The following is a 72089-nucleotide window of genomic DNA, read 5'->3' on the forward strand; positions in this document are numbered from 1 at the left end:
AGTTTTGAGCTATCTCAAAGTGGATGTGCAGGTTTCAAGTTCAATATTGCAGATGTAACGAATACATAGATAACTGTCGTTTAAGAAAATTTCGGTACAGGAAGATAATCGAACAGGAAAAATGTATATGAACACATCAAATATTACAGGTACGGTTGTTAACGCGGTCTATAAAACCTGAATGTACATGTATGTCGCCCTAGCAACTTTATTACCTGTTGTTATCCACATTTCTGACTGTTGTCATGGCAACGCACTGGAGAGGTTAAGTGATGAAAAAAATGCGAAGACGTCATCGAATTTCCTCTTCTTGATCAAACTTGGTACTCAGATTATAGCTTGTAAATAAATAATTAATTAATAAAAGATGGGGTTAATAACAAAATGGTGAACCTAATGTGTGCAGTACATATTGAATATTGGAGAAATGTCAAATACAAGTAAGAAAATTACAATCCAAACGGTGGTTAGTGACTTGTGTACAACCTTAGTAGTCTACGTCTGGTGGAAAGAGATTCGCTACAATGTTTCAATATTTTCGTATTTCTTCAAGAAATCTTACATACGGCGTTGAAATTATACTTAAATGTTGTTTAGATAACACAAAGTTTTAAAATATTTCAACGCAGTTCATTTAAGACTTGACTAATCTTTCACAACAAAGCAAGCCAGTTCAAATGGACAATTGTATAATCTAAAATCGAGAAATTAGAGAAGGCAGTTCAAGAATTTGTCATAACGGAAAAGCAGGCTAATGAAATTTCGTAATTAAAATTACGTACGTTTCTTGCTACTATATACAATGTTTTGTTATAAATTACATACAGCTTTTAACGTGATTGAAATATTCACAGAGATTTGTGTTTCAATATAAACACTTCACCACAATCTATCTGAGGTTTATTACCAACAATCCTGTTTAATTATCTCTACGTGTAACTCATATTTTCTATCTATTTATTTCTTGGCACTGAAATGGAAATGAAATTTGTTCAAAGTTGACGTATGTAAGCTTATTTAGGTCACTATAGCTGAAACCGTTAAACTAAACATTTCTTTTAGGATGTTTAATCATGTTATCCATATCAATAGACATTCAGTTATATTATCACAATAATCACGAACTGTAGTCACAGTATCTAACTTAATCAGGATATCTATGTCACCAGTTTTATTACGACATTTACTGGTTTATGGTGCTTTCTAACCGTCCTCATATTTCTACGAAATGTTTCAACCCATTATGTGTTGTTTTTAAATGTTATAATGTGTAAATGTATTTTGAAGTGTTGTATAATGTTATGGATCTCCTGGTGATTTCCCTTCTAGTTTTGTGTACTACGCCACGTGGTGTAAATCTGTTATAACTGTCCCTTCTAATTTTGTGTACTACGCCACGTGGTGTAAATCTGTTATAACTGTCCCTTCTAGTTTTGTGTACTACGCCACGTGGTGTAAATCTGTTATAACTGCGTACTGTAGAGACCATCCCGCCAATCTCGACCTTTACTAAAAAGTCGCTTTATTTGATAAAAGAAGCTACTTAGGTGACTCAGGTTCCTGGTCGACAAGTTCAGAGTTTCCACTGCTTCACATTAAGATTATACTTTATAGATTCACTTGACAGACGATCAGACACCAGAAGAAAGTATTATCCAACGACACGAAGGTGTTAACATTTGAAGTAAACAGAAGTAAGTATCATCCATCGAGACGAAGGTGTTAACATTTGAAGTAAACAGAAGTATCATCCATTGAGACGAAGGTGTTAACATTTGAAGTAAACAGAAGTTTCATCCATCGAGACGAATGTGTTAACATTTGAAGTAAACAGAAGTATCATCCATCGAGACGAAGGTGTTAATATTTGAAGTGAACAGAAGTAAGTATCATCATCGAGACGAAGGTGTTAACATTTGAAGTAAACAGAAGTATCATCCATCGAGACGAAGGTGTTAACATCTGAAGTGAACAGAAGTAAGTATCATTCTGAAAACCTGATTCTATGTGAATAATATACAACTATGTCGTTTACGTAAACCTGATTATGTGTGAGTTATCTTCAATCATTCAATGAAGTTTCGTTATTGCTTTAGGCTTCCCTCGAAGAGATATAGATATTTTTAGTTTGCTGTATGACATGGAAAGTTAAAGACAAAACACACTTTCCATAAACAGTTTCTCAATTGTAATACGTATATGACGAACAAATTTCTGAATATACAAAGTCACCTTGACACAAGAACTATTCTACATGTACAATAATTAACCACGGCATGGAACTGTTTTATCAGAAAATTAAAACAACTATTTTAACAAACACCATTAGAAAGTCGTTAGAGGGAATAGTGAAAACATATAGACAGTTGTTATAATGAGAGGTATATAACATGTGAGTGTCTCCTGTTACTATTACAATAACATGTACTTGTCAGCTTTTTATTGTTCAAAAAAGAACGTTGATATTATGAATATTTTCTAGGTACATTAGTTAAGTACAATTCGTGTGTCGTATCTGATTACCAAAGTTTGATATTAAGTAAATATTAGTTGTGATGCGTTATTCGAATGATCTTCCATTAACCATGATTGTTAATTCAAAGTACGGTGAAGTAAATCAGTCTCCATTGCGATAAATACAAAGTAACGTGTTTTACAAAAACTTGTGGCTAAATCAACATAACTGTTTGACTGCTTGTTAAATTAGTTACTAGACGTCAGCTACATGAAACTGATACATTATAAAAAGGTCACTTTAAGTAGCTTGATCAGTTATAAGAAACAATATCACTTGAAACAGTTCCTTCGGCTGGTAATAGAGAAGTACACACTGGTAGTAATGGTTGACCAGTTAGGTAACTCATATCTAACAGAACTTAGAGAAGTACACACTGGTAGTAATGGTTGACCAGTTAGGTAACTCATATCTATCAGAACTTAAAGAAGTACACACTGGTAGTAATGGTTGACCAGTTAGGTAACTCATATCTATCAGAACTTAAAGAAGTACACACTGGTAGTAATGGTTGACCAGTTAGGTAACTCATATCTAACAGAACTTAGAGAAGTACACACTGGTAGTAATGGTTGACCAGTTAGGTAACTCATATCTAACAGAACTTAGAGAAGTACACACTGGTAGTAATGGTTGACCAGTTAGGTAACTCATATCTAACAGAACTTAGAGAAGTACACACTGGTAGTAATGGTTGACCAGTTAGGTAACTCATATCTATCAGAACTTAGAGAAGTACACACTGGTAGTAATGATTGACCAGTTAGGTAACTCATATCTATCAGAACTTAAAGAAGTACACACTGGTAGTAATGGTTGACCAGTTAGGTAACTCATATCTAACAGAACTTAGAGAAGTACACACTGGTAGTAATGGTTGACCAGTTAGATAACTCATATCTAACAGAACTTAGAGAAGTACACACTGGTAGCAATGGTTGACCAGTTAGGTAACTCATATCTAACAGAACTTAGAGAAGTACACACTGGTAGTAATGGTTGACCAGTTAGGTAACTCATATCTATCAGAACTTAAAGAAGTACACACTGGTAGTAATGGTTGACCAGTTAGGTAACTCATATCTATCAGAACTTAAAGAGTACACACTGGTAGTAATGGTTGACCAGTTAGGTAACTCATATCTATCAGAACTTAGAGAAGTACACACTGGTAGTAATGGTTGACCAGTTAGGTAACTCATATCTATCAGAACATAAAGAAGTACACACTGGTAGTAATGGTTGACCAGTTAGGTAACTAATATCTATCAGAACTTAAAGAAGTACAAACTGGTAGTAATGGTTGACCAGTTAGGTAACTCATATCTATCAGAACTTAGAGAAGTACACACTGGTAGTAATGGTTGACCAGTTAGGTAACTCATATCTATCAGAACTTAGAGAAGTACACACTGGTAGTAATGGTTGACCAGTTAGGTAACTAATATCTATCAGAACTTAAAGAAGTACACACTGGTAGTAATGGTTGACCAGTTTGGTAACTCACATCTATCAGAACTTAGAGAAGTACACACTGGTAGTAATGGTTGACCAGTTAGGTAACTAATATCTATCAGAACTTAGAGAAGTACACACTGGTAGTAATGGTTGACCAGTTAGGTAACTCTTATCTATCAGAACTTAGAGAAGTACACACTGGTAGTAATGGTTGACCAGTTAGGTAACTCATATCTATCAGAACATAGAGAAGTACACACTGGTAGTAATGGTTGACCAGTTAGGTAACTCATATCTATCAGAACATAGAGAAGTACACACTGGTAGTAATGGTTGACCAGTTAGGTAACTCATATCTATCAGAACTTAAAGAAGTACACACTGGTAGTAATGGTTGACCAGTTAGGTAACTCATATCTAACAGAACTTAGAGAAGTACACACTGGTAGTAATGGTTGACCAGTTAGGTAACTCATATCTAACAGAACTTAGAGAAGTACACACTGGTAGTAATGGTTGACCAGTTAGGTAACTCATATCTATCAGAACTTAGAGAAGTACACACTGGTAGTAATGGTTGACCAGTTAGGTAACTCATATCTATCAGAACTTAAAGAAGTACACACTGGTAGTAATGGTTGACCAGTTAGGTAACTCATATCTATCAGAACTTAAAGAAGTACACACTGGTAGTAATGGTTGACCAGTTAGGTAACTCATATCTAACAGAACATACAGAAGTACACACTGGTAGTAATGGTTGACCAGTTAGGTAACTCATATCTAACAGAACTTAGAGAAGTACACACTGTTAGTAATGGTTGACCAGTTAGGTAACTCATATCTATCAGAACTTAGAGAAGTACACACTGGTAGTAATGGTTGACCAGTTAGGTAACTCATATCTATCAGAACTTAAAGAAGTACACACTGGTAGTAATGGTTGACCAGTTAGGTAACTCATATCTATCAGAACTTAGAGAAGTACACACTGGTAGTAATGGTTGACCAGTTAGGTAACTCATATCTATCAGAACTTAAAGAAGTACACACTGGTAGTAATGGTTGACCAGTTAGGTAACTCATATCTATCAGAACTTAAAGAAGTACACACTGGTAGTAATGGTTGACCAGTTAGGTAACTCATATCTAACAGAACTTAGAGAAGTACACACTGGTAGTAATGGTTGACCAGTTAAATAACTCATATCTAACAGAACTTAGAGAAGTACACACTGGTAGTAATGGTTGACCAGTTAGGTAACTCATATCTAACAGAACTTAGAGAAGTACACACTGGTAGTAATGGTTGACCACTTAGATAACTCATATCTAACAGAACTTGAGAAGTACACACTGGTAGTAATGGTTGACCAGTTAGGTAACTCATATCTAACAGAACTTAGAGAAGTACACACTGGTAGTAATGGTTGACCAGTTAGGTAACTCATATCTATCAGAACTTAAAGAAGTACACACTGGTAGTAATGGTTGACCAGTTAGGTAACTCATATCTATCAGAACTTAAAGAAGTACACACTAGTAGTAATGGTTGACCAGTTAGGTAACTAATATCTATCAGAACTTAAAGAAGTACACACTGGTAGTAATGGTTGACCAGTTAGGTAACTCATATCTATCAGAACTTAGAGAAGTACACACTGGTAGTAATGGTTGACCAGTTAGGTAACTCATATCTCTCAGAACTTAGAGAAGTACACACTGGTAGTAATGGTTGACCAGTTAGGTAACTAATATCTATCAGAACTTAAAGAAGTACACACTGGTAGTAATGGTTGACCAGTTAGGTAACTCATATCTATCAGAACTTAGAGAAGTACACACTGGTAGTAATGGTTGACCAGTTAGGTAACTAATATCTATCAGAACATAGAGAAGTACACACTGGTAGTAATGGTTGACCAGTTAGGTAACTCATATCTATCAGAACTTAAAGAAGTACACTGGTAGTAATGGTTGACCAGTTAGGTAACTCATATCTATCAGAACTTAAAAAAGTACACACTGGTAGTAATGGTTGACCAGTTAGGTAACTAATATCTATCAGAACTTAGAGAAGTACACACTGGTAGTAATGGTTGACCAGTTAGGTAACTCATATCTATCAGAACTTAAAGAAGTACACACTGGTAGTAATGGTTGACCAGTTAGGTAACTCATATCTATCAGAACTTAGAAGTACACACTGGTAGAAATGGTTGACCAATTAGGTAACTCATATCTATCAGAACTTAAAGAAGTACACACTGGTAGTAATGGTTGACCAGTTAGGTAACCCATACCTATCAGAACTTAGAGAAGTACACACTGGTAGTAATGGTTGACCAGTTAGGTAACTAATATCTATCAGAACTTAAAGAAGTACACACTGGTAGTAATGGTTGACCAGTTTGGTAACTCACATCTATCAGAACTTAGAGAAGTACACACTGGTAGTAATGGTTGACCAGTTAGGTAACTAATATCTATCAGAACTTAGAGAAGTACACACTGGTAGTAATGGTTGACCAGTTAGGTAACTCATATCTATCAGAACTTAAAGAAGTACACACTGGTAGTAATGGTTGACCAGTTAGGTAACTCATATCTATCAGAACTTAGAGAAGTACACACTGGTAGTAATGGTTGACCAATTAGGTAACTCATATCTATCAGAACTTAAAGAAGTACACACTGGTATTAATGGTTGACCAGTTAGGTAACCCATACCTATCAGAACTTAGAGAAGTACACACTGGTAGTAATGGTTGACCAGTTAGGTAACTAATATCTATCAGAACTTAAAGAAGTACACACTGGTAGTAATGGTTGACCAGTTTGGTAACTCACATCTATCAGAACATAGAGAAGTACACACTGGTAGTAATGGTTGACCAGTTAGGTAACTAATATCTATCAGAACTTAGAGAAGTACACACTGGTAGTAATGGTTGACCAGTTAGGTAACTCATATCTAACAGAACTTAGAGAAGTACACACTGGTAGTAATGGTTGACCAGTTAGGTAACTCATATCTAACAGAACTTAGAGAAGTACACACTGGTAGTAATGGTTGACCAGTTAGGTAACTCATATCTATCAGAACTTAGAGAAGTACACACTGGTAGTAATGGTTGAGCAGTTAGGTAACTCATATCTATCAGAACTTAAAGAAGTACACACTGGTAGTAATGGTTGACCAGTTAGGTAACTCATATCTATCAGAACTTAAAGAAGTACACACTGGTAGTAATGGTTGACCAGTTAGGTAACTCATATCTAACAGAACATAGAGAAGTACACACTGGTAGTAATGGTTGACCAGTTAGGTAACTCATATCTAACAGAACTTAGAGAAGTACACACTGGTAGTAATGGTTGACCAGTTAGGTAACTCATATCTATCAGAACTTAGAGAAGTACACACTGGTAGTAATGGTTGACCAGTTAGGTAACTCATATCTATCAGAACTTAAAGAAGTACACACTGGTAGTAATGGTTGACCAGTTAGGTAACTCATATCTATCAGAACTTAGAGAAGTACACACTGGTAGTAATGGTTGACCAGTTAGGTAACTCATATCTATCAGAACTTAAAAGTACACACTGGTAGTAATGGTTGACCAGTTAGGTAACTCATATCTATCAGAACTTAAAGAAGTACACACTGGTAGTAATGGTTGACCAGTTAGGTAACTCATATCTAACAGAACTTAGAGAAGTACACACTGGTAGTAATGGTTGACCAGTTAAATAACTCATATCTAACAGAACTTAGAGAAGTACACACTGGTAGTAATGGTTGATCAGTTAGGTAACTCATATCTAACAGAACTTAGAGAAGTACACACTGGTAGTAATGGTTGACCACTTAGATAACTCATATCTAACAGAACTTAGAGAAGTACACACTGGTAGTAATGGTTGACCAGTTAGGTAACTCATATCTAACAGAACTTAGAGAAGTACACACTGGTAGTAATGGTTGACCAGTTAGGTAACTCATATCTATCAGAACTTAAAGAAGTACACACTGGTAGTAATGGTTGACCAGTTAGGTAACTCATATCTATCAGAACTTAAAGAAGTACACACTGGTAGTAATGGTTGACCAGTTAGGTAACTCATATCTATCAGAACTTAGAGAAGTACACACTGGTAGTAATGGTTGACCAGTTAGGTAACTCATATCTATCAGAACTTAAAGAAGTACACACTAGTAGTAATGGTTGACCAGTTAGGTAACTAATATCTATCAGAACTTAAAGAAGTACACACTGGTAGTAATGGTTGACCAGTTAGGTAACTCATATCTATCAGAACTTAGAGAAGTACACACTGGTAGTAATGGTTGACCAGTTAGGTAACTCATATCTATCAGAACTTAAAGAAGTACACACTGGTAGTAATGGTTGACCAGTTAGGTAACTCATATCTATCAGAACTTAGAGAAGTACACACTGGTAGTAATGGTTGACCAATTAGGTAACTCATATCTATCAGAACTTAAAGAAGTACACACTGGTAGTAATGGTTGACCAGTTAGGTAACCCATACCTATCAGAACTTAGAGAAGTACACACTGGTAGTAATGGTTGACCAGTTAGGTAACTAATATCTATCAGAACTTAAAGAAGTACACACTGGTAGTAATGGTTGACCAGTTAGGTAACTCATATCTATCAGAACTTAAAGAAGTACACACTGGTAGTAATGGTTGACCAGTTAGGTAACTCATATCTATCAGAACTTATAGAAGTACACACTGGTAGTAATGGTTGACCAGTTAGGTCACTAATATCTATCAGAACTTAGAGAAGTACACACTGGTAGTAATGGTTGACCAGTTAGGTAACTCATATCTATCAGAACTTAAAGAAGTACACACTGGTAGTAATGGTTGACCAGTTAGGTAACTCATATCTATCAGAACTTAGAGAAGTACACACTGGTAGTAATGGTTGACCAGTTAGGTAACTCATATCTATCAGAACTTAAAGAAGTACACACTGGTAGTAATGGTTGACCAGTTAGGTAACTAATATCTATCAGAACTTAGAGAAGTACACACTGGTAGTAATGGTTGACCAGTTAGGTAACTCATATCTATCAGAACATAGAGAAGTACACACTGGTAGTAATGGTTGACCAGTTAGGTAACTCATATCTATCAGAACATAGAGAAGTACACACTGGTAGTAATGGTTGACCAGTTAGGTAACTAATATCTATCAGAACTTAGAGAAGTACACACTGGTAGTAATGGTTGACCAGTTAGGTAACTCATATCTATCAGAACATAGAGAAGTACACACTGGTAGTAATGGTTGACCAGTTAGGTAACTCATATCTATCAGAACATAGAGAAGTACACACTGGTAGTAATGGTTGACCAGTTAGGTAACTCATATCTATCAGAACTTAAAGAAGTACACACTGGTAGTAATGGTTGACCAGTTAGGTAACTCATATCTATCAGAACTTAGAGAAGTACACACTGGTAGTAATGGTTGACCAGTTAGGTAACTCATATCTATCAGAACTTAAAGAAGTACACACTGGTAGTAATGGTTGACCAGTTAGGTAACTCATATCTATCAGAACTTAAAGAAGTACACACTGGTAGTAATGGTTGACCAGTTAAATAACTAATATCTATCAGAACTTAGAGAAGTACACACTGGTAGTAATGGTTGACCAGTTAGGTAACTCATATCTATCAGTACATAGAGAAGTACACACTGGTAGTAATGGTTGACCAGTTAGGTAACTCATATCTATCAGAACTTAAAGAAGTACACACTGGTAGTAATGGTTGACCAGTTAGGTAACTCATATCTATCAGAACTTAAAGAAGTACACACTGGTAGTAATGGTTGACCAGTTAGGTAACTCATATCTATTAGAACTTAAAGAAGTACACACTGGTAGTAATGGTTGACCAGTTAGGTAACTAATATCTATCAGAACTTAGAGAAGTACACACTGGTAGTAATGGTTGACCAGTTAGGTAACTCATATCTATCAGAACATTGAGAAGTACACACTGGTAGTAATGGTTGACCAGTTAGGTAACTCATATCTATCAGAACATAGAGAAGTACACACTTGGTAGTAATGGTTGACCAGTTAGGTAACTCATATCTATCAGAACCTAAAGAAGTACACACTGGTAGTAATGGTTGACCAGTTAGGTAACTCATATCTATCAGAACTTAAAGAAATACACACTGGTAGTAATGGTTGACCAGTTAGGTAACTCATATCTATCAGAACATAGAGAAGTACACACTGGTAGTAATGGTTGACCAGTTAGGTAACTCATATCTATCAGAACTTAGAGAAGTACACACTGGTAGTAATGGTTGACCAGTTAGGTAACTCATATCTATCAGAACTTAAAGAAGTACACACTGGTAGTAATGGTTGACCAGTTAGGTAACTCATATCTATCAGAACTTAGAGAAGTACACACTGGTAGTAATGGTTGACCAGTTAGGTAACTCATATCTATCAGAACTTAGAGAAGTACACACTGGTAGTAATGGTTGACCAGTTAGGTAACTCATATCTATCAGACCTTAGAGAAGTACACACTGGTAGTAATGGTTGACCAGTTAGGTAACTAATATCTATCAGAACATAGAGAAGTACACACTGGTAGTAATGGTTGACCAGTTAGGTTACTCATATCTATCAGAACTTAAAGAAGTACACACTGGTAGTAATGGTTGACCAGTTAGGTAACTAATATCTATCAGAACTTAGAGAAGTACACACTGGTAGTAATGGTTGACCAGTTAGGTAACTCATATCTATCAGAACTTAAAGAAGTACACACTGGTAGTAATGGTTGACCAGTTAGGTAACTCATATCTATCAGAACTTAGAGAAGTACACACTGGTAGTAATGGTTGACCAGTTAGGTAACTCATATCTATCAGAACTCAAAGAAGTACACACTGGTAGTAATGGTTGACCAGTTAGGTAACTCATATCTATCAGAACTTAAAGAAGTACACACTGGTAGTAATGGTTGACCAGTTAGATAACTAATATCTATCAGAACTTAGAGAAGTACACACTGGTAGTAATGGTTGACCAGTTAGGTAACTCATATCTATCAGAACATAGAGAAGTACACACTGGTAGTAATGGTTGACCAGTTAGGTAACTCATATCTATCAGAACATAGAGAAGTACACACTGGTAGTAATGGTTGACCAGTTAGGTAACTCATATCTATCAGAACTTAAAGAAGTACACACTGGTAGTAATGGTTGACCAGTTAGGTAACTCATATCTATCAGAACTTAAAGAAGTACACACTGGTAGTAATGGTTGACCAGTTAGGTAACTCATATCTATCAGAACTTAAAGAAGTACACACTGGTAGTAATGGTTGACCAGTTAGGTAACTCATATCTATCAGAACTTAAAGAAGTACACACTGGTAGTAATGGTTGACCAGTTAGGTAACTAATATCTATCAGAACTTAGAGAAGTACACACTGGTAGTAATGGTTGACCAGTTAGGTAACTCATATCTATCAGAACATAGAGAAGTACACACTGGTAGTAATGGTTGACCAGTTAGGTAACTCATATCTATCAGAACATAGAGAAGTACACACTGGTAGTAATGGTTGACCAGTTAGGTAACCTCATATCTATCAGAACTTAAAGAAGTACACACTGCTAGTAATGGTTGACCAGTTAGGTAACTCATATCTATCAGAACTTAAAAGAAGTACACACTGGTAGTAATGGTTGACCAGTTAGGTAACTCATATCTATCAGAACATAGAGAAGTACACACTGGTAGTAATGGTTGACCAGTTAGGTAACTCATATCTATCAGAACTTAAAGAAGTACACACTGGTAGTAATGGTTGACCAGTTAGGTAACTAATATCTATCAGAACTTAGAAAGTACACACTGGTAGTAATGGTTGACCAGTTAGGTAACTCATATCTATCAGAACTTAAAGAAGTACACACTGGTAGTAATGGTTGACCAGTTAGGTAACTCATATCTATCAGAACTTAGAGAAGTACACACTGGTAGTAATGGTTGACCAGTTAGGTAACTCATATCTATCAGAACTTAAAGAAGTACACACTGGTAGTAATGGTTGACCAGTTAGGTAACTCATATCTATCAGAACTTAAAGAAGTACACACTGGTAGTAATGGTTGACCAGTTAGATAACTAATATCTATCAGAACTTAGAGAAGTACACACTGGTAGTAATGGTTGACCAGTTAGGTAACTCATATCTATCAGAACATAGAGAAGTACACACTGGTAGTAATGGTTGACCAGTTAGGCAACTCATATCTATCAGAACATAGAGAAGTACACACTGGTAGTAATGGTTGACCAGTTAGGTAACTCATATCTATCAGAACTTAAAGAAGTACACACTGGTAGTAATGTTTGACCAGTTAGGTAACTCATATCTATCAGAACTTAAAGAAGTACACACTGGTAGTAATGGTTGACCAGTTAGGTAACTCATATCTATCAGAACTTAAAGAAGTACACACTGGTAGTAATGGTTGACCAGTTAGGTAACTCATATCTATCAGAACTTAAAGAAGTACACACTGGTAGTAATGGTTGACCAGTTAGGTAACTAATATCTATCAGAACTTAGAGAAGTACACACTGGTAGTAATGGTTGACCAGTTAGGTAACTCATATCTATCAGAACATAGAGAAGTACACACTGGTAGTAATGGTTGACCAGTTAGGTAACTCATATCTATCAGAACATAGAGAAGTACACACTGGTAGTAATGGTTGACCAGTTAGGTAACTCATATCTATCAGAACTTAAAGAAGTACACACTGCTAGTAATGGTTGACCAGTTAGGTAACTCATATCTATCAGAACTTAAAGAAGTACACACTGGTAGTAATGGTTGACCAGTTAGGTAACTCATATCTATCAGAACATAGAGAAGTACACACTGGTAGTAATGGTTGACCAGTTAGGTAACTCATATCTATCAGAACTTAGAGAAGTACACACTGGTAGTAATGGTTGACCAGTTAGGTAACTCATATCTATCAGAACTTAGAGAAGTACACACTGGTAGTAATGGTTGACCTGTTAGGTAACTCATATCTATCAGAACTTAAAGAAGTACACACTGGTAGTAATGGTTGACCAGTTAGGTAACTCATATCTATCAGAACTTAAAGAAGTACACACTGGTAGTAATGGTTGACCAGTTAGGTAACTCATATCTATCAGAACTTAGAGAAGTACACACTGGTAGTAATGGTTGACCAGTTAGGTAACTCATATCTATCAGAACTTAGAGAAGTACACACTGGTAGTAATGGTTGACCAGTTAGGTAACTCATATCTATCAGAACTTAGAGAAGTACACACTGGTAGTAATGGTTGACCAGTTAGGTAACTAATATCTATCAGAACATAGAGAAGTACACACTGGTAGTAATGGTTGACCAGTTAGGTAACTCATATCTATCAGAACTTAAAGAAGTACACACTGGTAGTAATGGATGACCAGTTAGGTAACTCATATCTATCAGAACTTAGAGAAGTACACACTGGTAGTAATGGTTGACCAGTTAGGTAACTCATATCTATCAGAACTTAGAGAAGTACACACTGGTAGTAATGGTTGACCAGTTAGGTAACTCATATCTATCAGAACTTAGAGAAGTACACACTGGTAGTAATGGTTGACCAGTTAGGTAACTCATATCTATCAGAACTTAAAGAAGTACACACTGGTAGTAATGGTTGACCAGTTAGGTAACTCATATCTATCAGAACTTAAAGAAGTACACACTGGTAGTAATGGTTGACCAGTTAGGTAACTCATATCTATCAGAACTTAAAGAAGTACACACTGGTAGTAATGGTTGACCAGTTTGGTAACTCATATCTATCAGAACTTATTTAATGAACTTTTCTAGTCGCGTGCTGCGTTCATATAGAAATAGCAGTCTTTTAAACTAAGATGAGTCTGTTTCTTTCTTTCACTAAAGAAGTACTCTAGAACATAAAACAAACCAAACAACTTCTAGTAGATCTGACCATCAACATGTAACAACTAAAGTACTTTTAGCAGATCTGACCATCAACATGTAACAACTAAAGTACTTCTAGCAGATCTGACCATCAACATGTAACAACTAAAGTACTTGTAGCAGATCTGACCATCAACATGTAACAAGTAAACTCTTTCTAGTATACCTGATTATCAACATGTAACAAGTAAACTACTTCTAGCAGATCTGACCATCAACATGTGACAAGTAAAGTACTTCTAGCAGATCTGACCATCAAGATGTAACAACTAAAGTACTTCAAGCAGATCTGACCATCAACATGTAACAAGTAAACTACTTTTAGTAGATCTGACCATCAACACATAACAACTAAAGTACTTCTAGCAGATCTGACCATCAACATATAACAAGTGTAGAACAGTTCTTGTATTAGACTTCATAAGAAGTCATAAGAACACCCAATGTGTCTCATACTGTTAAAAATAGAAAATAATATACAATAGATTTCATTTTTGAACAAAGAGTTCCGAATATTTGTTCAGTTTCGTTGTTCGATATCTCCTGCCTGTACGAATTGTTAGCGTTAAAATGAGGGTTTTGATAATCTTTGTTGGACACAGCAGATAACCCGATGTGAATAGACTATAAGAAGAACACACTCGTTGTTCAACAGAGGATAAATAATCTGCTGGGTTTCGTCTTTCAGTATTGAGTATGAGCTCTTGTGATCTCAGATTTATGACGTTTCTGGATTGTTGACGTCCATTATAATGTGTATCGTATCTTCTATCCTGTTTTTGTGTGTCATAATTTCTTTGGAAGAAATGTCTTCGGTTTTATTACATTACAATATAATGTTTTTTTTCCAGCATGTTTTTCGAGGTTTTCCGGTATTTAAACATCCATTTACTTGTGAAAAAAATCAGTGTTAAGCCTTAAGGCTTTGTTATGTAAACAAATATTCCAATCTTGCTGGGATCGAAAATATTAAAGCAGTACACTAGCTAAATATAACTCCTGTGTTGTGTTTTCACCAAAGATGAAAAGAGTCAAAAGATATGAAACTGTTATACAAACGTTAAAGTCGATCATAACACATTTTAGTTAAAGATAGTGTTAAAAGCAGTATAACTCATATTAGTTAAACATAAAGTTAAAGTCGACATAAATGAATTTACTTTAAACTTTCTTGAGAAGTCAGTATAAGTCAGTACAAGTCAGTATAAGTCAGTACAAATCAGTACAAGTCAGTACAAATCAGTACAAGTCAGTAGAAATCAGTATAAGTCAGTACAAGTCAGTTTATTTTAACACTAATAATACTTTAGCTAAAACGAATTTTCCCAGATTATCAAATATAAGCCCACAGCGGTATATCTGCGAACATACAACGCTATAAACGGTGTTTCGATACCAGTGTCAGCTAGAGCACAGTAAGCACATTGTGTTGCTTTGTGGGATTGTCAGGTAGAGCACAGTAAGCACATTGTGTAGCTTTGTGGGAGTGTAAGATAGATCACAGCAAGCACATTGTGCAGCTTTGTGGGAGTGTAAGGCGGAGCACAGTAAGCGCATTGTGTAGCTTTGTGGGTAATTTCAAACTATAAAAGTATATATCAATTTAATCGATTAACATTAATTCTATATTTCCGATCCACATTTTTTGCAATAATATTTCTGTGAGATAAATCAACGACAATATTATCGTATTGTTGTTGTTGTTTTTAATGTAAAAATATCTTAACGGACAAAACTGAGTCATCTTCCAATATTTCAAGTCACAAAGGATGATGAACTTTGTAGTTTACACACACGGGAATAAAAGACTACATATATGTATACACGTTCTGCTAGAGTGATCCAGTGTTCTTGTCCTGTAGAACTAAAAACAAGGTGTGAACACTGATTGTCCGAGGCTATCCTGTGTGCTGAGCACCATCAACTAGAAACAATGCTCAAATCATTCGAATAAATTAGGCCCCAGTATTTTCAGACTATCAACTACTACTACTTGTTCGTGAGCATTAGTTTGATGGCGACAGTCCATAAAACTGCGAGTGATTTTACTGCACATATAAATTTATCACTGTATGAACAGTAGTCTCCCTATCGGACGAAAAGGAAATGAACACATAACGTGATGAAATACTGGCTACTAGCTTTGTAACGTGATGAAATACTGGCTACCAGCTTTGTAGCATTTTGAAAAGGGAAAAAGATCTTCTCGTAAGATTGACAAATTTAAACATCCTGGACGTAGGTCACTTCTTACGGTCCAAGTATAATGTTTAACTTTAAGTAAAATGTTTGAAGATTGGAAACCAAATTTATTGCATAGTTTTAGCAAAGATTAAAAACATTTTAGTGATAGACAAGCTAGTGTGTCACTACCCCAACTTTTAGTGACAGGCTAGATAGTGAGTCACTACCCCAACTTCTAGTGACAGGCTAGTTACTGTGTTACTACCCCAACTTTTAGTGACAGGCTAGTTAGTGTGTTACTACCCCAGCTTTTAGTGACAGGCTAGTTAGTGTGTCACAACTTCAACTTATAGTGATGGACTAGATACTGTGTTACTACCCCAACTTACAGTGATAGACTAGATACTGTGTTACTACCCGAACTTTTAGTGACAGGCTAGATAGTGTGTCACTACTCCAACTTTTAGTGACAGGATAGTTAGTGTGTCATAACCCCAACTTTTAGTTACAAGCTAGTTAATGTGTTACTACCCCAACTTTCAGTGACAGGCTAGTTAGTGTGTTACTACCCCAACTTCTAGTGACAGGCTAGTTAGTGTGTTACTACTCCAACTTTTAGTGACAGGCTAGTTAGTGTGTTACTACCCCAGCTTTTAGTGACAGGCTAGTTAGTGTGTCACAACTTCAACTTATAGTGATGGACTAGATACTGTGTTACTACCCCAACTTACAGTGATAGACTAGATACTGTGTTACTATCCGCACTTTTAGTGACAGGCTAGTTAGTTATGTTACTACCCCAACTTTTAGTGATAGGCTAGTTAGTGTGTTACTACCCCAACTTATAGTGATGGATTAGATACTGTTTTACTACCCCAACTTATAGTGATATACTAGATACTGTGTTACTACCCGAACTTATAGTGATAGACTAGATACTGTGTTACAGCCCCAACTTATAGTGACAGGCTAGATACTGTGTTACTACCCCAACTTATAGTGATAGACTAGATACTGTGTTACTACCCCAACTTATAGTGATGGACTAGATACTGTGGTACTACCCCAACTTTCAGTGACAGGCTAGTTAGTGTGTTACTACCCCAACTTCTAGTGACAGGCTAGTTAGTGTGTTACTACTCCAACTTTTAGTGACAGGCTAGTTAGTGTGTTACTACCCCAGCTTTTAGTGACAGGCTAGTTAGTGTGTCACAACTTCAACTTATAGTGATGGACTAGATACTGTGTTACTACCCCAACTTACAGTGATAGACTAGATACTGTGTTACTATCCGCACTTTTAGTGACAGGCTAGTTAGTTATGTTACTACCCCAACTTTTAGTGATAGGCTAGTTAGTGTGTTACTACCCCAACTTATAGTGATGGATTAGATACTGTTTTACTACCCCAACTTATAGTGATGGACTAGATACTGTGTTACTACCCCAACTTACAGTGATAGACTAGATACTGTGTTACTATCCGCACTTTTAGTGACAGGCTAGTTAGTTATGTTACTACCCCAACTTTTAGTGATAGGCTAGTTAGTGTGTTACTACCCCAACTTATAGTGATGGATTAGATACTGTTTTACTACCCCAACTTATAGTGATATACTAGATACTGTGTTACTACCCGAACTTATAGTGATAGACTAGATACTGTGTTACAGCCCCAACTTATAGTGACAGGCTAGATACTGTGTTACTACCCCAACTTATAGTGATAGACTAGATACTGTGTTACTACCCCAACTTATAGTGATGGACTAGATACTGTGGTACTACCCCATCTTTTAGTGACAGGCTAGTTAGTTGTGTTACTACCCCAACTTTTAGTGGCAGGCTAGTTAGTGTGTTGCTACCCCAACTTCTAGTGACAGGCTAGTTAGTGTGTTACTACCCCAACTTCTAGTGACAGGCTAGTTAGTGTGTTACTACCCCAACTTTTATTGACAGGCTAGTTATTGTGTTACTACGCCAGCTTTTAGTGACAGGCTAGTTAGTTGTGTTACTACCCAACTTTTAGTGACAGGCTAGTTAGTGTGTTACTACCCCAACTTCTAGTGACAGGCTAGTTAGTGTGTTACTACCCCAACTTTTAGTGACAGGCTAGTTATTGTGTTACTACCCCAGCTTTTAGTGACAGGCTAGTTAGTTGTGTTACTACCCAACTTTTAGTGACAGCCTGGTTAGTGTGTCTCTACCCTAACCTTCAGTGACGGGCTAGATAGTGTGTTACTACCCCAACTTATAGTGATGGACTAGATACTGTGTTACTACCCCAACTTATAGTGATAGACTAGATACTGTGTTACTACCCCAACTTATAGTGATAGACTAGAAACTGTGTTACTACCCCAACTTATAGCGATAGACTAGATACTGTGTTATTAATTACACCATTTTTTAGTGATGGATTAGATACTGTACTAGTAGTATCATTAAGGTTGATTCATTTAAGCATGGTTTATTATTGTAGAATTAAAGTACAGATATGACTAAACGTGAGTTTTAATCGTACTATAATTTAGAAATGTATGAGTAGAGATTATTTATTACTGTAGTTTCCGAAAGGTAGGTGTAATTAAAGGTGAAGTGCTGTTGTAATAGTATAAACGTAGATCATTATGAAACGTTCTTTATCATTCTAGTTTCTTAAGAGTATATCTGACTAAATACGATTTATTGATTATTTTAATAACATCTCTGTAAATATAATGAAACGTGTTTCATGACTAGTATCTTAACTGTAGAAATGGCTCAATGTGATGTATTATTATGATATGATAATATTATATACGACTGAGCATGGTTTATCATTAACACGTGGTAAATGAAGGTAGGATATTTTATTAATGATATACTTATTAGAAATGATTTCACTAAACGATATTTATCGTTGTAGTGTTTATTGTCAGTACATCTATCGTTATGATGAGATAACACACTTTCAAACTGTACTTTAGCTCTACCACATATGTTTCTATAAAGTTAATAAAAATAAACCGAACTTAAGATTGTTTGATTTTATAATTACAAGTAGAATATTATTTGATGAAAGTTCTAATGACTTTCAATTGTTTTTACACTAAAATGTTTCCCTTGAACAAGAATATATCCTCGTCTTAAATGTAGGAAAAATACACAAAATAAAGACTAAAGATACTAATCCTTAAAAAATAGTAGTGTTAGCTCATAGAAAGATTAGTGATAGCCCGTAGAAACAGTAACAATAATATATTATCAAAGACTGCTTCAGAAAATAAAGTTTAACTCCTTATACCGTGAACAGATCTATACAACAGTGGATAAACTTTATCTCTTTATACTATTAACAGATCTATACAACAGTGGATAAACTTTAACTCTTTATACTGTTAACAGATCTATACAACAGTGGATAAACTTTAACTCTTTATACTGTTAACAGATCTAAACAACAGTGGATAAACTTTAACTCTTTATACTGTTAACAGATCTATACAACAGTGGATAAACTTTAACTCTTTATACTGTTAACAGATCTATACAACAGTGGATAAACTTTAACTCTTTATACTGTTAACAGATCTATACAACAGTGGATAAACTTTAACTCTTTATACCGTTAAGACATATATACAATACTGGATAAAGTTTAATAAAAAGGATGAAAAACGTCTGGCTTCAATAGACATGAATCACCTTGTAGAACATTCTAGAAAAAGAGAAAACAATCGACCGATGAAGACGCAATTTTTCATGTCCCTCTATTGATCGCTCAATGAAACATAACAAAGTTCTTCATCGGACATTTGAGAGAATAAAGATGGTGTTTGTATTTTTATTTGTTTAGTACTTCGAGAAAATCAAAACAAAACCTTTTTCCAAAGATTTTAAGAGAAGGAACGAATATTTATATATGGCATACTCAACTACAGATTAACTGGTGAATGTTTTTATATAACACATACAGCTTTCACTTAACTGGTGAATGTTTTGGTTTGAATGTGTTTATATAACACAAGAGCTGTTCTTATTACTTCGTTGTTGTTTTTATAACAAAATTTTAGTTGGAGGCAAGTTATGTGGTATTTAATCAAATGTAAAGTTATGCAATATTCAATCTAATATAAAGTTATGTAAAGTTATCTAATGTTTAATCTAATGCAAAGCTATGTAATCTTTCTCTTCCCATCGAAAAATTATACTTAGTTGTCGTTGTGCAGACTAGAACAGCGTCAACTTTATTTGTAAGAAGAACTGAAACACAATTGTAAGTTTATGACGATGAGGAACTTGAATATTATCACGAGGTCGTGTTCTGTATGTTAAACAATTCTCCATTCTGTATCACGAGGTCGTGTTCTGTATGTTAAACAATTCTCCATTCTGTATCACGAGGTCGTGTTCTGTGTGTTAAACAATTCTCCATTCTGTATCACGAGGTCGTGTTCTGTGTGTTAAACAATTCTCCATTCTGTATCACGAGGTCGTGTTCTGTGTGTTAAACAATTCTCCATTCTGTATCACGAGGTCGTGTTCTGTGTGTTAAACAATTCTCCATTCTGTATTACGAGGTCGTGTTCTGTGTGTTAAACAATTCTCCATTCTGTATTATAAAATATGAGTATTATGTACACCAAATCTTAAGAGTTTGAAATGAAGCCAAAATTAAATAAAAAAATGTGTTTCTTTTAATTAATTGTGGATGTTATAAAAACATTGTTTATACTGAAGAACAGACAAGAAAACTTAACTAATAAAAGTAAATCAGTTTTACGTATCAAAATATATTTTACTTTTGAAGTAACAATATATAACATCGTGTTATAACATCTCACTTCACACTTTTATCCCAGGTTTTAACATTTTTAAACTAATATGGTAGACACTTAATATATTATAAATAATTAACACTGTTTCTAAGCCTAACACCAAATAGAAAAAAACAAAGTAAAGAGGGCCCGGCATGGACAGGTGGTTACGGCGCTCGACTCGTAATCCGAGGTCGAGGGTTCGAATCCACGTCACACCAAACATGCTCGCCCTTCCAGCCGTGGGGGCGTTACAATGTGACGGTTAATCCCAGTATTCGCTGGTAAAAGAGTTGCCCAAGAGTTAGCGGTGAGTGGTGATGACTAGCTGCCTTCCCTCTCGTCTTACCCTGCTAAATTAGGGACGCCTAGCGGAGATAGCCCTCAAGAAACAGAGATAAGACAAGTAATATCGATTTTCCTTATATATATTTAGAAATGGCTAGAATGGATAGAGAAGAAGAGCGAACAACGTTTCGACCTTATTCGGTTATCTTCAGGTTCACAAAGAAAGAAAGGGTTACTGACCAGTAGCTGACCACATGTTTGAAGGCGGTTGTGTAATTGAGTGTAGGAATGTAGAGGGCGTGCTTAGATGTTGGATGTATTTATTAATATAGGTACAAAGGTATTCCTTTGTATTGGTTTATTTTGCATGTACTAAACAGTTCATTTTCTCGACACCAGGAAAACCCACGAATTCAGCAGAGACGAAGTAGTTTCGACACGTTCCATGGATTAGTACTTTAATAGGATTGCTATTTAGTGTAGAGATTTGAAGCACTTTGTAACATCTTGGCACGTTAAATTCCTTTAGGCAAGATTAGAGTGAATTAATCTGTGAGATCTTTTTATTAGCAATATTTTTTGCACCAGCAATACCAAAGTTTGTGTGTATCTTAATCGATTGCATGACTTGTTGGTATATAATTGAAATTATTTTATATAGAATTAGAGTAAATTAATCTATGAAACCTTGAAACAAAAGAATATGACCTGCTGAATCCTAAACTATAATTATATCTCAAATCGGTTAACATATTACAGAGATATGAGACAACCATTTTTACTTGTAAAAATGTTTGAAAGACTTTACAGCTATTTTAACAACTGTTGTGATTCTCTGTTTCTTTTGATTTTGTTAGAACCATCGACTCAGATCTCGTTAACCTTACAAGAACGTGTGGAAATAATTCTGTTGTGTAGAGATACGATACGATCTCTTGAAATGCAAATCTTGGTCTTTAGGGCCATCTCTGCACAGAATTGTAATCTGATTAGCGTTATTCTAGTTACACAGACATCTATATGTATTAAGTCAAGCATATAGCTTTCTTAAAACATTAACAGAAAATGATGAAAGTAAAACGTGTTTATTTTATTACTAGTAAAGTGAGAATGTATAACACGTGGTAAGTACAAGCCTAGTCAATTAATAAATCGATATATATACATAGAGATTTAATTATTCTGGTAATTCAAAGATAAGGTCTTCCATCACCTAATGGCGAAACGTCCGTGAAAAACTTCATGTTAAATAACAATAAAAATACAGAACCGACAGAAGCCATCTTCTGATTTATCAATTAAAACTGTGAGTCTCATAGTCGAGAACTTTAAATGTCTTGTTTAAATCAGGAAGAAAGTTAAACATCAAAAAGTAGCTGATGTCTGAATACGAATGTCATTTATCTTCATGTGTTGTCTCGTTTAGATTCAGATGAAACAAGTCGGGAGTAAAAAGAAAAAATAATATAAAACTCGAGTAACACACCCATCAAAAATATTAATTATCCAAACCTTTGATTCCTCTGGGTTTTCTCTACCATTCTATTTCTCCTTCCAGTGGAGAGGTCCACGAAGTGACAAGATTAATAGCTTCTCAGTTCAAACATCTAAACCTTTTCTTTGTTCCAAAAGTCCAAGTTCAGTAAGATTACAACATTATACACATCAAAAAACAAATCTTCATAGAAATCCAATTTTGATTATATAGCTGACATTCAGGACTTGCTCTACTGATCATTACTTCTTTATGTCTACTTAATTAATTTACACTTTATAGCAACATTAAACATGACGTTCTCTTTTGGTAGTTTGGACATAGATATTTCAACAGGACTTAATTCCAACATTAAACATGACGTTCTCTTTTGGTAGTTTGGACAGAGATATTTCAACAGGACTTAATACCAACATTAAACATGACGTTCTCTTTTGGTAGTTTGGACAGAGATATTTCAACAGGACTTAATACCAACATTAAACATGACGTTCTCTTTTGGTAGTTTGGACAGAAATATTTCAACAGGACTTAATACCAACATTAAACATGACGTTCTCTTTTGGTAGTTTGGACAGAGATATTTCAACAGGACTTAATACCAACATTAAACATGACGTTCTATTTTGGTAGTTTGGACAGAGATATTTCAACAGGACTTAATACCAACATTAAACATGACGTTCTATTTTGGTAGTTTGGACAGAGATATTTCAACAGGACGTAATACCAACATTAAACATGACGTTCTCTTTTGGTGGTTTGGACAGAGATATTTCAACAGGACTTAATACCAACATTAAACATGACGTTCTCTTTTGGTAGTTTGGACAGAGATATTTCAACAGGACGTAATACCAACATTAAACATGACGTTCTCTTTTGGTGGTTTGGACAGAGATATTTCAACAGGACTTAATACCAACATTAAACATGACGTTCTCTTTTGGTAGTTTGGACAGAGATATTTCAACAGGACTTAATACCAACATTAAACATGACGTTCTCTTTGGTAGTTTGGACAGAGATATTTCAACAGGACTTAATACCAACATTAAACATGACGTTCTCTTTAGGTAGTTTGGACAGAGATATTTCAACAGGACTTAATACCAACATTAAACATGACGTTCTATTTTGGTAGTTTGGACAGAGATATTTCAACAGGACGTAATACCAACATTAAACATGACGTTCTATTTTGGTAGTTTGGACAGAGATATTTCAACAGGACGTAATACCAACATTAAACATGACGTTCTCTTTTGGTAGTTTGGACAGAGATATTTCAACAGGACGTAATACCAACATTAAACATGACGTTCTCTTTTGGTAGTTTGGACAGAGATATTTCAACAGGACTTAATACCAACATTAAACATGACGTTCTCTTTTGGTAGTTTGGACAGAAGTATTTCAACAGGACTTAATACCAACATTAAACATGACGTTCTCTTTTGGTAGTTTGGACAGAGATATTTCAATAGGACTTAATACCAACATTGAACGTATCGGTAAAACGCTATCTGGACAAACAAAGAGTCGTGAATGCTGAGTCAGTATTAAAAATCAGCCAATGAATTTTTTGTACGGTGTTAATTTTGGTTCTAAAGTTAACTCAAAGTTATTATATTTCATTTTGATAACAAAACAAAACATTGTTTAATTTAATGCCCTGAATTTATGTATTTTTATCATTAAAATCAAATACCAGTTAAAAAATAGTTTAAAATATAAATATATGTGTAAAACAAGTAACAAAGTAGTTTCTCAAAACAATGATATCAAAATGTTTCTACTTTCAGATCTTGTAGCAGAATGATTAATTAATATAAACTAAGCATGTAGCACAATACTTAATTAATATAATCCAAGCATGTGGCATAATACCTAATTAGTACAGCCCAAGCATGTAGCAGAATATTTAATTAATATAATCCAAGCATGTAGCATAATACTTAATTAGTATAACCCAAGCATGTAGCAGAATATTTAATTAATATAATCCAAGCATGTAGCATAATACTTAATTAGTATAGCCCAAGCATGTAGCAGAATATTTAATTAATATAATCCAAGCATGTAGCATAATACTCAATTAGTATAGCCCAAGCATGTAGCAGAATATTTAATTAATATAATCCAAGCATGTAGCATAATACTTAATTAGTATAACCCAAGCATGTAGCAGAATATTTAATTAATATAATCCAAGCATGTAGCATAATACTTAATTAGTATAGCTCAAGCATGTAGCAGAATATTTAATTAATATAATCCAAGCATGTAGCATAATACTCAATTAGTATAGCCCAAGCATGTAGCAGAATATTTAATTAATATAATCCAAGCATGTAGCATAATACTTAATTAGTATAACCCAAGCATGTAGCAGAATATTTAATTAATATAATCCAAGCATGTAGCATAATACTTAGTTAGTATAACCCAAGCGTGTAGCATGATACTTAATTAGTATAACTCAAGCATGTACCAGAATAATTAATTATTATTACTCAAGCATGTAGTATAATAATTAATTAGCATAACCCAGTCATGTAGTATAATACTTAATTAGTATAGCCAAAGTACATAGCAGAATAATTAATTAATGTGTTTTCTTATAGTAAAGCCACATGGAGCTATCTGCTGAGCCCACCGAGGGGAATCGAACCCCTGATTTTAGCATTGTAACTCCGTAGACTTTATTAATTAATTAATAAATTAATACATCCCAAGCCTGTGGTATAATACTTAATTAGTGTAGCCCAAACATGTAGCATAATACCTAATCAGTATAGCCCAAGAATGTAGCAGAATAATTAATTAATATAATCCAAGGATATAGCAGAATAATTAATTAATATAATCCAAGCATGTAGCATAATTCTTAATTAGTATAACCCAAGCGTGTAGCAGAATACTTAATTAATATAACTCAAGTATGTAGCATAATAGTTAATTGGTATAGCCCAAGTATGTCGCAGAATAATTAATTAGTATCACCCATGCATGTAGCATAATACTTAATTAGCATAACCCAAGCATGTATCATAATACTTAATTAGTATAGTCCGAGCATTTAGCAGAATAATTAATTAATATAATCCAAGCATGTAGTAGAATAATTAATTAGTATAATCTAAGCGTGTAGCAGAATACTTAATTAATATAACCCAAGTATGTAGCATAATAGTTAATTAGTATAGCCCAAATATGTAGCAGAATAATCAATTACTACACTAGTTACTACACTAGTGTCTAATTGTTTATAAACAATACTTTACAGTTATAACAGAGTTATTACTCTACTGTCTAATTGTTTTGAAACAATACAGTTATAACAAAGTTACTACACTAGTGTCTAATTGTTTCTAAACAATACTTTACAGTTATAACAGAGTTACTACACTACTGTCTAATTGTTTTGAAACAATACAGTTATAACACAGTTACTACACTACTGTCTAATTGTTTTGAAACAATACAGTTATAACAGAGTTACTACACTACTCTCTCTTGTTTCTGATGTTTAAAGAAAGTTAACTCTAGGTATTTGCTCGACTAGTTCCTGATATTCAACTGTTTGCTTGTAAAAACAAGACAATTAATAAGTTAACCAACGCTGTATTTTAGGCTACTCCTAACTGTCTGTAGGATTTCATCACCACCCTTATCAGGAGCCCATGGCCTAAAAGTGTTGAGCACTATTTAGCGACATAGGAAGCAAACCGCAGACCGTTGAATCTACATGGCATGCTAACTCTTTGATCGTTTATGAAGATATACCAATGTAAAAACTAAATAACGTTTCCCCTTCAGTACTAAATAATATAAATTTCACCATTCTGAGATCATCATAATATTTATCATATTTTTACTTTTCTGCAAGCCAGAAAATCTTATTATAACCACGTCACTCAAGAACATTATAAAACAACATTAAGGCGAGTGCTAACCGTGGACATAGTTTAAATGTGTTTGAGTAAGACGTCATCTGAGCTATGAAACACAAAACCACTCAACCATCTAAATATTCACAAAACGGAAGTATTAGTCCAATATTTCTAGCGTTTGAGGAAATAAAAATATAATTGATTCATAGCACTTTGGGTTCGCTGTAAAAACGTCATTCATAAAATCCGGCGAAATTATAAAGATCAAAATTGTGCATAATTCAAACTTATGTTAGTTTCTCGTTTTATTACACTGTCATTCACATTGTTAGGAATTAATTACACTGTCATTCACATTGTTAGAAATTAATTACACTGATATTCACATTGTTAGGAATTAATTACACTGATATTCACATTGTTAGGAATTAATTACACTGTCATTCACATTGTTATGAATTAATTACACTGTCATTCACATTGTTAGGAATTAATTACACTGTCATTCACATTGTTAGAAATTAATTACACTGTCATTCACATTGTTAGAAATTAATTACACTGATATTCACATTGTTAGGAATTAATTACACTGTCATTCACATTGTTAGGAATTAATTACACTGATATTCACATTGTTAGGAATTAATTACACTGTCATTCACATTGTTAGAAATTAAATACACTGATATTCAGATTGTTAGAATTAATTACACTGTCATTCACATTGTTAGAAATTAATTAAACTGTCATTCAAATTGTTAGAATTAATTACACTGTCATTCACATTGTTAGGAATTAATTGCACTGTCATTCACATTGTTAGAAATTAATTACACTGTCATTCAGATTGTTAGGAATTAATTACACTGTCATTCACATTGTTAGAAATTAATTACACTGTCATTCTCATTGTTAGGAATTAATTACACTGATATTCACATTGTTGTTAGGAATTAATTACACTGTCATTCAGATTGTTAAAAATTAATTGCACTGTCATTCACATTGTTAGAAATTAATTACATGTCATTCAGATTGTTAGAATTAATTACACTGTCATTCACATTGTTAGAAATTAATTACACTGTCATTCTCATTGTTAGAATTAATTACACTGATATTCACATTGTTGTTAGGAATTAATTACACTGTCATTCAGATTGTTAGAAATTAATTACACTGTCATTCACATTGTTAGGAATTAATTACACTGTCATTCACATTGTTAGAAATTAATTACACTGTCATTCTCATTGTTAGGAATTAATTACACTGATATTCACATTGTTAGAAATTAATTACACTGTCATTCACATTGTTAGGAATTAATTACACTGTCATTCACATTTCCAAATGTGAAGTAGCTTAAAGAATAAAAATGTTAATTTGCTGTATATTGTTTTGAACAGTTCTTGGCATAACTATATTACTCAATAATTATTTTTTCAATGGGTGATATAAGCAGCTAAAATGAAACCCACGGTGGAACACTGTCCACCTTTATAAAGTCCATGAAATAAATTAACTTCGTAGATTAACTTAAACTTCTCCCGTCACCAGGGGCCGGAACTTTTGTTACACCTAATTTTAAAACATTTATTGTCCATAATCTAGAGATGAAAACCTTGACGAGACGATAAACATAAATATTTTGTTTCTGGTATTCATGAACTTTCTAACTTACATCCAAGACAAATAGTTATGATGGCAACCATTATAACTTACAAACTAAACAAGGTAGTAATATATTATGAGACGTACAATAATAGTTTTAAAACGTAGATTCGTAATTTCTAAAGACAACCGTATGCATTTAATTAATGTATCATTTGTTTGTTTGTTATAGAATTTTGACGTAACACTGCAGGAGGGTTATTTATAATTTTAAACCCGTGGTCTTGAGTATTTTAAAAATGTTCATAATATTTCGTGAAACGTCTACACAGCATAATTATTTAATGTTCATATACCTGTATTCTAATTCACTGTGACAACGATCGCTCCAAACTAAATTAGTGAATTCTACCAGAGCCGCCCTCTATAGGCGGCTGTTCATACTAGTAATTTCTAATGGTATTACTCATACCTCATTGAAAAATATTTAAAAAAAACACTGAACATTTTCTAAACAAAAAGGAATCCTCAGTAGCCGTGGCGCTTAAAATTATTTTATGCATGAGTAGAATAATACTAGAAGTAAACAACCTTAAAACACTAAAATATTTAGTGAAATAACAATCTTATAAGATCGTTTGTTTCTAACATACATATTCCTTCTATACACTAACATGCGCTACAAAACGTAAATAACGATTATAATAAATTAACCTATTAGACTATTGTTCCCCTTTTTATTAGCTATGTTTCTGTTCGTCATCGATACGAAGGATAATCAAAACATCAGAAGAAAGTAACATTTGTGATTAACCCTTAAACGGGTGCCATCGTCAGTTGATGATCCTACCTACAAATTTCCTGCTGGTTCGTTCTGTAAGTATAACTTCAATAATTACAATGACGTGTTGTTTTCTTTCCTATTAAGGTTAATTTACCAATTCAAGGTAAATACACTTTATGTAACAAATTACAATCCAGAGGTTCAGCGATCTATCTGAAGGTTTATACCACTTGAAACACTTTTCGATTCCTGTGGTGGTCACAACACATACAACCCATTGTATAGTAGGACTATCGAATAATTTAGCTTTCTAAAAAATTATTATTTTAAACATTTTTGTATTTTTAACTTTGTAAATCAAAGTCATACATCACCAAAAATGTGTTATTGTTTTTTTACTGTGATGTTTAGTAACATTAGCTCTATCTACTGTTACGGTACAGTTGCTTAGCAACAAAGAAACGTAAATCGTATAGTAGAACTAACAAAGCAGAATGTTTCTAATTACCTAAGTATCAACAACAAAGCGATCTTTGTACGGTTGTTTTACAGTGACGTCACGATAACGTGTTTCATTACGAGGAGTAAGTTACCAGTATCGTGACGAAATTGTGCGTCACTACAGATTAACCAATGATAACTTGGTAAATATTGTTACGATGTAGTCTGTGAACTGAACTTCTGTTGCGTATGAAATGTTTTGTGACTCATTGAAAACATTGAAATAAAATGTAAAGATATATAACTATCGGAAAAGTAAGAACACGTTATGTTTTAAAGAAACGTCTAAGATTATTGTATAGCGCTACCTGTTGGACATAATTCAAACATTTTTTTTTTCCAGGGATCACCTAGCGGCATAAAGAAAGAACTGATTGTGCCGTGCCAGCCAGTATGGGTGATTACAATATCAAACGATTTATAAACTAGAGCTTGTGGATGTTGAATGATTGTTCCAAATTATGTTTTGTCCAAATTTAGCTCCAAACGTTAAACAACACTAGGTAACAAATTTTGTTCCTGGATAGTATGTGTTAGTTCTTAATTTCTTATGTTGTAAAAGTACATAAAATGACCATTATTCCCTTCAGACTTTGCTTTTGTGACCTGGATAAGGAAATTTCGAAATTAACCTATTTTCTATGTAAAAACGGGCAAATTTGCACATTTTCATTTACATAAGGTCTGAATAAAACAACATATGAATCAAGATTTACATGTATTTATACTAAAGTTATACAAAAAGAACAAAAAATGTTTAGAAGTCAGTAGTTTATCGAGATTTGCGACTGTAATGTAAATCACCTTCACGTATCAGGCCCCAAATATAGTCTCCCATCATGTTTTCGTTATACGCTCCTTGGTAGCGGCTTTCAAAATCCAGTATATCTTGGTGGAAGCGCTCGTCTTGCTCCTCTGAGTATGCTCTCATGTTCTCCTTGAATTTATCAAGATGACCGTCAAGGATATGGACTTTCAGGAACATCCTGCAGCCCATGTTGCTGAAGTTCACCACCAGATCTTCAACCAGTTCTACATAATTTTCGGTCTTGTGATTGCCCAAGTAGCTCCGAACTACTGTGACAAAGCTACCCCAAGTATTTTTTTCTTTTCTACTGAACTTCTTGGGGAATTCTGCATACTCCAGGGTCTTCTTTATTTATGGTCCAACGAAGACACCAGCTTTGACATTTTCCACAGACAGCTTAGGGAAGAAGTCTCGAAGGTACTTGGATGCTGCAGACTTCTTATCAAGAGCTGTGACAAATTGTTTCATGAGACCCAATTTTATGTACAATGGTGGGAACAACATCTTCTGGAGGTCCACAAGTGGCAAGGATACCAAGAAACTTGGTAAAGTCTCCTTGGAGCCCCCATCATGAATGCCACCATTTTGAAGTGTCCAATAACCTCCCAGATATACTCATCATACTTCAAGACTTCTAGCAAGGTCTTGACACTGCTGTATTTCTCTTTGAGGTGCACCGAATGAGCCAGGGGAAGAGACGGATTTCCGTTATGGAGCAGCACAGCTTTGAGGCTTCTAGATGAGCTATCAATGAAGAGGCGCCACTCGTTCGGGTTACAGACAATTCCAATTGCCTCGCACAGACCGGATACATTGTGGCAGAAGCAAAGTCCATCTTGACGAGTGAAGAAGCTTGAAAAATGTCGGTGACGCTTCCTTTGTTTTCTTTTGTTTTCCTTTTGTAATAAACTGTGTATATGGTTTAGAATAAAAATGTGTTTATTTTACTGTTCGGAAATAATAAACTCATTATTTTTAATGCAAGTCATGAATTACTATGTGTGCTGTACCCACCACGGGTATCGAAACCCAGGTTTTAGCATTGTACGTCTGCCGACTGCTGACATAGGGCTGTGCCATGGGAGTGGAGCTAACGGATTTGTTTCATCTTGAATGTTTCGATAAGCTTAAAATCTAGGTTGAAACTTCTTTGTTTCCACGCTCAGGCAGGTCAGTGATTACTCTTTTGTTTACAAAGGGCCAGGCATGGCCAGGTGGGTTAAGGCGTTCGATTCGTAACCTGAGGGTCACGGGTTCGAATCCCCATCATATCGGACATGCTTGCCCTTTAAGCCGTGGGGGCGTTATAATGTACGGTCAATTTCACTATTTGTTGGTAAAAGAGTAACCACAAGAGTTGGCGGTGGGTGGTGATGACTAACTGCCTTCCCTCTAGTCTTACACTACTAAATTAGGGACGGCTAGCACAGATAGCCCTCGAGTAGATTTTCGCGAAATTCAAAACAAGGTTTGGTTTTTGGAATTTCGCACAAAAAAAATTATTGTACTACGAAAATCGTCAGCTATGTCTTGACATACTACAAAATCAACACCTGTTTAATAAAACTTACGATAGAAAATAATTTAATGATTATATCGAATGTAGATTTGCTGTAGAGGGCACTGTAATAACGCACGAGCTACGTGCTGTTTACTTATCAGGTGTTGTCTCCATATAGAACAAAAACACGTAATTACTAGGTTGGATGTGGTTATCAAAGACAAACAATACGTGTTGTTTTCCCAAGAGATTTCGCATTCCGAAACCACTATTATATTCAGCGGTTACTGCTTCGTTTAAAAGCACTCTAAGTAATTACTGCCATCCAACTAAGTGAAGTGTATAAATGCATCTTAACAACAAGGATGCCCAACATTCTAATCTTTGTAAGTAGAAACGTATGTTTAATTTGTGTTTTAAGCACATAACTTACTCTGATCAGAAGGTATTATTATAGACCAAGTAAATGCGTTTCAATTTACATTTTATACGTCTGTTTGTTTGTTTATACTTTTAGCGCAAAGCTACACAATGAGTCATCTATTTACCGAGGATAATCGAACCCCAGATTTTAATATTGTAAGTCAATAAACTTATCGCTGCCTCATCTGGGGACATTTAGAATGATAATGAAAAAAGACGGTAAATTAATTTATCATTAAAACTCTGCTCTACTTGTAAACGCTAAAATCATGGGTTCGATTCCCCTCGGTGGTCTCAGCAGATAGACCAATGCGGATTTGCTATAAGAAAAGCACACATAACTTATAAACTAACTGTAATAGTTATAAACTAAGTAAGCTTTAGTTGGTTTACGATGAGTTATTACTATTATTAATTAACCTTACATTCCCAATTAGTTCTAATTAATTAATATTCGCTTCCTATCAGGCCAGGTGGGTCAAAAATACAAACAAACCTATCACAGCATGTTTATTTGTTTGTTTCTACTTTCGCACAAAGCCACACGAGGGCTATCTGTGCTGGCCGTCTCTAAATCAGCAGTGTAAGACTAGAGGTAAGGCAGGTAGTCATCACGACCCACCACCAACACTTGGGATACTCTCTTACCAATGAATCGTAGGATTTACCGTAACATTATAACGTCCCTACGGCTGAAAGGGCGAGCATATTTGGTGCGACGGGGATTATGACCCGCGATCTTCAGATTACGAGTGAAATGCCTTATTCCAGCTGGCCATGCCGGGCCCTAATTTCGTGTAGTTTTTAACAAGTAAAAAGAAATAAAAATTAAACAGATAATTCTTTTAACACGGAGCTATGCGTGACTTTAGAGTTACCCTGAAGGTATGGCTATGTTAAGGGATTACCCTGAAGGCATGGCCATGTTAAGGGTTACCCTGAAGGTATGGCCACGTTAAGGGTTACCCTGAAGGTATGGCCACGTTAAGGATTACCCTGAAGGTATGGCCATGTTAAGGGTTACCCTGAAGATATGGCCATGTTAAGGGATTATCCTGAAGGTATGGCCATGTTAAGTGTTACCCTGAAGGTATGGCCATGTTAAGGGTTATCCTGAAGGTATGGCCATGTTAAGGGTTACCCTGAAGGTATGGCAATGTTAAGGGATTACCCTGAAGGTATGGCCATGTTAAGTGTTACCCTGAAGGTATGGCCATGGCCCGATATTGTTGCTGCAAGAATGTAAACTGCACTTTGAGGCTGTGGGTGTGTTATAAGAGTAATAGTTAAATACTCGATCAGAGAATTAAAAGATCTCCAAGTGGTTTGCGTTGTTTCTAATCTATAAAATTTGTTTTATTGTTACTAAACACAAAGCTAGACAATGATCACTCTAAACATTCATTCATACCGCTGAACTACTGGGAATAAGAAATGGATGCTCATTTCACTTGTGAAACTTCACTCATATTTCCAAAAATAAAACAATACTACGTCTTCTAGCATTACTAAACTTTATTAGTAATGGGTGAAAGATCCAGTGTACGGTCTGCCCTGTTAAGACACAACTAAAAACTCCACTTTATCAGGGACATATGATGACATCAAGTTGTCATTCGGTCAGTTAAACCGCTGAAAGCTTGTTACATTTTGAAACTAAAAAAAGCCTAGGTTTTATTTCTGGAAAAACGTTAACTACCAGCTTGACCTTTACTCGATTTAATTAACCCCTCTGTACAAGTTAACTGCTAATCAATCTCACTAAAGTAGCAAATTTTCAAAACTGTCCACAAAAATGTATCAGGTGAGAAACTGTAATAACACACAGTGTAACGTAGGTCACGTTAAAATAGCATATGTAACAAGACATAGTGTAACGTATGTCACGTTAAAATAGCATATGTAACAAGACAGTGTAACGTAGGTCATGTTAAAATAGCATATGTAACAAGACAAGATGTAAAAGGTTGAACATTACTCCATGTAAGTCACAGAGTAAGATTACTGTCCTCTCTCTCCATGGATACAATAACTTATAACACAAATCAAGCAAACCCTGTGTACGTATGGTGACTTCTAGTTGTTGACTCTAGGGGAAATTAAAAATTATTACTACGGTACGAGTTGAAGCTAAATATCACCACCAGGGCATCTGGACACAATAAATATTATTTATCTTACCAGTGGACTTTCGAAAACTTGGGATGAGATGGGTCAGGCAGACCTTGGGCTATTTAGCCCACTTTTCTTAGAGCTTCTGAAATAAATACCTTAAAAAGAAAATATATTAGAGTCTATCTGAATTTGCGTAAAAACAGAGTTTGTGTCTTTCATCTTCTTTAAAAATAAATGTTTTATGTTTAATGATCTGAAGATGAAAACATAAAAAGATGAAGACAATGACCATAAATGGTAAATAGAAAGTTCATTTCATTATTCATTTGTGTCAAAACTATTCACATTTAACTGATGTTGTGTTTGTGTTTTTTCTTAGAGCGAATCATCTTTCGGCTATCTACCGAGTCCACCGAGGGTAATCGAACCCCTGATTTTAGCGTTGTAAATCCGTAGAGCTACCGTTGTAACAGCTGGAGACTAACTGAGATTGTTTTAGTTTAGCTAAATTTTCAATTTGTTCTGATTACATTCACATGCGAAAAGCATATCGTGATAATAGCAACAAATCTCTATTGTTTCTGTTTGTTTTCTTACTGACATGTTAGGCTTAATAGTTGCTACAAATTACGCTTACGTCAGCACTTTTTATCAGATTTCTCCAAGTTACGTCTTAAAGGACCAACTGCTCTCCTTCTCCAGTGACACAAATGTATGTCTGCGGACTTACAACGTCAGAAACTGGCTTTCGATACACATGGTGAACAGAGCACAGACATCCAATTGTGATGACTGAGGTAAGAAAATGCTAACTTTTAAATATAAAATTTTAAAAAGGTAATGTATAAACCTTTACATTAGATACTAAAACTACAATTCTTGATTGCCATATCATAACAAAGGGGTCCGGCATGGCCAGGTGTTTAGAGCGCTCTACTCGTAATCCGAGGATTATGGACTCGAATCCCTATTACACCAAAACATGCTCGCTGTTTCAGCTGTGGGGTGTTATACGTGACGGTCAATCCCACTATTCATTTGTAAAATAGCAGGTGGTGATGACTAGCTGCCTTCCTTCTTGTCTTACACTGCTATATTATGGACTGCTAGCACAAATTCAAAATTTGCGCGAAATTCAAAAACAAAGAAACAAACTACAACAAATAACGTTTGTAAAGCATTTTGTATTGTAAACATTACTACACGAGACATATTTACGGCGTGGCAAGTTTCATTTTGTATTGTAAACATTACTACACGAGACATATTTATGGCGTGGCAAGTTTCATTTTGTATTATAAACATTACTACACGAGACATATTTATGGCGTGGCAAGTTGCATTTTGTATTATAAACATTACTACACGAGACATATTTATGGCGTGGCAAGTTGCATTTTGTATTATAAACATTACTACACGAGACATATTTACGGCGTGGCAAGTTTCATTTTGTATTGTAAACATTACTACACGAGACATATTTATGGCGTGGCAAGTTTCATTTGTATTATAAACATTACTACACGAGACATATTTATGGCGTGGCAAGTTGCATTTTGTATTATAAACATTACTACACGAGACATATTTATGGCGTGGCAAGTTGCATTTTGTATTATAAACATTACTACACGAGACATATTTACGGCGTGGCAAGTTTCATTTTGTATTATAAACATTACTACACGAGACATATTTACGGCGTGGCAAGTTTCATTTTGTATTATAAACATTACTACACGAGACATATTTATGGCGTGGCAAGTTGCATTTTGTATTATAAACATTACTACACGAGACATATTTACGGCGTGGCAAGTTGCATTTTGTATTATAAACATTACTACACGAGACATATTTATGGCGTGGCAAGTTGCATTTTATATTATAAACATTACTACACGAGACATATTTACGGCGTGGCAAGTTTCATTTTGTATTATAAACATTACTACACGAGACATATTTATGGCGTGGCAAGTTGCATTTTGTATTATAAACATTACTACACGAGACATATTTACGGCGTGGCAAGTTGCATTTTGTATTATAAACATTACTACACGAGACATATTTATGGCGTGGCAAGTTGCATTTTGTAATATAAACATTACTACACGAGACATATTTATGGCGTGGCAAGTTGCATTTTGTATTATAAACATTACTACACGAGACATATTTATGGCGTGGCAAGTTGCATTTTGTATTATAAACATTACTACACGAGACATATTTATGGCGTGGCAAGTTGCATTTTGTATTATAAACATTACTACACGAGACATATTTACGGCGTGGCAAGTTTCATTTTGTATTATAAACATTACTACACGAGACATATTTACGGCGTGGCAAGTTTCATTTTGTATTATAAACATTACTACACGAGACATATTTATGGCGTGGCAAGTTGCATTTTGTATTATAAACATTACTACACGAGACATATTTACGGCGTGGCAAGTTGCATTTTGTATTATAAACATTACTACACGAGACATATTTATGGCGTGGCAAGTTGCATTTTATATTATAAACATTACTACACGAGACATATTTACGGCGTGGCAAGTTTCATTTTGTATTATAAACATTACTACACGAGACATATTTTATGGCGTGGCAAGTTGCATTTTGTATTATAAACATTACTACACGAGACATATTTACGGCGTGGCAAGTTGCATTTTGTAATATAAACATTACTACACGAGACATATTTATGGCGTGGCAAGTTGCATTTTGTATTATAAACATTACTACACGAGACATATTTATGGCGTGGCAAGTTGCATTTTGTATTATAAACATTACTACACGAGACATAGTTACGGTGTGGCAAGTTTCATTTTGTATTATAAACATTACTACACGAGACATATTTACGGCGTGGCAAGTTGCATTTTGTATTATAAACATTACTACACGAGACATATTTATGGCGTGGCAAGTTGCATTTTGTATTATAAACATTACTACACGAGACATATATATGGCGTGGCAAGTTGCATTTTGTATTATAAACATTACTACACGAGACATATTTACGGCGTGGCAAGTTGCATTTTGTATTATAAACATTACTACACGAGACATATTTACGGCGTGGCAAGTTTCATTTTGTATTATAAACATTACTACACGAGACATATTTATGGCGTGGCAAGTTGCATTTTGTATTATAAACATTACTACACGAGACATATTTACGGCGTGGCAAGTTGCATTTTGTATTATAAACATTACTACACGAGACATATTTATGGCGTGGCAAGTTGCATTTTGTATTATAAACATTACTACACGAGACATATTTATGGCGTGGCAAGTTGCATTTTGTATTATAAACATTACTACACGAGACATATTTACGGTGTGGCAAGTTTCATTTTGTATTATAAACATTACTACACGAGACATATTTACGGCGTGGCAAGTTTCATTTTGTATTATAAACATTACTACACGAGACATATTTATGGCGTGGCAAGTTGCATTTTGTATTATAAACATTACTACACGAGACATATTTACGGCGTGGCAAGTTGCATTTTGTATTATAAACATTACTACACGAGACATATTTATGGCGTGGCAAGTTTCATTTTGTATTGTAAACATTACTACACGAGACATATTTATGGCGTGGCAAGTTTCATTGGAAGTTGTTACATCGTTTCGCTTCCTTTGAAGAAACGAAAATGAAATAAGTAATGTTGAAGATGATGTTTTATGTCAGGGATGAAAACTGTTAGAGTCCAACAGTAAGAGTGAACTATGAAAGTTTGATACAAAAACTAGCAACTCGCCCCGGTAAGAGTGGACTATGGAAGTTTGATACAAAAACTAGCAACTCGCCCCGGTAAGAGTGGACTATGGAAGTTTGATACAAAAACTAGCAACTCGCCCCGGTAAGAGTGGACTTTGTAAGTTTGATACAAAAACTAGCAACTCGCCCCGGTAAGAGTGGACTTTGTAAGTTTGATACAAAAACTAGCAACTCGCCCCGGTAAGAGTGGACTTTGTAAGTTTGATACAAAAACTAGCAACTCGCCCCGGTAAGAGTGGACTTTGTATGTTTGATACAAAAAGTAGCAACTCGCCCCGGTAAGAGTGGACTTTGTAAGTTTGATACAAAAAGTAGCAACTCGCCCCGGTAAGAGTGGACTTTGTAAGCTTGATACAAAAACTAGCAACTCGCCCCGGTAAGAGTGGACTTTGTAAGCTTGATACAAAAAACTAGGAACTCGCCTCGGTAAGAGTGGACTATGTAAGTTTCATACAAAACTAGCAACTCGCCCCGTAAGAGTGGACTATGTAAGTTTGATACAAAAACTAGCAACTCGCCCCGGTAAGAGTGGACTTTGTAAGTTTGATACAAAAACTAGCAACTCGCCCCGGTAAGAGTGGACTTTGTAAGTTTGATACAAAAACTAGCAACTCGCCCCGGTAAGAGTGGACTTTGTAAGTTTGATACAAAAACTAGCAACTCGCCCCGGTAAGAGTGGACTTTGGACGTTTGATACAAAAAGTAGCAACTCGCCCCGGTAAGAGTGGACTTTGTAAGTTTGATACAAAAAGTAGCAACTCGCCCCGGTAAGAGTGGACTTTGTAAGTTTGATACAAAAACTAGCAACTCGCCCCGGTAAAAGTGGACTTTGTAAGTTTGATGAATGATAAGTAACGAATAAATTATCTTAATTTCTCAAACCTCGGGAGATGTTTTTAACTTAAGTTTTCCAGGTTTATCTTGGGTCAAAACGATTACTTTTTTACAATATTTATAGACAATACAGAATACACAATCTGAGTTCAAAAGAGATGTGTGGGTTCTATCTTGTAACAAAGCCACATCTGACTATCTGGTTTGGTGCTTTCTTGTAACAAAGCTACATCGGGCTATCTGGTTTGGTGCTTTCTTGTAACAAAGCCACATCGGGCTATCAGGTTTGGTGCTTTCTTCTAACAAAGCCACATCGGGCTATCTGGTTTGGTGCTTTCTTGTAACAAAGCCACATGGGGTTATCTGGTTTAGTGCTTTCTTGTAACAAAGCCACATCAGAATATCTAGTTTGGTGCTTTCTTGTAACAAAGTCACATCGGGCTATCTGGTTTGGTGCTTTCTTGTAGCTAAGCCACATCGGACTGCCTGGTTTGGTGCTTTCTTGTAACAAAACCACATGGGGCTATCATGTTTGGTGCTTTTTTTTAACAAAGCCACATCGGGCTATTTGGCTTGTCCATCGATGGAATCGGACTCCTGATTTTAGGATTGTAAATCCGAAGACTTATTGCTGTTAAGAAAAATATATAATATTTTAAAAAAAATTCACGCTAAACAGCAAATCTTGTTTATTTCTGTTATTTATAATTTCAAACCAGAGATATCTAAACATGTCTTCTTCGGTTATTTGTAATTTCAAACCAGATATATCTAAACATATCTTCTTACGTATTTGATTCGAACACAAATATTAAGTATTATTTCACTAATTTTCAGTTTTTAAATAAAATAAAATTCGATCGTAATTTTCATGTTTAATTATTTTAATCTCCACATTAAAGAATGTGTAGTCCCTTTATTAATTAATTTTCCTTCTGTAGGATTTAAAACGTTCACATCCAGGGCTCAATTCCTTCAGTAAACGCAGCAAATAGTTCAACGTGGCTTTACTCTAAAACAAATAAACCCATATTTCCTAAAGTCTCAACATGTGCGTGGTGAATTGTAAGCCCAAAGTTTCTGACGTTTCATCTGCAAGACTGTTTGGAAAATAATTTTTATCAAGTTCTTCTTCGATTCGTCCAAAACTTAATCAATTTGTTTCTAAAATAAACTATAGGACTCTTTTTAAATAAGTACTTAAAACGAGATGGCAGGAAAGATTTTGATAAAGTTAGAACAAAACACAAAGAACAAAGTAACAGTAACAGTTAAATAATTACTTACGTAACTTTAAATAATTCACGAAAAACAACACAAACTGGAATTATATTTCTGTCACACTTCCGAATCTTCGATAGGAACAATACTGCTGTCGAAACAAAATACAAACAGAAAGTATATCACTACTTCCGAATCCTTAGCTAGATCATAACTACGAAAGTATATTTCTACTTCCCAATCTTTATGTAGATCATAACTACGGAAGTATATTACTACTTCCGAATCCTTAGCTAGATCCTAACTACGGTAGAAATACAACACAAACAGAAAGTATATTACTACTTCCGAATCCTTAGCTAGATCATAACTACGGAAGTATATTTCTACTTCCCAATCTTTATGTAGATCATAACTACGGAAGTATATTACTACTTCCGAATCCTTAGTTAGATCATAACTACGGAAGTATGTTTCTGCTTCTCAATCCTTATCTAGATCATAACTACGATAGAAATACAACACAAACAGGAAATATATATATATTTTTTACTCCTCTACATAAAAAACTTCTCAACCCAAACGAGCCGTTTTTACATAGATATTTCTCTACAAGTGGGTTTTCTCGACATCACTGATTAAAAAAGGAAATATGTTTTTACTTCCCAATCCTTAGCTTGATCATAACAACTGTAGAAATACAACACAAACAGGAAGCATGTTTCTACTTCCAAATCCTCAGCAGGACCGTAACTGCAGTAAATGTTTTACCTACAAATTTGTTTTCGTTGAATAAAAGTTAAAAGTGAATTTTACAGAAAAAAAGAAAACTTTGCAGTCAAAAGAACTACTCATAATGATTAATTTTGCAGGTTCACATTTTTTATAAAAATATGTGCTAATAAATGAAACATAGAATTTGGTGCAGAAAGAGTGGCAATCCGAACGTTTTAATTTTTACGTTTGCCGCTAGGAAAAGTACTGTGACGTAATAGTTGTCAAACAAATCGCCAACGCCAGCGAGTTGAATGTAAATAAATATGGCCAGTGCATACAGAGAAACAGAGGCGGAGTCTGTTTTGACTTTGTGTTCTGAACAGTGTCGAGTCGCGCCATATCAATTCGAACCTACTCTGAACGAACCTAAAAAACATATATTTACGTGTCTGAGGACAGTTCCACGAGCGAGAGTTGCGAAACTGCGAGTGATACTGATAGAACCCAGGCCGGTTGCGAATCGGTCATACCTCAGTGGAAGAATGGTAAGCCTAAGTCATGACAACAAATATGGTCTGCATTATTTCACTTGCAATTTTAAGCATCTCGAAACCTGTCTGGTGTTTATAAATTATTGATATTACAGACTGGGTTTCTTTTGTTTATAATTTGCCAACTATGGTAACTAATACTCGGCCCTTCCACAATCATTGTACCGGGTATCTATGACTCGTAACAAAATGACTTTCAATTATACGTCATAAATCTGTCTATAAAATCAAGCTAGATGTAGCAGTCTGAATAGTTAATTTATCTTGTAATGCTATATTTGAAAAATGGAATTCTTCAAACTTTTCCATATTTAAAAATGATACAAAAACATCTACAGAATGACCTACTAGCTTTTAAACTTGGAATATACTCTATTTGGGATAGATTTGTCCACTGTCTAGACTAGGAAATCAAGATTTCACTGACTTTCAGGTGCCACAAATGCAAAACACGCTCATGAATGTGAAATGTGTATGTCAAGTTATATTCTTCAAAAACTTGTACTTTTTAAATTATTATATTATACTAATTATTGTTTATCGCTTTATACTGCACACATACCTTTAATGTTATTCTTTTCGTGATGGCAAGGGATGGCTTCAGAGGGGTGGAACCTGTACGTTGCAGGCTGAGGTCAGTTCTCAGCTCTACACGAGGAAAGATGGTGGGGACGATCCTGTCTACTGCTGATGGTTTTTTCAGTCTTAACCTGCCTGGCTTGAAACCCACGGAATCCAAAACAGTGGGATCCGACATAAAACATGAGTGTTCAAAGTGATCTTGACAATGTTTTGCATAGTGTGAAGGAGTCCAGTTCTTCCTATTGACCATCCGCACCCACTGTCGCCACCTTGCCGGTTCATTCTCCTTGCACGGAAACGAAAAGAAGCTTTTGCCCGATTCCAAACCGTTTTTACAAACATAAGCAACGCAGTAAACCATGTTATCATAAAACAAACATCAAGTAGCAATATCAAGACAAAAAAATAGTCTCACAAAGTATGTAATCCAAAAACAGCACCGAAAAAATAGCATAAAACAACAGCACTGAAAGGAACACAATGGTCGGCGCGCAACGAAGCGTGTTTGGCAACTATTACGTCATAGTTGTAAAACGTCACGGAAACAGCCGAACGACCGAGATGAACTTGAGTTCGAGTACCCGTATATTTCGTTTCATTTTTCACTCAAAAAACTACAGTGTTTAGATATATGATAACCACACAGGAATTATACCTAACCAAAGTACAGTTTCTAAGGCAATTATTAAATTTGTTGAAAATTCACCTTTAAGGTATTAGGAGGTTAATATGGTCAAGAGAAATTTAAAATAATAATTAAAAAGTACTTAAGAAATAATAAGAAGCTATCTCCGAGTTCAACAGAGAAACTTTAAAAAGTCCACTGTGTGTTCAGGAAAAAAAATGATGTAGTTACCTTTCTTGTATGTTTGCGGGCGACATCAATGTTATATTTGGTGTATGTAATTTTATGTTTGTACAGTTGGTAACACGTTACACCCAGCATGATGAATGTGTCAGCGTACAACGTTGCTGGAGCTGAGTGACCGCTTGTCTTTCACTTTTGTTCGATAGAGAAACTCTCCCGCAGAGATGTGGGTAGATCAGATGCTAAACTTGCCTGAAATGTCTAGGACAGGACAAACAGACTAAAAAGAGGAAGCAAATTGTGATATTATCAAAAGAGATTCAAGATAAACTTGTTAGAAGTGAAAGTTTTAAATCTTTCTGAATATATGAAGTGTTAACCAAAATAAAACCTTAAGTGTAGTTACAAGTTGTTTGTAACATCTACGGAAAATTAAAAAATTGTAGTAATTGAATATATGAATATTTACGATTCATTTTAATGTTTTCCTTTCATACATTTTAATCTACATAGTTATATTCTTAAATATATAATGAACTTTCAAAGTTTTCTCTTGAATACACAATGGATTTTTTAAGAGTTCTTCTCTGGGACACTCAGTGGACTTGTCAAAATCATCTCCTTGTAGATATAGAAGACATCTTCGCTTGGAAACTGTTTTATATATGTAAATTTATATTTAAACATTTAATTATGTTACTTCCCAGACGTCTTTTATTGGTACGAGGCTAAAAGAAAATGTTTGATAAGCAATAAATATTAAACCATGTAGATATTTGTTTGTTGTTGAGCGGTAGAGCACATTGGGCGTATTGATACCTGGTTTTCAGCGTTGTAAGTCCTTCAGACTTACCATTGAGATCACTAGAAAGCAAACCTTTATGAAATACGTAATCCTAAGCTTGTCTTATTGATATCCATACTTTGATTCTAAAGACTTTTGTAAAACTGAAGTACATCAGGAGTATGGAACCAAACACTAATAGTGTATATAAAGTTCTTCCATCTTGGAAATAAACGTATTGATTCAGACAAGGTGTTACTTGAGAAAAACATCAACAAATAATTTGTTCTCTGGAATAAATTATATTTAATTGACACGTAAAAATATTATTTTAAGAAAAATAAAGACTTTGGCACAGATATGATGGGTTTTCAGTATAAGTGACATCATAATAGACCAATGATGAATAATATTTTATAATAATATGTGTAATATAAAACCGAAGCTAAGACTACCACGCGCAGCTTGTGTGTTGACGTAAGTGATAATTTGAGCATACAGAGCGGATGTTCTTTTCTTACTATACTGTGTTGTTTATCTGTACGATTAAATATGTATCTGTCTACTTCATTTACAAGGCATTTTCTCTCATCCCAGCAATCATGGAGTTGGTAAGTCTCCAATTCTGTTTTACTTGTCTAACGAAAGTGATGCACGTGTCACACATGTATGCTTCATGGTTGATTGATCAAAACGATTATAAAAAGCAATTTTTTGCGTAATTAACCCTAACCACCACGTGGTATAAACTTACAATACGTTTCAACCATAGTGTACAAAGAAAATGAAACTGAAAGCGTAGACAGTGTTTTGTCTGTTTCTAACTTACATTATGCATGTAATACGAACTATTAGAAAACGTTCTTACAACAATAAACATAAAGCAGTCAATATCGTGTTAAAAATATGAGATGTTTTGAAATATCATTTTCTACTGAAAATCTATACGTTGAAAAGAGCTACAGTCATATAATAAACATGTTTCTTATTTTATAACATTAAAACTGTGATATCACGTCTTATTATTTTATAACTTTAAAATTGTGATATCACGTCTTATTATTTTATAACTTTAAAACTGTGATATCACGTCTTATTATTTGATATTAGACATATCTAGATTCTCGAACTTTCAACTGTTTTACAGGTCTTGAAGAAGGTAATTTAACAGACGGAAATACCAATTACATATATATTTTTACAAAACGTTTAACCGTTTCTTTGTCTTTCAAGAGTGCATCTACATGTGTTTGCTATCCATCTATACTTTCTATCCTTAAGGTCCAAACACACAAATATATTGTTTTATAAAGACAAGCTGAGCTGTTTACAGCCTACAGAGTAAAAATTGTTTGAGACCAAGAAGATACATATCATGTCTCAACAGAAAAGTAATCTTAAAATATGTCTTAATATAAGACAGTAAACATGCCTTATTTTCACTTTGACACACTTATTCCGGGTGTTTTAATATTAATCGCAAATAATATTGATAAAAACGCGACTTAAAACAAAATACATTTGTATTTAATTAAAACATTTGTATTTAATTAAAGACATTATTTTTATGCTCATTATAATTTATATTTTCTACCTTATAAAAATATTTATAATACAGAAACAAGCCCTTATCCTAAAGTTCATGGTATATATAAGGTACAATACAGAAAGAATCCTTTATCCTAATGTTTATATATGACATAAAGACAAGTCTTTATCCTAAATATTTTGTTAATGAACTGTTACATAGTTAAATCAAAGTTGTCTTCATGAAGTATAAAACCCTAACTCAAATAGTAGGGAAGAAAAATTTGATTCTGTTATAGTTTGAGTTTTCGATACTTTAAATTAACTTTGTTAACGAAAGCTCTAAACACTCTATTCATGTTGCTAACTTAATCCAACGTTTTAAAAAGTATTCACTCACTTTTGTTGAAAATGTTCGAAGGCTGCAAAGATACATTTTCAAGCTTCAAATCTGTCCAGTTGAAAGTTATTTTACTGATATACAAGATTTACTTATATATATATGTTACAAATTCGTTAACTAGCTGTCAACTTTAGCATTTAACGAGACAAAAGGAAAACAATTTTCCTTCTTTTTTTGTTTCTTTATAACATAACTGTTTCCTCTTAACGATTTCTATTCGTGGCTAAATTTCGTCATATTTCAAACTTCATGACAATAAAACATAATGCTCTAACTTCTTATGCTAAACTAAGTAGGTTAAAACAATCATCCTTTCAGTACAGTCACTTCACACGTCTTTCGTAAGCGAAAATTTTGTATTCTTCGATAGGCCTAATTTAAGTTTATAATTTTGGAGTTGATCAATATAGAAACCGTTTTTAAAGTAATGAGTATTCTCATTAAGTTTTTCGTGATGAACATTTTTTAGAAATGATAGTTTTAAAGGTAAGTTTCTGTAATATGGGAGGTTGTAGTTTTTAACTTTAGGCCTAAAGGTAAATTGAACGTCTTTGATTATGAGCAAATCATTGAACTTGATTACAATTAAACGTATTCCTGATTTTGTTAATTAACACAGGTATGTCTTCTTCTAGTTCAGTGTACTGATAGACTTGCTTTGTTTTGTATGAAAGATAATCGGTGTATTTCACAAATATTATTGAAATTTAGACCACAATATCGATCTCACCTTATTGGTCATGGTTATAGACATGTAACTAACTTCACATGAAAAGTAAATAGGTCTCGGTATTTCATCATGAGTAATTTGATTAATATTAATTTGTTTGATAAACTTTATATTTTGATGTACTGTTTTCATAAATCACCACATAGTATGAAATGCTTAAAAAGTAAAAGATATTGTTGAAATTCTCCAGCTTTTTATGATTATTTAAATTATAAACATAATTTATCCTATTCATGGTTTATATATTTTTATGAATGATGGTCGATGTTTTAGTTTTTGAACATGTTACGTATGTGTGTTGATAACATATTATTAAAAATAAACAAATTTGATTATTACTTTTATAATGTACTTATTGTATCATAAATCTTCCTGTAGGAACTTCTCTCTTATAATATATTTTGTTCACTTGTATTCTAATTGCAAGGGTAGAAATATTCTAAATTTTCAGCAGGACACATGTCCTGCTGGACAGTGAAACTTGCCGGACATTTGAAATTTTCGCAGGACACCTCAAAATTGTCACCTGACATTACCCAAAACAAGAAATCAAGTACAGACAATTATTATATAAAACAAAATCATTTTATTTATGGCACTGAAACATTATTTCAAAGCAAGTGGCAACAAGCCTTGTATCCATTAAAAATGACACATCAATCAAACTGGTAGATTTAGTCATCCTGCACTAAGACATCCGCTGATGTAGACTCAGTATCTCTATTGTCTCTACGTGTGTGAGTTCCATGTGGACTCACAAATCGTCTGGTTTTTTTACTGTCCTTCCACCAGGATTCTACAGACTTTCACAGTAATTCTGTGCTTGCAAGATCACAGGTTTTATTCTTAGCTAATTTTATTGTCATCAAGTCATTAAGAGAATCATTTATTAGTTTGGACTGCCAGTCATCTTTAATAACTGCCATCTGGGAAAATCCACGTTCTGGTTCAGCAGATGACACGGAAATCACCTGCGTGAGGCATACCAAGGCCAACAATGTTGATCCAGGGAAAGGTTTACCATCCTCAACAGTAATTTGACTTAACATGTGGGCTCACAATCCACTTGCACTACTAGCCAGGGACTCATCTGATTTGGCAAATCTTGTGGCTTTGAGCAGTGTCTCGTGTAAGTCAACTTGGCAAATGTCAGCTGCAATGTTGAAACCCTTAGCTTCTAGCAGAGCACCAAAATGGTCCAATAGTGTCTGGAGTTCATTATGGCCACAAGATGACAATGGTTCCTTGCTGTCCATCAGCTGTCAAGCATACAATTGATTCAAGCCAGTCAGGAAACTTGCCATATATGGATAATGCTGCAAGTACAAAAAATTAGTACCCAATAGTAGTTACTTTTTATAAAAAAAATGTAAATTTGAACTTTGGAAAATTCAGTTGCTCAGTTATCTATTACTCTAGTTGGGCTTGGTTAAGCCCAATTCTGTCAGTGGTAAATACATGGTTCTTCTTGGTTTAAATCAATTGAAAAATGCTTGAGTTTTCACTGATGTATATTAATAATGAAATGACTATGTAAACCTGAATTAAAACACAAATGTACATGAAATATTGCCCATTTTAATTTTTATTAATTCAGGATAAATCCAGAAAATTCTCATCCCAAGTAATTAAGAAACCTTTACCTGAACTAAGTACCTGTAACAAGTGTTCAGAATCAGCCTTCTCAACTGACTGCAGACACAGGAAGTGGGTTACTGGGTATCAGTCACTGTCCAAGTATCTTATATAGACTATCTCCTGCTCAATGTTGGCAGTGTCTGTTGAGCCGTCAGTCATAATGCCAAAGAATAATGAGGTGTGCAGACGAGATCTGACATTAATTTTAATTGTTAAAGATAACTGCTTGTTTGTCATTGGCATAATGTTCTGTTAAGTTCATACCAAAGTTGTGCTTCTGCAGCAACAGCAGCTCTTGAAAATCGCTGAATGGTTGGGCATTAAAAGCCATATAAAGGGCAGTCCTGAACAGCACAAGCAAACGATCCTTCTCAGTTTTGTTAAGTTTGCTCAATTCTTTCATTATGGGAGTTAAATCAGGTGTTTCTTTTGCTGTCTTAGCTTGACAACTTAGACTGTGGGTGTGACTGTTTTCATGCTCCTTAACAGTACTTGTTCTCAGGTTAGAAGATCATATTATGAAGGTGTTCTTCTGCCTTCCACTACTTTGGTCATATTCCTGACAAATTGAGGAAAACATCAGTCTGGTAGCGTTATTATGCTTAGCCATGGTCAGCTTCTATTCCATTCATCCTGGGAAACGACGAGTAGGCTTAGCGCCAGTACTAGCAGTAACAGTTTTTGCTTTAACACTTGGGTTTGGGTCAACAAGCTTGGGTTTTCTCACTCGGGGTTCCATAGTATTGTCTTCTGATTCATTAGTCTTGTTCGTGAAGCCAAACTGAAATAGATCGTGAGACTTTCTCGTTTTTTTACAATCAGTTGTCATGGTCATGGATGTTTGGCAGTCACGTGACTATCCGGGACGGCACGGATAAGGCGACTTAAAAAGTGCATTTTGAGAGCGTTCACGACCGTTTTTTTAAATTTGCTTTTTTGTCTTAAATTAAATCTTAAATTTTGCAAGTTATTTTCCACTCATTATAAAATATACTTTTAAACAAAATCTTTGGGTTGTGCATACACAGCTTTTGCCTCACATATTTTTTGAGGGGACGATGTATTTGTGTCTGATATGTTAGGAATATGACCACCGGTCACGATGTCCGGGGACAGATGGGAAAGTGCCGGTCAAACTTGATATTTTAACGGACATGTCCGGCTTTAAATAGAAAGTTTCAACCCTGAATTGTACTAAATTTTGTAGTCTGTCATAACGTGCCAGACTTGTAGTTTTCTCTTGGCTATCTTTCACTGGCTAAATGATAAGCGAGCAGGTTTACAAGTAAGGTTTACATAGCTGTGAAAACAGCCTATCGTGTAGCTTTGCGCTTATAAACAACCAAATTATTTTAGTTCTTTCCTAATATGCTAAAAAATTTACTGCATTTATATATATATATATACAATTTATAAATGGTATATTAAGGCACTGTAATGGGTTGTTTTGTTTTCAGATACGTACTTTACCATAACATCTATATTCACTATACATGAAAATCGTTCCAGATTTACGGTGAAATTGAGAAAATGCGCAAACGCTAAAGAATGTATTCTTCGAAGCTTTAATTACAGATGGCGAAACATTTACTGGAGGAAAATAATTGGAGATGATGCAAAGTTACTTGTGTTACGTATTATACTTTATGTCGGACAAATCTCCGATTTATTACGTTACGTACATTAAGTATTAATATTTCAAATATCCAGAGATTTTAATCTCAATTAGAAGCTAATGTGTATCAACTTTATGATATTTGCCACACAATTGTCTCTCTTAACACAAATATATTTTAATATAAAAAAACAACAATACAATTTAAAGTAACGGTTATTACAAATATTGGTTTATATACATGAATTTTACAAACTTACAAACTATACTAAATCTTCTATCTGGTCTAAAGCTCTATATTCTATTGACAGTCTAGGTCCACGACGAACAAATTAATTATGAATTAATATTATTACATTTCGCTTAAGCTAACAAGTTGTCTTTTCTTGACGGCCTCACACCCTTTGCAACCTGACTTTTTACCGGCGAAGATATTTAATGTCCTCGAATAAATAATAACGTCCGAAGTTAATTATCTGAAGTTGAACAGTTCATAATGTTAGATATCTATAAACATTCCTGTCAAATTCTGTAGTTTTCCGATTAACAAACGGTTTTCGCAATTATAGTTTCCAAGGCTTATAATATACTGACTATAACGAACAAAAATGTATTCTGTTCTGTTTCTCGGCGAGTTGGTGTATATAGTTTATGGTTAGCGAGATTCTTGAATGTTCAACAGTGTTCGAAGACAAGCTAGTATTTTCGTAAAACAAATGCTGTCGATTTTTATTCTCGAGAATCTTCTACAAATTTAGAGAACAGGCGTGACTTGCACAATACACACCCAACTATATACGTCACATGTATGAAAATGAAGCAGATGTAGGTATTAAAATAAATGTATTATAGTAATTCTATTATACTGGCGAAATGGAGTACTTTGTGATAGGTTATGTTAGTCTTCTATGAATTTTATTTGAAACATCTATTTAGGTTCTCGCATTTGTTTTTATCTACATCATCATTTCACTGGAAATTATCTTTATGTTAAATAATATTCCTAGTTCGAGAGGTTTACTAAACAAATACAGTACTTTATTTTTAACGACGATCCATAAAACTTCTATAATACATTTGAAACATTCTCAGAGAAGCCAACCATTACGATTTGAGCGTAATCATTACGATTTTGGTCTGTAGATTACGACTATATGGTCATACAGACAAATATTACGACTTGTTGCAACTTCCAAATTATTATATATTATATAGGCCTATACAATAAAGTGATAAATTGTTCCCCCAGGGTTTGAAAAGGTGAAAAGAAAATTTCTAGTGAGATACAAATAAATTTTGATAATAAATAAAAGACATAGTCCAAATGGCTACTTGCGATAACAATGTTTGTGCTTGTAATAATAAAAAAAATATTTGTATCTCCGACATCTACCAATAGTTTGAGTGCGGTGCTTCTCCATACTGGGTACGTAGGGGAATCCATAGTTACGTCATCCGTGCTTGTCAGCCAATCAGGGCTCGCGTAGATGGGTATTTCGTTTTTTAAGCGGCATAGAAACACCCATGCGATCGTTCACAAATTGGAAAAAAAAGAGGCCTCGTTCACCAGATTGTCTTGTTTCTGGCAAATCTAAAAGGACTAAAACTGTGAAAGGGATCTGTTTACAGTCATTACACTCAAAACTGTGAAAGGGCTCTGTTCACAGTCATTACACTCAAAACTGTGAAAGTGCTCTTACTACAATCATTACACTCAAAACTGTGAAAGTGCTGTGTGTACAATCTTTACACTCAAAACTGTGAAAGTGCTCTGTCTACAATCATTACACTCAAAACTGTGAAAGTGCTGTGTGTACAATCTTTACACTCAAAACTGTGAAAGTGCTCTGTCTACAATCATTACACTCAAAACTGTGAAAGTGCTCTTACTACAATCATTACACTCAAAACTGTGAAAGTGCTGTGTGTACAATCTTTACACTCAAAACTGTGAAAGTGCTCTGTCTACAATCATTACACTAAAAACTGTGAAAGTGCTTTGTCTACAATCATTACACTCAAAACTGTGAAAGTGCTCTGTCTACAATCATTACACTCAAAACTGTAACGTGAAATATTTGTGTCTTAATATACAATATTAAAGTATATTAACATGAAACACTTGTGTCTCAATATAAAACTATTGTTCAATCTTGAGACAACATGTGTCATTATAAAACGTTTCTAGTGTCTCAACTCTTGAACACAAAAGATATTTAAAATAGAACGTGCCATGTTTTCTTTTCTGTCGCAATTTGACACACTTCAACTGTATTGTATAAAATATATTGTGGTTCGACTGCTCCTACAACATTTGTCATGGTAATGAAGTCATTCTAAAAGCGCCTGGTTTGACTAATATCTAAAACCCGCTTCGTCCTAATAATGATTTATCGTATTCAAGACCACCATTTTGATATCTGTACAAAGTTATTAACGCGACTGGCATTTCGTTGTCATGGAGATGATCGTGATTATGCTAAAAGGAAAAAATATTATCTCTTTGTACCTAATCAGAGATCTGATCTTCAGTGATTCTCTGTACCTAATCAGAGATCTGATCTTCAGTTATTCTCTGTACCTAATCAGAGGTCTGTTCAGTGATTCTATGTACCTAATCAGAGATCTGTTCAGTGATTCTATGTACCTAATCAGAGATCTGATCTTCAGTGATTCTCTGTACTAATCAGAGATCTGTTCTTCAGTGATTCTCTGTACCTAATCATAGATCTGATATTCAGTGATTCTCTGTACCTAATCAGAGATCTGATATTCAGTGATTCTCTGTACCTAGTCAGAGATCTGATCTTCAGTGATTCTCTGTACCTAATCAGAGATCTGATCTTCAGTGATTCTCTGTACCTAATCAGAGATCTGTTCTTTAGTGATTCTCTGTACCTAATCAGAGATCTGTTCTTTAGTGATTCTCTGTACCTAATCAGAGATCTGATCTTCAGTGATTCTCTGTACCTAATCAGAGATCTGTTCTTTAGTGATTCTCTGTACTTAATCAGAAATCTGATCTTCAGTGATTCTCTGCACCTAATCAGAGATCTGATCTTTAGTGATTCTCTCTACCTAATCATAGATCTGATCTTCAGTGATTTTCTGTACCTAATCAGAGATCTGACATTCAGTGATTCTCTGTACCTAATCAGAGATCTGATCTTCAGTGATTCACTTTACCTAATCAGAGATCTGATCTTCTGTGATTTTCTGTACCTAATCAGAGATCTGATCTTAAGTGATTCCCCGTACCTAATCAGAGATCTGATCTTCAGTGATTCTCTGCACCTAATCAGAGATCTGATCTTTAGTGATTCTTTGTACCTAATCAGAGATCTGATCTTCAGTGATTCTCTGTACCTAATCAGAGATCTGATCTTCAGTGATGCTTTGCCTGAAAGACGTGGAATTAAAGTTACTACTTATTTCACACCAATCATAAGGGGTGTTAGGAAATGTGTGTTTATATGACATAAAATGTGAAGTGCTGTTACAATAAGCACATTTGAAATTAAGAGTGTTTAGTAAGAAACTGAATACCAGATACAATATTAACTTCGTTTGTTTTGAATTTTGCACAAAACTACACGAGGTCTACCAGCGCTTGCCGCCTCTAATCTAGCAGTGTAAGACTAGAGGAAAGGAAAGTTGTTACCATCCACCGCCAACCCTTGGGCTACTCTTTTACCAACACATCCACGGTTGAAATGGCGAGCATATTTAGTGTGACGGGGATTCGAACCCGCGACCCTCAAATTGTGGGTCGAACGCACAAACCACCTGGTCGCCAATAATAGGAACCTTTACTCTAGGTGATTTCCAATTTTGATAACGATTCCAACCACATCGTTTCTGTTCATCATCAGGTTAGAGGTTCAAATAAAGTCCATGCCTAAACATGTTTCACAATTTTCTGCTAACTGTGACTATAGATGGACATTTGAAGCTTACCACTATTTTGAGAATTTGAAAGGTAGATATACACCTGTTTAATGATTCACTGATTGTTTGTGAGTTCATTTATAAGAACACTTCAACTATATTTTTCTTAACTCAGGGATTCCTCTGCTTGTGTTTATAGCAGAGTCTTTTTCCAATTTTCGTACATCACGTTAAGAACCGTGTTTCGATACCTGCAGTTGGCAGAGCAGTGATAGGCCTTGTGATTCAACAACAAACAAACTTTATTACAAGTAAAGTCAACTTTAGAAGTATGAAATATTAATCCATAGATAAACTGGATAGGAATTTGTTTTGTCGTCTGTTATGTGATAGCTAGGGTGAAATTAAAATCCGTGTTTCGATACCTGCAGTTGGCAGAGCAGAGATAGGCCTTGTGGTTTCACAGCAAACAATTTTTCAGCTAGAACAGTGTGTCAACAAATAATTGTTTATTGTAGAAACATTGTTTTCCACTATTTACAAAACTTAATAGTAAATTAACATTCTATTTTTATTTTGGAATTGTTTAATCTCAAATTATAGTTGTATATCTGTATAATTACTTTATAACTTTAATATTAGAACAATAATCTGTACATTATTAGATACATGTTACAGCAGACTTGAGAAATAGAATATTACAAGAAGTTTTATAACTTAACGAATATTCTAATGTCAAACAGTTGTGTATATTAACCCTGATGAAGCAGCAAAGGCGAAACGTTAATTAAAGTAAATCTTTTACAAAGATAGTTTTTCTAAGCTTTGTATTAAAATGTGTAAATCCTTCCAGTGTGCTCTACAAATTTTGAAAGACAACATCAAATTACCCTAAAATTAATATTGTAATTTGTTTTTTAAATAATGAATAGTAAATCGACATGACATTGTACATTAATGTTTAACCTAAGAAGAAACTGTCTGACAAAATATCAAATTTTATAATTTATTTTTTTGTGATAAAGACGTTTCGTTTTCTACCTCAAAGTGTTTCATTTTCCTCAGATTACACGCTATCCATTACTTTCAGATCTTACAACTTTATCACTTATGATGAAAATAACATAGCATTATGTTTCTAATTCTGACGTATTTTAATTACGTTACTTACAAATACAACAATATTTCATAATATAGCATTAGGTTTCTAATTCTGACGTATTCTAATTACGTTACTTACAAGTACAACAATATTTCATAATATAGCATTAGGTTTCTAATTCTGACGTATTCTAATTACGTTACTTACAAATACAATAATATTTCATAATATAGCATTAGGTTTCTAATTCTGACGTATTCAAATTACGTTACTACAAATACAACAATATTTCTCCGACGTCATTGTTGAAAGTCTACTTAAAGTAATTCGGATATTTTATCTCCTCAGGAAAGAAACAAACGTTTCTCCTTTAAAAACAAAGCATTCATAGTTAAAAAAAGAAATATATATATATCATAAACTCGTTCAGTAACTCTACCTTTCAAAATGGGAGACTGTTAATAAAATAAAAAGTAAAGGAGAAAAATTCGCCAAATTAAGATAATTTTATTGATATAGTATAAAAATAACGTTTCGGGCAACAGTCCTTCATCAGGTTTCTCAATAACATCTAATCTATATGAAACCCAACGTGTGTGTGACGTCACACTTAATTTCTCGAAATAGGAGGAATTAAAAAGCCAAAATGCATTTCTCCAGATAGAGTAATTTGATTAGTATCTGCTCATTACGATTTTATTTAAGTAGGTGCTAGGGGGGCCTTGATGCGTTTGGAACGCCTTGAAACCTTATGAGTGTAGTGAATGTTTGTATAATAAGTGTAAATTAAAGATATAGTGTAAAATCATCTAGAGCCAAGTGTATAGAAATAAGTATAATGAAAGTAAAATATTGATTCAGTTTTAACTTTAAATCGTTCTGAATTAAACTACTTTCTGTTATATAACCAATGTTTTTACTGAAAAGAAACCTCTTAATTAACGGAGACATTATATTAAGTAATCAACAAGTACATTTCTAGTTTTGTTGTCTATACGTTTTATACTTTCAGCACACAGACGAACAACAATATTTGGTTATATGTTTGTTGCTAACCAACATGACAAATAAAGCATTGTTGGAACATAGTGTTATCAAAATTCACTGGGTTTTGTACAGACTAAAAGTTATTAATTTAATTTGATTCATCAATAATTAGTCTATGAATACGCCAATAACTGATTGCATAGATGATGTTAATTTTGATTGGTTCACAAATTCGACTGAACTCTCCCACCTTTTTTGTTGGAAGAGTTTGATTTCGCAAAATTTATTTATTTTAGTATTTATGAAATGGCCCTCTAGTGGCACCGCAAATATCTATGGACTTACAAAGCTAGAATTCGGATTTCGATTCTCGTAGTGGGCAGAGAACAGATAGCCCATTATGCAGCTCTGTGCTTACATAGGATGGGGGTGGGTCAAAAATCTCATCCAGATGTCTTCTAACATTTTATCAAGGTGAGTAGAAACAACAAACTTTTAAGTGAAGTAGAAACCTAAAGCAATATAATGCACTAACGTAACAATTTCTTTAAGCCTAACGAACAATAATTTAAAGGTTTGAACACCATTAAATAACTTGAATATAGAAGAACAATCTGACCAAATGTAACAACTTTTAGCGTTGTGTAATACGTTGTTGTCCTATATGAGCACTAAACCTTATTGTACGAAACACCAAAACTTTGTGTTTGAAGTTATCTTTACTCACATTTGATTCTTTTGCTCTGGTTTGTAATTTGAGCCACACTTTATAATCACAAGAATTGTGATTATAACTTTCACTGATCTGAAACAGTTTATAGAGTGAAGGAACCATAATTTTCGCCGCTCTACAATTTGTAACTGTTGCTTATACATGTTGAATAATGTACAATTAAACATAAGGACAGTAGAAAGTGCTGTGTTATTATTTATAAGAATGTCTTGCCTCTCCAGTTTACCGAATGTCGACGAGATAATTAAGTCATATTTAATTACAAAGGTTGTTTCTTTTTATATATTAAAACGCATGATTACAATCTCGTAAGACTTGAAAGGTTTATCTTCCTTTATTATTGATATAGGGTAGGTGTTCCTACATCCCTATGAAGTAGTTCTCTTTTCATCCATCATATGTGGTCAATCTACCTTTATCCCTGATATAGGGTATGTGTTCCTACATCTCTATAGAATGGTTCTTTCATCCATCATATGAGGTAATTCTACCTTAATCCCTGATATAGGGTATGTGTTCCTACATTCGTATAAAGTAGTTCTTACAATAAGAAAATATCAACCACAAAATATCCAGTGATTCAAACCCATTATCGTGACATAATGAAGGAAGTCAAATCGCTGTTCAAGTATCAGCGGGATGGCAACTTGTTTTTAATAACTAATCACGAAACTTCAAATTTCTTTTACTTTTACGCCTCAGCTATTCTATTTCGTAAGTGAACTTTGTACAAAATAACTGTAAGTCTAAAGTGAGGCCTTGCTACAGATAATACCCTATATGTTGGAGTAGTTTTCCTTCAGCCGTCATCACTATGAGAAATTGAACTTCTAGTAAACTAAATAGCGGATGAGTGAGAAAACGACACGAGACAGGAAATGACACTGTTGACTCAATGTGACATGTTTTTCTATAAATGCTACGAAAAAGAAGTTGTTATTCTACGAATGAGAAGCGTTACTGATAAGTAGGATGATTTATCACTTGATTCTGCCTTCCAGATATACTATTCACCATTCTTCACTCAGTAAGAATAAAAAAATCGTAAGTTTATGGATGGTGTCTTCGAGATGCACTCAGATATTAACTTATTCTATAGCTAATAATTATTTTATTCTTTTGAGGTGTTTTTCAGTTATCCAAAGGAGGAAATTGTTTTATTTTCTTTTACGAAGACGCGCATGACAATTGAAAATATGACGTAATCAGTAGGCGACTTTCTCACTGATATCATTCAACAGTGTTGTTATTAATATCAGTCCACTAGGAACGTCACCATAACTGTTGTTAATAACAGTCTCCAAAACCACATATCCAAAATAAAATAAAATTTAGAGGCGGAAGAAATTTGAAAAGAAGCTATAATGACCCTCTTTTGTATATTTGGATTTTGATTGAATATTCCTCTTTGGAAGACCCTCTACTGTTTCTTTATCTTAGAAACGTAAAATAAAAAATCGATGCCAGCGGGAAGATTCATGTATCATCATGGCTTAAAAAACATAGACGTTTTAATGAAGATATTTTGAAAAACAAACATTAACCGAATCTGTCTAGTTGAATAATGTAAAAACAGATTCAAGCCTTGGTAATTTTGTAGAAAACATAACTTCTTACACACGCTTATTTCTTAGACATAATCAGATATGAGATCTCGTACAATGTTTATTTCTTATATAAAACAAAGACTAAACCACAGGAAGATCCGTGGGTTGATTCTCTACGGTGGATACAACAGAGACCCCAGTGTGGATACAAACACACAAGGCTTAAAACGACAGTTTCCTTATACGGATACAAATAAATTAAACGCAGACTGAAGTTTTAGATAAAAGCCGAGATAACCTTGAAGATTTTAATATTTGTAGATTTAAAAACTTTCAAACCTTCATTTTCTTTTCTTCGGAAGTAAAGTGAATACATACTTAGCTGTAGGATAAAATAACAACACATTAACACCAACTTTCACGGAATTCACCTAGCTGTAGGATAAAATAATAACAAATTAACACCAACTTTCACAGAATGTACCTAGCTGTAGGATAAAATAATAACACATTAACACCAACATTCGCAGAATGTACCTACCTGTAAGATAAAATAATAACAAATTAACACCAACTTTCACAGAATTCACCTAGCTGTAGGATAAAATAATAACACATTAACACCAACATTCGCAGAATGTACCTACCTGTAAGATAAAATGATAACAAATTAACACCAACTTTCACAGAATTCACCTACCTGTAGGATAAAATAATAACACATTAACACCAACTTTCACAGAATGTACCTACCTGTAAGATAAAATAATAACACATTAACACCAACATTCACAGAATGTACCTACCTGTAAGATAAAATAATAACAAATTAACACCAACTTTCACAGAATTCACCTAGCTGTAGGATAAAATAATAACACATTAACACCAACTTTCACAGAATGTACCTACCTGTAAGATAAAATGATAACAAATTAACACCAACTTTCACAGAATTCACCTACCTGTAGGATAAAATAATAACAAATTAACACCAACTTTCACAGAATGTACCGAGCGGTAGGATAAAATGATAACACATTAACACCAACTTTCACAGAATGCACCTAGCTGTAAGATAAAATGATAACAAATTACCGCAAACTTGTACAACATCAATACTCTCAAGTGTTTTTAATTTGAAGTAAACAAATCATGTAAACTATGAAGCAATACGAAAAGAGAATCGTTGTTAGACCTTATCTGTCTGTTACCAGACACTGGTTGTGTATAACAGTCGTTTACCCATAGATTTAAACTTGTTAATATTTAAGGACGTTTATATGATAAATACACGTTTCATTTTCCTTCGCTCATGAAGCTCATCCTAATAAATTCGTGAACGTCAGTATCAGCTGGGTAGGTGTCGTAGAATTTAGAATGTGAAATTGTAATAACAAAACTTTTCATTTGTTGGATGTCTACCTGTATATTATGTGTGAAGAGATAACATAAATTGAGTGATGACAATCCACATAAAAAGATTTCCAGGTGGCTCACGCGTAAAATTGGGGGTTACAGTGTTAGAGTATGGAGTTTAATCTCTGTGGTAGGCAGAGCGCATATTGCTTATTGTATAGAGGAAATAAGAGTTAAACAGAGACCCTATTTGATATTATGGCCAGTTGGTTTAGGCACTCGATTGCTGATCCGAGGGTCGCGGGTTCGAATCCCTATCACACCAAACATGTTGGCCCTTTCAGCTGTGTTATTGACCATCACATTATAATTAATACCCACACAGCTAAAAGGGCAAACATGTTTGGTGAAAAGATGATTGGAACCAGCAAGTCAAGCACCCTAATTACCTGGGCGACAGAAGAAAACAAAGATTCAACCTAATTTTAAATAATAAATCAAATTAAATATTTAGTAAGTTACTATGTAAAATAAATGACCAATAATCTATATCTCGCTGAGTTTATAAAAACTCCTCGCTTAAGAGATCTGGTAATCATCGAGTTGTTATTTTAGGTCTTTATTCCAATTATGTTTGTTTTGTTTTTTGAATTTCGCGCAATGCTACTCGATGGCTATCTCCGCTAGCCGTCCCTAATTCAGCAGTGTAAGACTAGAGGGAAGACAGCTAGTTATCACCACCCACCACCAACACTTGGGCTACTCTCTTACCAACAAATAGTAGGATAGACCGTTATATTATGACGCCCCCACGGCTGAAAGGGCGAGCATGTTTGGTGCAATGGAGATTCGAACTCGCGACCCTCAGATTACGAATCGAACGCCTTAACCCACCTGGTCATGCCGAGCCTTTCTAATTATGGTTGTTTGTACACTGGCACTTGCTTTCTTATTTACATGCTAATGAAAATAGCTTCGTGTTGTTTAATAAGAGATGATTATTGCTTATTCACACCACATAAACAATATGTATTACACACATGACATGTGTCCAAGTATCACTTGAAGTTACTTTATTATAGTATTATCTGTAGGTGGACAGTGAAGAAATTTTTCATAAAATATGTATAGTATATATTGACTTGATTTCACAAACACGTGACTTCTGACTAGTTACAATAACGTCGCAAGTATTCATAACGAAATCATGAAACAACTCATGAAACAACTCTTCATAAAAAACTCTTCATGAAACAACTTTTCATAAAAAACTCTTCATGAAACAACTCTTCATAAAAAACTTCTTGAAACAACTCTTCATAAAAAAAACTCTTCATGAAACAACTCTTCATAAAAAAATTCTTCATGAAACAACCCTTCATAAAAAACTCTTCTTGAAACAACTCTTCATAAAAAAGTCTTCATGAAACAACTTTTCATAAAAAACTCTTCATGAAACAACTCTTCATAAAAAGTCTTCATGAAACAACCCTTCATAAAAAACTCTTCTTGAAACAACTCTTCATAAAAAATTCTTCATGAAACAACTCTTCATAAAAAACTTCTTGAAACAACTCTTCATAAAAAACTCTTCATGAAACAACTCTTCATAAAAAAATTCTTCATGAAACAACCCTTCATAAAAAACTCTTCTTGAAACAACTCTTCATAAAATGTCTTCATGAAACAACTTTTCATAAAAAACTCTTCATGAAACAACTCTTCATAAAAAAGTCTTCATGAAACAACCCTTCATAAAAAACTCTTCTTGAAACAACTCTTCATAAAAAAGTCTTCATGAAACAACTCTTCATAAAAACTCTTCTTGAAACAACTCTTCATAAAAACTCTTCTTGAAACAACTCTTCATAAAAAAGTCTTCATGAAACAACTCTTTATAAAAAAACTCTTGAAACAACTCTTCATAAAAAATTCTTCATGGAACAACTCTTCATAAAAAACTTCTTGGAACAACTCTTCATAAAAACAACTTCATGAAACAACTGTTCATAAAACAACTCTTTATGAAACAACTCTTCATAAAAAACTCTCCATGAAACAACTCTTCATGAAACAACTCTTCATAAAAACTTCTTGAAACAACTCTTCATAAAAACTTCTTGAAAAAACTCTTCATAAAAACAACTTCTTGAAACAACTCTTCATAAAACAACTTTTCATAAAACAACTCTTTATGAAACAACTTTTCAGAAAACAACTCTTCGTGAAACAACTCATCTTGAAACAACTCTTCATAAAACAACTCTTTATGAAACAACTCTTCATAAAACAACTCTTCATAAAAAACTTCTTGAAACAACTCTTCATAAAAAACTCTTCTTGAAACAACTCTTCATAAAACATCTCTTCATAAAACAACTCCTCATAAAACAACTCTTCGTGAAACAACTCTTCTTGAAACAACTCTTCATAAAACAACTCTTCATAAAACAACTCTTTATGAAACAACTCTTCTTGAAACAGCTCTTTATGAAACAACTTTTCATGAAACAACTTTTCATAAAACAACTTTTTATGAAACAACTCTTCTTGAAACAACTCTTCATAAAACAACTCTTTATGAAACAACTCTTCTTGAAACAGCTCTTTATGAAACAACTTTTCATGAAACAACTCTTCTTGAAACAACTCTTCATAAAACAACTTTTCATGAAACAACTCTTCATAAAACAACTCTTCATAAAAAACTTCTTGAAACAACTCTTCATAAAAAACTCTTCTTCAAACAACTCTTCATAAAACAACTCTTCATAAAACAACTCTTCGTGAAACAACTCTTCATAAAACAACTCTTCATAAAACCACTCTTCATGAAACAACTCTTCATAAAACATCTCTTCATAAAACAACTCCTCATAAAACAACTCTTCGTGAAACAACTCTTCATAAAACAACTCGTTATGAAACAACTCTTCTTGAAACAGCTCTTTATGAAACAACTTTTCATGAAACAACTCTTTATGAAACAACTTTTCATAAAACAACTCTTTATGAAACAACTCTTCTTGAAACAGCTCTTTATGAAACAACTTTTCATGAAACAACTCTTCTTGAAACAACTCTTCATAAAACAACTCTTCATAAAACAACTTTTCATAAAACAACTCTTTATGAAACAACTCTTCTTGAAACAACTTTTCGTGAAACAACTCTTCTTGAAACAACTCTTCATAAAACAACTTTTCATGAAACAACTCTTCATAAAACAACTCTTTATGAAACATCAACATTTTAAAATCACATATTAAACTCACCATTCTTTCCTTTTTCTTTGACAATTAGTTTTCAACGATCAAATGATGTCTTTATAAAAGATGGACAGCTCCTCAATAGTATAAATATTTTACACTGTAAACTTCTGGCCCGACATAGCCTGGTGGTTAAGGCACTCCACTCGTAATCTGAGGGTCGCGGGTTTGAATTCCTGTCACATGAAACATGCTCTCCCTTTTAGACGTTATAATGTAACGGTCAATCCTACTATTCGTAGCCCACTATTTCCGGTGGGTGGTGGTGACTAGCTTCCTTTCCTCTAGTCTTACACTGCTAACATAGGGACGGGTAGCGCACGTCTCTCTTGTAGCTTTGCGCAAAATTCAAACCGAAAACATCCACGTGGTTAGTTTTAATACACTAGATTAAATCTTTGAATTAATAGAACAAATGGCCCGGCATGGCCAAGCGCGTTAAGGCGTGCGACTCATAATCTGAGGGTCGCGGGTTCGCATCCCCGTCGCGCCAAACATGCTCGCCTTTTCAGCCGTGGGAGCGTTATAATGTAACGGTCAATCCCACTATTCGTTGGTAAAAGAGTAGCCCAAGAGTTGGCGATGGTAAAAGAGTAGCTCAAGAGTTGGCGATGGGTGGTGATGACTTATCTGCCTTCCCTCTAGTCTTACACTGCTAAATTATGGACGGCTTGCTCAGATAGCCCTCGAGTAGCTTTGTGCGAAAATCAAAAACAAACAAACAAACAAAAATAATAGAACAAAACCGTTGGTATACAACATTGTTTAGTTTAAGAACTGCTATTTATCAAGGCATGACTCTTTACCATTTGACTCTTACAGAACATACGTGTGGTTGGCAGACAGACAGACAACTGAGGTGTAAAACTGTCATTGTTGTTAAGCGTGTTTATATTAGACAATACTACAAGTTTTTCGTGTAACAAGTAATGGATTTCGAAACATTGTTTCTCCAGAGTATTTATAAATCCATGAATTTAGTTATAGAATTCCTAATAACATACAAGTCATGCTATAAATGTAGAAAAATAAAATACTGTTAATAGTGTGGTCTCTGATAAAATGTATAAAAATAAAATACTGTTGATTGTGTGGTCTCTGATAAAATGTATAAAAATAAAATACTGTTGATAGTGTGGTCTCTGATAAAATGTATAAAAATTATAATATACTGTTGATAGTGTGGTCTCTGATAAAATGTATAAAAATTATAATATACTGTTGATAGTGTGGTCTCTGATAAAATGTAGAAAAATAAAATAGTGTTGATAGTGTGGTCTCTGATAAAATGTAGAAAAATAAAATACTGTTGATAGTGTGGTCTCTGATAAAATGTAGAAAAATAAAATACTGTTGATAGTGTGGTCTCTGATAAAATGTAGAAAAATAAAATACTGTTGATAGTGTGGTCTCTGATAAAATATAGAAAAATAAAATACTGTTGATAGTTTGGTCTCTGATGCATTTGTTGTCCTAGAGATTTACCAGTAAATTTGAGGGATTATATTGTTATAAAGTTAGTTCTTATAACCAATGTAGATGAAATACATAGCTCACTCTGTAGGTTTGTACTTAACAATAAATATATGTTAGTTCTTATAACCAATGTAGATGAAATACATAGCTCACTCTGTAGGTTTGTACTTAACAATAAATATATGTTAGTTCTTATAACCAATGTAGATGAAATACATAGCTCACTCTGTAGGTTTGTATTTAACAATAAATATATGTATCTGCCGTAGGAAATGTTTAACTTGTTACAATACACAGACTTTTCAACACAAGGAATAAGATTATTGTTTGATTATCACAATTTCATAATGTTATTTGGGAGAGTTATAACGCTAAAAACGTGAGTTCGATACCAGTAGTGGGCACAACACATAAAGCCCATCATGCAACTTTGTATTTTAATAGCAAACAGAATATTAAACGATTTATGTTCGCCCCTCAAACTTACCTCTCACTTAAAATCAATGTCTTATGCACTTTTATGTATTATAATAATATTTTAGCCACTCTACCAAACGCGAATCTGTGGTTCAGGTAATGCAGAGTTCTAATTATTTACGACTGGTTTCTCTTCCCTTATTTATTTGAATTTCTACGTTCGTGGAACAGAAACTGTGGTTGCCAGTTTCCATTATCTATAATAATATAAATTACTGTTTCGAATATTTACACAAAGGTACACGGAATACCTGGGACAGCCCTCTCTCATTTTGAACTAACAGTCTTGAGGGAAGGCAGTTACTCACCAGCAACCATTGCCAAATCTTTGACTACACTGATTTGATTACTCTTACAACACACGCACTTAGTCCGGGACTATAACTACTTTCTGACAGATCACAACTCGACACACCAATAACTGAGTCACGACCAGTTCTGAATAAATCATTTGTTTATTATTATTACTCTTGTGGTAGCAGGGCATACTAAATGGTTACCTGCTACAGACTCAACAATTCGAAACCAGGGACGGTAGCTCCTGATCCCAATAAACCTCTATTCTAATCGTCCCACGTGCCACTTGTTTTTCAAAATATAAATACCCCATTGAATGTAAAATAATTTTGCGTTACGTAATATAGCTGGCGCCACAATACCTTACAAGGTTTCCTTAAGTTTGGATCAATACTCTGTTAGATTAACTTTTAAAATATATTAAGGAGAAAAATAGGTGGCGTATTATTCGTCGTTTCCTATATGCGCACTTTCTTTCAATCGAAGGACAAAAATTCACGACCCAAATAGTAAATACGGATTTCTGATCCGAATCATGTAATATGGAGTGCAATTAGTGAACTGGAATGAACGGCCACTGATTGTTGGAAAGACACAATTGGACAAGCTTTCAACATGCTAGGCTTAAAAAAACACGTCATTATCTTATCATTCAACAAACAGAGACCACAGAATACTAATACATTTTATATCTTAATAACCATCTGTTTATATGTCTTAATAACCATCTGTTTATAAGTCTTAATAAACATCTGTTTATATGTCTTAATAACCATTTCTTTATATGTCTTAATAACCATCTGTTTATATGTCTTAATAAGCATCTGTTTATATGTCTTAATAAACATCCTGAATAGACCCTGAAGTGGTGAGCATAGCACTAACTAGGGTAGTAGATCCTGCAATGATGAGGATAATACTAACTAGGGTTTTAGATCCTTTAGTAGTGAGGATAATACTAATTAGGATAATAGACCCTGAATCGATGAGGACAATACTAACTATATCAGTAGTCCATATACAGATGAGGTTAATACTGACTAGGGCTGTATACTCTTTAGTGGTGAGGATAATACTAACTAGGGTACTAGACACTGTATTGATGAAGATAATACAAACTGTGTCAGTAGTCCATATACAGATGAGGTTAATACTGACTAGGGCTGTATACCCTTTAGTGGTGAGGATAATACTAACTAGGGTGCTAGACACTGTATTGATGAGGATAATACAAACTGTGTCAGCAGGCGTTGAAGTGGTGAAGATAATAAAAAATATGGTCATAGATCCTTTAGTGGTGAGGGTATTACTAAGTATGGCAGTAGATTTTGCAGAAGCCCGGCATGGCCAAGCGTGTTAAGGCGTGCGACTCGTAATCTGAGGGTCGCGGGTTCGCATCTCTACCGCGCCAAACATGCTCGCCCTTTCAGCCGTGGGGACGTCATAATGTTACGGTCAATCCCACTATTCGTTGGTAAAAGAGTAGCCCAAGAGTTGGCGGTGGGTGGTGATGACTAGCTGCCTTCCCTCTAGTCTTACACTACTAAATTAGGGACGGCTAGCACAGATAGCCCTTCCTGTAGCTTTGTGCGAAATTCCAAAACAAACAAACAAACAATGTTACGTTTTCGTTTTTTGTCGTGATGTCTAAAAATTAAAGTTTTATACGAGCACTCCACTCTTGTTTTCGTGGGAAAATGAAATCCACTACCTTTGTTTTTATTATTCTAACTCAACACAAGAATTATCTATAAACCTTTTTTAATGAATATTGTACCTTAGTATTCCCATTTTTCTTTTAAAAACAAATTCTGACAAAAATATATCATAAAATAAAAAAACTTGTAATCTATGTAATAACATGGTGTATTTCGCGCTCCGACATTTACTCCTATAATCAACGTGCGTATCAAACACATGTTTGAGACATTGTTATAAATTATATGCCAAGTGTTGATAGAAAACATCATAATACGAAGAACTTTCTAATTTAAATATCAATTGGGTTAAAGCATTCGACTCCCAGTCGCACCAAACATGCTCCCCCTTTCAGCCGTGGGGACATTATAATGTGATGGTCAATCCAACTGTTCATAGATAGAACTTCTTACACTTCTTAATAGTTGCCTCAAGACTGTTTTTCGTGTAGTCCATCATAAGTATTATCACGAGTCATCACATTTGTTATTATGTTAACCAATTAGATGAATACAGAACTCCAGGGTACTTCAGAGTAAATACAGCCCATTAATTATTGAAACATAGCAGACTCGTTGAATGATCTAAATGGTAACACAACAAGTTGCCACAATCCACTTTCTAAGTAAAGATTGTATTATTTATCAACTTACTTCCACAAACTGGAATTCACTCTCAAGATGTAATACTGAAAATAATTTTGATTTATACAAAGTAGAATTAGTCCTTGACGTTGAGTAAATATACAAAGTAGAATTAGGCCTTGACGTTGGGTAAATATACAAAGTAGAATTAGGCCTTGACGTTGGGTAAATATACAAAGTAGAATTAGTCCTTGACGTTGGGTAAATATACAAAGTAGAATTAGTCCTTGACGTTGGGTAAATATACAAAGTAGAATTAGTCCTTGACGTTGGATAAATATCATTCTTTGTGCTCCTTCTGGTAATACACCCAAAACTTTGTGGATCGATTTTTTTTTTTACAAATGTTAAGCTAGAAATTCGATACATACATAAAGGTAATGTTACATTTTAGCAGAAACTGTTTCCACCAATCTACTTTGATCCGTTACGCCCGCTTAATCTGTTGCTAGGATACATGGATCATTTAAAGATAAACAAATTAAATCCACCATTTTGGATTTTCTTAATATCAGGGTCACTAAGAAGACGTTTTCCGAGGTATGTGCGTGGGTGTTACCATTCATACGGTGAGACGTGGTAAATTATGTGTGGGCGGATGGTAATCATAAGTATAATTAAAGCTACTTGCCATAGGACATTAGTGTTGGCATATTATATATATATTTTTCAACGTTACATTTGGTATTCATTGTTTAAGGTTTTTTTAATGAGCTGAAGAATACTTTATAATATTAATATTCCAAACACGTTATTTCAGATTTATATATATATATATTGGTTGAAACACAATTATACTTTTATTCTTCGGAAAACTTCAATAAATGAATATAAAACGTACTGTTAACACACGAACACGCACACGTGTGTATAATAAAACAGGCCTGATGAAGAAGCTGAAACACAGGATCACATACGGGAGCTTTAATGGTTCTTTTAAACAAGACCCAATTCTAGAAGGCTTTCGAATAATTCGTTGTTCAAAAGTTCTCGAGATCTGGGTTTCAGTTGAAAACCATACGTAACGGATATTGATGCCTCATAACAAGTATAATTAATGATACTCATGAGGGAAATTGAGAAAAACGAATAACAAGTGGTATGGGTATCTTCTGGTAAGTTTTAGGCCTCAGCTGAGTTTATTTTTCTCGAATGTTTGTTTTCGTTTGGTAAAGTCGTCTGCTTCACTGGCATGACCAGCTGCTTAGGTCGCTTGACTCGTAATTTGAAGGTCGCGGGTTCGAATCCTCGTCACTCCAAACATACTCACCCTTTCAGCAGTGGGAGCGTTATCATGTTACGGTCAATCTTACTATTCGTTGATAAAAGAGTAACTCAAGAGTTGGCGGTTGGTAGTGGTAATAACTAGCTGCCTTCTCTCTAGTTTTACACTGCTAATTTAGGAACGGCTAGCTTTGAAATTCAAACCAAACCAAATATTTACCTTCGGCCCCCAGCCAAATAGCGGAATTTCAAACAAACAAACAAAACTGCTTTTCTGAGATAAGTTTGTAAAGAGAAATTATTTTCTTTACGTTTAACAGTTTCTTACTCCACTTGTTCTCTTGTTGTTATTACAGTTGAAGAAAAGTCTCGGACGAATAGAAGACAACCAATAATAGCGGACTGTTTGTGAATTGGATACAAGTCTGAAGGTGTTGTTAGCAGTTTGTGTCACGTGTCGTCAGCCAAAAGGTAAACCGTTTTGAAATATAATACAAAGCTAGATATCCCAAATAACATGTTTGAGAAATATATCTTTCAGTTCTATCCAACAGTATTCGTACCTGTGAGAGTGAACCAAATGTCTCTAATTACAACTGGATGACAGATCAGTGTATAAATGTAGCCCAAGAGTTGGCGGGGGGTGGTGATGACTAGCTACCTTCCTTCTTAGTCTCACTGCTAAATTAGGGTCGGCTAGTGCAAATAGCACTCATGTAGCCTTTTGCGAAATTCAAAACAAACCAAACCAGGATACATTTTCATATTTATATACTTAAAACTCTTCTCGTGGGTTGAATGTTAACCGAACCAGAGTTTTATGTAGTTTGTTTATTAACTGTTTCAGTCAGATATCTACCTCTTTGTTTTAAATTAAAATTTTCCCCAACACGAGGTTTGATTCTAATTGCACAGGGGCTTCAAAACTGTTTCAAATATAACGTTTACGGTTAGATTGAATGACCATACATCTAGAATATGGCTTCATAGCAGAGTGTCTACTGTAAAAGGCTTCGTTGTAAAGTTGGCATGTCCACAGCACATCATTCCTCTCTGAAGTGTTTCCACATTTTGTCTAGTTTACAAGGACGACGGTTTTTCAGAAACCTTTCAACAGTTTGACCACATAGAAGTCAAGACCACTCACCGCCAACTCTTGAGCTGTTCTTTTACCAACGAATAGTGGGATTGACCGTCATATTATAACGCCCCCCACGGCTAAGAGGGCGAGCATGTTGGTGCAATAAGGATTCGAACCCGTGAACTTCAGATTACTTAACCCACCTGGCAATGCTGGGTCCAAAAGCAGTTAATTGATTTTACTTTATAATTATGTAAATTATAACATTATTAATGTCTATACATTGTGTCCCAAAATGCATATACCCAAAATAAAGGTGAATAACCTTTCTTTTATTATAAGTAACAACCAAATTAAAAACAAGATGTCGTCTGGAGGCTTTAAGTTAATTATTATTGTTTTAATTACATTATTTACTATTTATGTATGTGTTTTAATGTATTCAGCAAAATACAAATTACTAAAGAGTTCTTCCTTTAGAAATTTTTGAAAAGATAAGTTTAACCTAACAAGCCAAGCAAGTGAAATATTACATTCAACCTCAAAGTTGTGTTGTAAGATGTTTTCAGAATTTAAACACAAAATTGGATTGATTATATATTAATATGTAGGGGAAAATGTAATATAATTAATAGTGGGAAAATATATAGAAGTTTATTAATCAAATTAAGTAGAACTTAGAGGCCTTCAGAATATATTACGATTTAAATTGTGTTGTTCTCTGAAATAATGAAAATTGCATTCAACTTTTTTTTTTGGTATATTTATTTTAATTTATTTAAATATGTGGACCCTAGTGGCACAGTGTTAAGTTCGAAGGTTTTCTTTATTAAAAGTTTGATTTCAATAACCATGGCAGACGGAATACAAATAACTAATTGTGTTATTTTGTGCTCAACAACAGCCACACCAAAAGAAATCATATATATGAAAATTGTGGTGTTGAATAAATTGTCCTGCCATCTGTTAAGCAATATTTTAACTAACCTTGACAACTTTACAAAATATCGAATGGAGAGTAGACTTTAGAAGTATTTTCAGGACAGCTGGCTTTGATTTGACTAAAGGTACGGATCGGTCTATATACAACAAGTGAATGTATTTATTTTCGTTTCTCAAAACGAATTAAAGATTTCTCTTTTTCTAACTATGATTTCTTCTTTGGTGTATACTGACCAATCACCCAGTTAGATATTTGTCAGCTTTTGAATCGGCAACTCGTATTCAAGACGTTTTACTTTTGAAAATGTACGACAGTATATACCACTTTGTAAAATGGATAATATTTTTTATCTTTCAACTTGTGGTATTTGCGGTCTTAAATATGTAGAGCAAACTTTTGAACTCCTATGTCCTGTGAGTAAACGACATAGAACACAAAGTAAAAAGGGTTATAGCATATAATAGAAATAGACCACTTTAATAAACACTTATTCAATAATGTAAGAATAAACATTTTATAAAAAATACATAACATAAAGTTATTAACAGAGAGAGAAGAATGTTATATTTTAAAATAAAAAAACCTTTATCTCTGCAGACTAAATCAGAAATTTCAATATATAAATACTGAAACATTAAGTACAAATATGAATATCAAACTTTGTTTCAAATTAAGTTCTGTAATTTTAAGCACAATAAACGTGGGGGTAAAAGTAAAAACAAATTGATCGATTTTGAAATAGTTTTATATAAAACTGCTTTTGATAAATTTGATAATTTAATAAAATTCATAACTGACAGTTATTTGAATTAAAATACGAAAATTAGATGTTTTTCAAAGTGTGTTTTAAATAAAGTTATTTAATAATATTCATATTAAAAATATTAAAATATCTAGAAAATAGTATTGATAAGCAGATGATTAAAATAAATAAACAAATAATTGGAAACTATATATTATTCAATACATTAAAACTCAAGCATGAACCTAAATTTTATGTAGATACAAAATATCTAATATTTAATGTCTTTAAAAATAAAATAAAATGAGTTCAAGATACATTTATTATTACACATAGTGATAAACCTGGATATACGTTTGGTTTTCTGTGTAAACAATTATACGTCCAAATTTTAATTAAAGAAATAAACACTACACGTTATTTTACTAAAACGTTATGGTATTCCATCTGTGTGTTTATATAAATGTTATTCCTAAACTGCAGAAGAATCCTGTAAAATGTAGACTTATTATTAATTTTCTAAATATTGTTACCAAATCTGTACTTAACAAACCTTTAGATATATTTTTTGAAAATATAAAATACTTTTATCAAAAATTCCAGAATATTTTATTATAAAAATTAATACTTCAGTTAACTGTTTATTTAGCTGTTTACCATACGGAACATGTACAACCATACAGAACATGTTCGCAGAATGTTTGTCACCTCGATGCTGCTAAATATTTATCCAACGTAGAAATCACTGGAACAATTATCTGACTTCTCTGTGTTATGTTACGAAACGTGTTATGAACATTAGGTTACGAGAAACGTTATTCTTAACACTTCAGTAATTTGGGGAAAATGAAACAGGCAATTGTTTCTTTTGAATTTCGGCTTAAGTTACACGTGGGCTATCTGCTCTAGCTGCCTCTAAT

At 34.1% G+C, this 72089-nt stretch overlaps 1 long non-coding RNA gene across 1 annotated transcript; it reads left to right on the forward strand.

Annotated features, from left to right (window-relative positions):
• Positions 1–1147: 1147 nt before the first annotated feature.
• Positions 1148–31367, forward strand: LOC143250217 (uncharacterized). The gene is made up of 3 exons (XR_013028084.1): positions 1148–1977; positions 29070–29201; positions 29954–31367. It is a non-coding gene; the product is annotated as an uncharacterized LOC143250217 (long non-coding RNA).
• The last annotated feature ends 40722 nt before the right edge of the window (positions 31368–72089 follow it).

This window comes from Tachypleus tridentatus, chromosome 5 (assembly GCF_004210375.1).
Source record: "Tachypleus tridentatus isolate NWPU-2018 chromosome 5, ASM421037v1, whole genome shotgun sequence".
NCBI lineage: Eukaryota > Metazoa > Arthropoda > Merostomata > Xiphosura > Limulidae > Tachypleus > Tachypleus tridentatus.